The sequence below is a fragment of the Erythranthe guttata genome, chromosome 13 (assembly GCF_056151865.1).
Source record: "Erythranthe guttata isolate IM_541 chromosome 13, IM_541, whole genome shotgun sequence".
Classification (NCBI taxonomy): domain Eukaryota; kingdom Viridiplantae; phylum Streptophyta; class Magnoliopsida; order Lamiales; family Phrymaceae; genus Erythranthe; species Erythranthe guttata.
In genome coordinates this window covers 2517134-2589222 of record NC_142545.1, presented here as the reverse complement: position 1 = coordinate 2589222, position 72089 = coordinate 2517134, and the positions used below count along the sequence as shown (strand labels likewise).

General features: G+C 34.3%; 7 protein-coding genes across 7 annotated transcripts; 5 read left to right on the top strand and 2 right to left on the bottom strand.

Annotated features, from left to right (window-relative positions):
• Window positions 1-982: 982 nt before the first annotated feature.
• On the top strand, window positions 983-2200 carry LOC148765641 (F-box protein At3g07870-like). The gene has a single exon (XM_088811878.1). It carries the CDS (start codon window positions 1061-1063, stop codon window positions 2198-2200), a length of 1140 nt encoding a protein of 379 aa, XP_088668004.1. The 5' UTR covers window positions 983-1060.
• Window positions 2201-4670: 2470 nt separating this feature from the next.
• LOC105972033 (F-box/kelch-repeat protein At3g23880) lies at window positions 4671-6040 on the top strand. The gene has a single exon (XM_012996967.2). The coding sequence runs from the start codon at window positions 4795-4797 to the stop codon at window positions 5878-5880; it is 1086 nt and encodes a 361-aa protein (XP_012852421.2). The 5' UTR covers window positions 4671-4794; the 3' UTR covers window positions 5881-6040.
• An 18362-nt stretch (window positions 6041-24402) lies between these two features.
• On the top strand, window positions 24403-25599 carry LOC105972039 (F-box protein At3g07870). Its single transcript, XM_012996973.2, has one exon. It carries the CDS (start codon window positions 24403-24405, stop codon window positions 25597-25599), a length of 1197 nt encoding a protein of 398 aa, XP_012852427.2.
• Window positions 25600-32786: 7187 nt separating this feature from the next.
• LOC148765640 (pectinesterase inhibitor-like) lies at window positions 32787-33137 on the top strand. The gene has a single exon (XM_088811877.1). It carries the CDS (start codon window positions 32787-32789, stop codon window positions 33135-33137), a length of 351 nt encoding a protein of 116 aa, XP_088668003.1.
• Window positions 33138-35205: 2068 nt separating this feature from the next.
• LOC105972007 (F-box protein CPR1) lies at window positions 35206-36930 on the bottom strand. Its single transcript, XM_088812023.1, has one exon. The coding sequence runs from the start codon at window positions 36898-36900 to the stop codon at window positions 35812-35814; it is 1089 nt and encodes a 362-aa protein (XP_088668149.1). The 5' UTR covers window positions 36901-36930; the 3' UTR covers window positions 35206-35811.
• Window positions 36931-39596: 2666 nt separating this feature from the next.
• LOC148765639 (F-box protein CPR1-like) lies at window positions 39597-40860 on the bottom strand. Its single transcript, XM_088811785.1, has one exon. The coding sequence runs from the start codon at window positions 40801-40803 to the stop codon at window positions 39688-39690; it is 1116 nt and encodes a 371-aa protein (XP_088667911.1). The 5' UTR covers window positions 40804-40860; the 3' UTR covers window positions 39597-39687.
• A 2900-nt stretch (window positions 40861-43760) lies between these two features.
• Window positions 43761-44513, top strand: LOC148765638 (uncharacterized). The gene is made up of 2 exons (XM_088811876.1): window positions 43761-43877; window positions 43959-44513. The coding sequence occupies exons 1-2, from the start codon at window positions 43761-43763 to the stop codon at window positions 44511-44513; spliced, it is 672 nt and encodes a 223-aa protein (XP_088668002.1).
• The last annotated feature ends 27576 nt before the right edge of the window (window positions 44514-72089 follow it).

The following is a 72089-nucleotide window of genomic DNA, read 5'->3' as shown; positions in this document are numbered from 1 at the left end:
CACAAAGTGGATATGATGATCCAATTTGTGTTTATATATAAACACAGTGGGAGGCCGCCGCGTGAAGGTGGTTTCGAATGGGTCGGCGGCGGTTTTTCGGGTGGATTTGGTGGCTCGGCCGAGGTTTGGGTTTTGGTTTTGGTATTCGAAGAGGAAAGGTATGAGGATTGGGGCTGACGTGGAGGTTGATGGGTTTGGGATGAAGGTGAAGAGAGAGGATATTAGGCTGACCAACTTGGGGGCTTCCAAAACTAGGGTTGGCATTTTTGTTATGTTTTTTGGTCTTTTTGTTAAGTTGTTGTGTTGGTTCTAATTTTGAGTTTGTATTTGTTTGTTTGATGTTGAAATGTTGATTGTGTTTTATCCAAATTTTGAATGTCTTTCTTCTTGTTTTTTTTTCACTTTTTTTGGACAATATTAATTACAATTTCATGAGAATTAAAATCCTCTGCAATAGTTTTTCCTAGGAGCCCATATGTTCGGATATAATTGATGGTGATGGTGTACCGACGGCGGCGATAGCCGATGGTGTATCCTTTCTACAGGAGGGGATCGATGGGGTAGTGAAATCATCGTCTCAACTTTTTGATTTTGGTAGTGGCCATGGGTGACTGATAATTTTTGAGAAAGTAAAAGACAAGAAGAAAGGATATAAGAATAATTGCACTGCAAAATTTAATACTGTCAAATTACTATCAACTAACTGTGAAAAAAAGGGGGGTCCTTGTAGTTTTTAATATCGCATGGGGTGAATGGGACCTATTTTATAGTACATGGGTGCAAATTGTAACCCGTTTTAATTTTTGGAACTATTTGAATAAAAAAAGTTTTTGGAATCTTTTTATTTAGTAATTTTGGTAATTTTCCAATAAAATTTTAAATTTTAAAAGGAAAGTGACAAAAAGAATTTCTACTCTTCTGCGGTACCAAAATTCTAAACCTATTAGGATTTCCCAATACTAATTTATAAACAACCCACCAACGTTTTCCTTTTTTTCCAATTTCACATTGATATTATATATATTTAGGGTTTTGTTCAAACTTTCATCATCACTAAACCATGTCGAATTATTTACCCACAGATCTCGTGCTCGAAATCCTCGGCAAACTGCCGGTTAAATCCTTAGTCCGTTTCCTCGCCGTTTCGAAATCTTGGCGGTCGATTATCACCACCCCCGCCTTTATCGCATCGCACCTCTCCAACGCCAAAAATCGAACCCTCGTCCACGAAAAGGAACTCCATTCGTTCCTTACTATCGCTGAAAACGGACCCTTTGGAACATTCAGTTCTTCCTCAAAGCTCGAATTTCCGTTCAAATCCGATCAAACTTTCAGAATAGTCGGCTCTTGCGATGGTCTGATCTGCTTATCGGACGACGAGTTCCGCGATTCTTCGCAATGCAGTATTATCATATGGAACCCATCCGTTAGAAATCATCGAGTTTTACCAAACCCTACGATCAATCCGAAAACGCCCCACTTTGTTGTGCTGGGTTTCGGAGTTGCTAGTCATGCTTACAAAGTTGTAAGGTTGGTTTATTGCATGAAACCCAACGATATTAATTTAAGTTTTATGCAACTGGTTGAGATATTTTCACTCGAGACGTGGAGTTGGCGAAAGTGGGGCGAAGTTGATTTAATTCCTCCGCATGTTTTTCCGTCTACGACTTGTCCATCGGTTTTCTCGAACGGGGTTGTGCATTGGCTTTCTGAAGACGATAGTTTTCGACGTAGTTCAATTCTGGCCTTTGATGTTGGCGATGAGGTACTCGGTGACGTAATGCTTCCAGACGAGTTAGCTGCATGCGTATACGAAAGTGTACTATTGTTGCGTATTTTCGTGATTGGGGAATCACTGGGAGCTGTTAAATACAATAGAGACAATACGTCGTGCGATGTGTGGGTGATGAAGGAGTACTGTGTGAGAGAATCTTGGACTAAGTTGTACACGATTCGTTTGCTGAACGTGGTATCTAGAGTAATCGGGTTCTGGAAGAGTGGTGAAGCTTTACTGTTCTTAGATAGGCAGGGGATCGCGCCGTATACGGATCGTTCGGTTAGGTTTTGTTTAGTGGTGTATAATCCAGATTCTCGGCAGACGAAGGATCTTATTGGGATTTATGGATCTGGTTGCTTCTATGTTAATAGTTATGTCGAAAGCTTGCTCTTGCTTAAAATTGGCGGCGAATTGATCCAATAGTGTTGACTTAGATTTAGTTTATGTCACTAGTACTTGCAACAAAAAAAAAAAGAAAATCTTTTGAGTGACAGCACCTATTTTTCACATAGATAGGCAAAAAATGTAGTCACTAATGGGGTGTCGCTAATGCAACTTTTTCTTATAGTGACTGTTGACTTTTATTTAGATATTGGTTGAACTCGTGAAATAATTTATCTTATCAGTGTCTACGTATTTCGCTTTTGACATTTTTTAATCCCCGATGATCTGAGTTATGAATATGCTTATGCGTTCAAATTTAATGTTCTTACCCGTAGTTTGATAAACATATATGTTTTTTTTTTTTTTTTTTTTTTTTTTGTGTCGGAGATAATAAAAGTAGATTCTCTGCTTGATGGTTCCTTATTTTGTGTTGAAGATAATAAAGTTGTTTGAGGTTTGTCTAACTATAGCTAGCAGGTAAGATAGAAAAAAATGGAATTTCTAGCATCAGTAACCATTTAAAAAAAAACATTAACAACATTAGTCAAACTTAGGTGGTGTTTGCAAACGCTTTTCCAAAGTGATTATAATGTTAAATTTTTTTTTTTTGATTTTGAACCAAAAAAAACTCATAATCACTTTAAAAAAGCCTTTGCAAACACCACCTTAACACCAAATAATCTAATATAAAAAATAACAGTAATTTTTCATTTTTTTTTTAGTGAGGGTACTTATTATGCTCAAGTTCAGTATTATTTTCTTGGGTAATTAATAGCACTTAACTCTACTGTGGTTACAAGCTTTTGCAGATGACCCCTTTGTGCTCGTAACATCAGCACATAACCCTTTTGTGGTTTAGGGGTAGCTTCGGTTAATTTTTTTCCGTCAAACTTAACCGCATGTGTTCAATTTTGTTCAATTCTTGCAATATCTTTGTCAATTTTGAAATGAAAACATTTCATTCTTGAACTAAAGCTGGTTGGATTCGATCACTTTTTTCACTTGTCCTTTGTCGGATGATTGTGCGGTACTCGGGGTTTAGAAGGCTACGATTGCCGCATTGTGGGTCCCGGTTGGGTTGTCGGGTTGTGATTTCTTATATGCCGCATAGAAAGTATCTAATCTCCTTCCAATTTCTCTGTTTATTTTTTTATTATTTTTTAATTCAAGAATTTGGGATTTATTGAATCATATACAATGAGAAATGTCGAATTTCTTTACAAACTTCTCGTGTCGTTTAAGACTCATCCCTCCTTTATATGTTGTAGAGATTCTAAAATTGATATGCATTCGTGCAGTTTACTTCTTGTTTTCGTGGTATTAATATCACTACAACAGTTTCATCAACATTATTATATCCAAGAGTTACGGTTTATTGGTAATTAGTTTGTTGTGGTTTTCTGAAGTTGCACGTGACAGAAGTGGAAGTCATTTGAGAGGTCTGTAATGGCAGTCACTCGTCTAGTTATAGTTCTTTTTCGGTACAGATTATGTGGTGTTCTTTAAAGACTTATATTCGACTATCCGTTAGGTGTAGGGGGTAAACAAGCTGAGCTGACTAAAAAAAAGGTCGAACTCGAATTTGAGTTTTTCGAGCTCGAGCTTTTGTGTGTTTATCGCATGATTTATTCGGTGGTCCTTCACAATCCACTATTAATATATGCAGAGCCGGCCCTGGGCCAAGGCGTACAAGCCTCATTTTCATTAGGGGCTCCACCACCACCACACTCTCTTCTCTCTCACGTCACTCTTTATTAAATGCCACATCATTATGAGGTATTGATATTAATCCCCTCAAAATTTTGAAAAGTGCATGTTACGATAGCAACACTTTGATGGATTATTCATCGTAAGTGATTATTTTTGTTGCACGTTACCCCTTAAAAACACTATTTTTTTGCTCATTGCCCCTTAAAATGTTATTTTTGTTGCTCAATACCCTCCAAAAAATGATTTTTGGGGCAAAGTGCAACCAAAATAATAGGTTAAATTGCACATCACCCGCTGTATATTTGTAATTTTCGCACTTTACCCCGTCAAAATTTTGAAAAGTGAAAACCCCCCTTCAAAATATTATTCTTGTTGCACATTTCCCGGATAGCAAAATTCCGATGGATTATTCATCAGAATTGATGATTTTTGTTGCACGTTGTCCCTTTAAATATTATTTTTATTGCAAGTTGCCCCTTAAAAACATTCCATGTTTGCACATTGCCCCTTTGAAATGTTATTTTTGTTGCACAATGCCCTCCATAAATTGGCTTATGGGGCAAAGTGCAATCAATAAAATCTTTTGAGGGGGGAATGTCCATCTTAAAATTTGTTTTTTTGGGGAGGGGGTGTGGAGAACTGCGAAAAACAGAAATTAATTTATAGGGGCAAAGTGCATTTTGTCCAAAAATAATATGCATCCTTTTTAAAAAAAATTAGGGTGAAAATTGCAAAAATAAAACATCTATAGGGGTTGAAGCGTATTTTATCCTTTACACAAAGCCTAGTTCAGGGTTCTTAATAAAACCCTAGAAAATTCACTTATCAAAAAAAAAAAAAAAAAAAAACCCTAGAAAATTCATCTCCAAAAACACAGCGCGTTGAGCAAATTTCCGGCGGAGCTCCAGTTTCATCGGTGAGTTATGTCGGACTACTTTCCGGCGGAGCTTCAGTCCGCAATCCTCCAAAAACTGCCGGTCAAATCCTTAATCCGATTCACCACCGTCTGCAAATCATGGCGGTCGATTATCACAAGCCCTAACTTCATCCAATCACATCTCTCAGAAGGCAAAAACCACACCCAAATCCTCCTTAAGCGTTTCGATCAAACCGACGAGCGAGAACACTTTTCGTTGCTAAACCTCGTCGCCGAAAACGGAGCCCTTTCCGTCAATTCCTCCTCGCATCTCGAATTCCCCGTAAAATCACGTACCGCATGTTCCCCGATAGTCGGCTGCTGCGACGGAGTCGTGTGCCTGTTGGAAACTTGCTCCGCACGTTCTTCTCCGAAGGACGTGATATTATGGAACCCATCTATTAGAACTCATCTCGTCTTGCCCACCCCCACTATCAACCCGAAAGAATCCCACATGGTCGTGCTGGGGTTCGGATCCGCCGCGAATCACGCCCACCATAAGGTTGTGAGGTTGGTTTATAAGCCCAATGATTTTGGTGCTGAGGTGTTTTCCGTCAAGACACGGAGTTGGCGGAGGCTGAGTGGTGGAGTTGGAGTTGCTCTGCGGGCTCTTAAAACTGGCTACTGTCAGGCTTACTGTCAGGCTTTCTTGAACGGGGTTGTGCATTGGCTAGCACTCAACCCGGTCGATCGTCGCGCTTCGTTCCTGGCATTCGATGTCGGGGACGAGGTGTTCGGCGAAGTAATGTTGCCGGATTGTCTGGCGAGCGAGTGTTTAAAAATGCTGTGCATTTTCGTGATCGGGGAGTCGCTCGGCGTGGTCAAATATAATAAAGGTTACGAATCGTGGGATATGTGGGCGATGAAGGAGTACCGTGTGAAAGAATCTTGGACGAAGATGTATACCGTCGAAGTAAGTGCAAGAGTCGTTGGATTTCGGAACAGTGGCGAAGCTTTGCTCGCGTTACGTAGTCTTGGGTTGGCCGTCTATAATTTAAAGACTAAGCAGATGCAGAGTGAGGATCTCGGAATCTACGGGTGTACGATGTTGTTCTATGTTGATAATTACGTCGAAAGCTTGGTCTTGCTTTAGATGATGACGTGTCAGTGGAGATCCAATCGAGGAGAAACCGAATCGAATGGAGATGCGTTTTGGTGAAGAATAGCTTGATGGCATTGGCAGGCAAGTTGTTCGTGTGTTTATGTTTTGGTTTAGATATCGATTAATCTTTAAATTATTGAAACAATTTTATGTTTCCATTTTTTTTTTTTGCATATTTATGAGTTTTTTGAATGGTTTATTTTCTTAGGATAAAGATGATTCATTGGTAATACTGTTTATCCATGGAAAACTTTCGGCTGTGCTATACTTTGAGAAAGTATGCTTGTTTCTTTATTTATTCTAGTGAGGTACTACTTATTTATTTATTCTAGTGGGGTACTAGGGGAACTCTGCATTAATTTTATGGGTGTTTCTACCATGAGATTTGTGTTACCCTTCAAATTGCGACACGTGTCCCAACAAAAAAACTTATTTTTTCCTAATTTCTTTATTGTCGTAAATACCTTTTGTACAATAATTATTTTAAAAAAAATCGGCAATTATAAATTATTAATGAAATGTCAATTTTACCCTCTCTATTTTAATGCAATTTTAAATATATATTTATTGCTGAATTAAAATTTATAAAGTCAATTATATCATTATGCATAAAAATCATTAAACCACCCATCCAAAATTGCATCAACTTGAATTCGAACTTGTGACAGTCTGAAAACATATGAGAATACTTACCATTAAGACACAACACGTAATTAACAATAAACTAACAATACGGATATATATCACAAAGCTACAATTTATAATGGTTATAAAACTTATATAAATAACGTTAAATAAATTATTAATTCTCATATAATTATTATTATATATTAATAATATCCCATACTAACAGATCTTTATATAATATATTTTAAAAATCTAAGGAAATGTTGATCAACTCGTGTAATTTAAAAATGAATTTCGAAAGAATTTGAAGTTTGAATTGAATCGTAAATTGTAAGATTTAATTAAATCGTAATATTTGAATCAATTAAACTCATGTGTTTTTAATTCAAAAACAATATTCAAAGATTTGATCGATTAAGCTCAACTCATTTCAATTCGTAGACAATATTCAAATATTTGAATCGGTTAAACTCAATAATTTACAATAGCGTATTAATCAAACTATGTATAGTAAAAGTTTAGTTTTTTTTTTATTTTTTTATTTTTTTATTATTGAATTTTATCATAAAAAATAATAAAATTTAATTCGTAAAAATCGTAAGATTTAATCGATTCATGGTTAGATTAAATCTTACGATTTACAATTTGATTCTTACGATTTTACGAATTATATTATTATTTTTTTTGTTAAAATTGAATTAAAAGGATTGTAGACTTTAATTATAAATAGTTAACTCGATTAATACGTTCTTGTCAGTGGTTGAACTTAATCGATTCAAATTTTTGAATAATATTTACAAATTAAAAGGATTTGCGCTTAATTGATTCAAATCATACGCTTTAATTAATCTTATACTTTGATTCTTACGTAATTTAGGAATTATTTTTTTATGATAAAATTGAATTAAAAATGTATTACACTCTAATTAATAATAGTTAATTTGATTAAAACGTTCTTGTCAATAGTTGAGCGCGCTAATTAATCGATTCAAATATTTGAATAATTGCAAATTGAAAGGACTTGAACTTAGTTGGTTCAAATATTACGCTTTGATAAAATATTACGATTTACGATTAGGTTCTTACATGTGTTGGGAATTAAATTTATTATTTTTTATGACAAAATTGAATTAAAAAGATATTAGACATTACTTATAAATAGTTAAATCAATTATGTAACACGTTATGTCAATAGTTAAGCAACCGATTCAAATATTTGAATAATGTTTACTAATTGAAAGGATTTGAACTTAATCGATTCAAATCTTACTATTTGATTAAATTAAATATTATAAGAAAATTCACAATATAATATTTGTAGTATATAATTTTATTTTAAAGTGAGAAAACAACTAATTGGAATGAGTTATAAATTTTTCTTCTTCTAAATAAACATATTATTTTATTTTTTATTTGGATTTGTCACACTATCGATTTAATAACATAAGTGAGTTTGAATTAAGTTATGCATTTTTTTTTATATTTAATTGAGCATTCTTTACATTTTTAAATGGTGGAGTTTATTAATAATTCTAATATTATATAATTAATGATAGATGTTTGGCGTATTGAACTGCAATTCTTTATATATTTTCAAACTTTATTATATTAAATTTGTTAATAATTTATTTAATATCATTTAATAATAATGAATGTTGCAATTAATATTTTAATTACCAACCCTCATTAGGAGAGTTGGTACCTAGCCTTTACCAATAGGGTAACGGTCTAGGGTTCGAGTCCCCCCCTCCCCTACTTCCCCTTGTAATGGACTTGAATTTACTCAAAAAAAAAAAATTTAATATTTTAATTAACAGTATTTATACAATTATGGTTAAATATATAATAATAAATTAATGTGCTCGGATGGTTAGGAGTGATGAATTTATTAAGATGTCTCAAGTTCTATCCCTAATGAATGCATTTTTTTTCGATTATTTATCAAATAAAACTCGGTCACAATGAATTTAAATTAATTATTTAATTTAAATATAGTAGGGGGAAAATTAGACAATTCAATAGTAATTTAATTTAATAAAAAAAATAATCGAAGGATAATTTGGTAAAGTACTTCATTTTTTAGAACATATGCCATGTTATTTTCCTAGGGTCCAGATTTAATCTTAGAAAATTAATGGTGATTAATACATATCTCATATAAGTTTAGAACACAGGTGGTCTCACCCTAGAAAGACCCTAATTTTATGGTAAATTACGGCCACCCTTGAAGTAAGATTAAATTACGAAAAAATCCTCATGTTTGGATAATTAGAACCACCCCTTAAATGTGAATCTTCTTACAAGGCCACCCTTGCAGTGTCAAATTTAGTGGAATCTTCTAGATTATGTGGAATATTCTCAATTTTGTATTCATTTTACCCCATTCGAGCTCCACATTTTGAAACAAGATGATCATGAGATGCGTCTTTTGACTTGTAAGTATCAGGGTTGAGTACAAACTGCATTTTTGCACAAAATGAGCACACACTAGCGAACATTCCACGGAATCTAGAAGATTATGTTGAATTTGACACCATAAATGGGTGAACATGTAAGAATATTCATAGTTGATGGGGCGGTTATCGTTACCCAAACAAGAGGATTTTTTTTCTTCTCGTAATTTGACCTTACCGCAGGGGTGGCCGTAATTTACCCTTAATTTTATGTTGTGAATCTTGTCGGTAAGTATTTGCATTTCTTTAGCTTTACACACTACCTCATTGTCGGACTCGTGGAATTGAATTATGTTGCTCAATTTATTAAGGACGAACTAGAAAATAAACTCCACCGAAGCAACTCCACGAGGAAATCAGATGACAATTTTGATTGGGTTTTTTGAACTGCGTATCAAATCTTTCATGTATGGCTAGATAAAATAGATACACGAACTGAATCCCGATAAAGTCAAAAAGACTTAATGTTGGAATAAACTTGAATAAATCCCATGGAACCGTCATGCCGAATCATCAAGAATATTGTACATAAACATAAATTGGAAGCGTACCTTACTCCGGTGGAATTGATATAAAACGATCATAGATCTTCCAGATCATCATGTACATCCGAACCCGAGAACCCTTTAGACTTCTCTTCGTTATCTTTATGTCGATGGAATACATAGAGAATGGAATTAGTACATGTGACCCGGGGACCATGACCAATATATATAGATAACCTAATGGGCTATCTTGTGTAATTTTATTTTAGCCCATCACTATAATAAAATTACCCTAATGTCTCTACACATTAAAGGCCCACACCCTATTAGACACATCAAAACCCAATCCAGATAAACCTTAGTCGATCACTTTAACGGGCTTAACTTTACGTGACAGTCTTGCAACACATAATATTTCACATATAAGTCCAACGTTGGATTAATGATCCAAAATCTCCCACTTGGACTATATGTGTAACTTTATAATTATAGGTTGCATAAATAAATTTTGAGCTCAACTTTGCTGTCATTACTGAAGTGTGTCTATAACCAATCTCGTCCATCAATCATGCTAACACTGAATCAAAGGGGCCTTCGTTCACATTAGTCGTAACGGGACCCAACAATGGTCACAATATCAACAGAATTGAATGACATAGATTATGATGTGGATGTGTAGCATGGAAATGTCATGCAATGTGACCTTAACATACCTATTTCCAATTGGTCCTCCTTAACGAGATCAAACCTTAACAAATCAGAGTGTGAATAAACCAAAACCTTATTTCTGCAGAAATTATCCTAAGAGTATCCTTAATCCGAATTAACCCAAAAATTGTGTCTACGCCAAAATAACACATTTATTATAAACTCCCACTAAAACCGAATATCCTTAAATAATATGACACCCATACGAGCAATATGCACATGAGACCTTTTGGGTGACATCCTTAGTGTGTACACATAATGGAGTTTATATCGATGTATTTTATAGACACCTATTCACTCTGTATATTACAAAATAAGATGCTTATATAAACTAGTTACTGTAGTTAAAAGAGTTTTGGGTGTTGGCTAAACACTCGTACTTAAATTCTCTTTTAATTAGGTATACATTAAATGGATCTATAATGTACAAGCATCATACAAACTCGAAATCAAAAAAAACCAAATGATCTCCCAAATGAACTGATTTCGATAAATGAGCATAAATGACCTTATGTTCTCTATAATTACTGTATAATCCTTTTGTTTCTATTCAAAGATCCACTTCAAAGGATTATTTATATATCTGCCTAACTTTATGTACGATTTAGCCGAATGCGTACATACCGAAGTGTGCGTATAATTTCCCAAAGCTGACAGCAAGGGAACCTTTTGCATTCTTCTTTTACCGTAAGATCTTTATTGGGCATTGAGTGCGTATCACATGGTATATACAAACATTAACTTTATTTACCTCACAAATATGAGATAATCATTATGAGTTGTAACACCGTTTAGGGAATCCTAAAACTCTAAAACAGAGTCCGTATTGAGTGAAACTCTAGGTGATTAGACTTTAGTTATAACTTTTTCAACATAGCCTATTGAAATTCAAACGGTCTCAAATATACATTTGTGACCAAATGATTACACACTTTTGACAATTGATAAGATCCCAAATGTCATTATCATCTTAAGTTTAACTCAATTTAATATTGTATTCTCTTAAGGTTGTTGAGTTTATCTTTAAGGAGCAATTTCCTTCATGTGGGAGAAGACAGTATTTTTATTATTGTTTATAGCAACAAAATGAGAAAAATAAATTCTCTCTTTCATACAACAATGAGTATAACCCTTCCCCCCTTAAACTCAATATCCTTAAGAGATCTTATACATCCCGTCTTTAAAATCATATGTTGCAGTCTTTAGTGCTTCTCTTAAGATTAGAAGCAAAACCTTACTTGTCATTTGACATACTTTGGAGACTCATATCTTTAAATAACAGATAAAGCGGACATGGTTCTGTTACTTTTAGAAAATCTATTATGACGTCTCTACTGCAACAATGTGTCATTCTATGGGATAGTAGTTAACTGCGTACTTTTAGTCTTTTCTCGTTTATGTCATTTTATTCCTACACATAGTCAAACATGAGCTGACAAAGAATTCATTTATCATTTAGGTTTTGGAACAAACTTTATGTTGACTATAGATGTAGAAAGAAAAATCAAACCATATGCACTTTAAGGTTAATAAATAACCGTAACTTTAGTGCTTAAGCCGAAAATGAGATTAGACTAATACTTAATGTACTCCTTTATGTTTCTTCTCTCTTATTAATTATAAATCAAGATTAGTCACAACTATACTTGATTCAAGCTTGTCATTTTAATAATAAAACGTATCAAAAGTGCCTTGAGAAACATTCTAGTACTTGCCCTATCAATCTTGATGCCCCTAAAGATTTCTTAAATGATGCACCAAATGATCTTAATACTTATAATTAGAACGATCATATTCTTTAAGTCCCTTTTATTTTAACCTTAAGGAAACTTTTAATTCCGAAAAAAAAACTAGTTGGTCGTTCTATTTAAAAGATAAAATCAAGATCTATGCACCGTAAATAATAAGTAAATTGTGCTATAAAGCACAAGAACCAAAATTAACATTGACAGATAATGCAGAAGCGGAAGCATGAACTAAATAGAGAACATAAACAAGAAGACATGCTCACAACTACTATTATGTCATAAAAATATCAAATAGAATCTATGTATGTATGACATAATTAAACGGAATTGGGTTCATTTATCATAAAATACCTAGCCCAATGTTAACTTGACGTTATGGACGACTCGTTAACTTTTAAGCGGGAACTTTTTATAAATAAATATTGACGGTAAACTATCGTGTCAAACAATAAATCTACCTTAGGGCCAATTTACAATTCACATGAAATTCTAATAACCATCACATATTTATTATATATCAACCACAAATTCAAATAAAGGTATATTCCATCTCAAGATATCGGGCACTCCATTAATAACTTATCTTTGGACAATGATATTAACTTGTAAGTGATATCTTGGTGTAGTAATCAAACACTGACAAGAAGAGCACATCAAATAATAATTCTACCTTAGGGTCAAACTATTATTCACATGCAAAACACCAAATAATCGCCACGCGTTTACCACCACAATATGCACATGCAATTCAGCAAAGTATTGGCCTTCCTTAGGGCCGACACAATACCCACATTATTACATGCACAAAATCTTTTGTATTTTAAAATAAATTAAGTTTCACAGGAGAGCTCACTTAGGCGAGATGCTGCTTCTCTTAATTCATATCAAAATACATAAATCAAACCAATATTTGAATTTTAACTGAATTTAAGCCAATAGACTTTCTCAAAAAATCTTTAGTCATAGGCCTAATTAAATTACCTTATGAACCCAAATCCCACGTTATTTAGATTTAAAGTCAAAATAAAGTCGACTAGAAATCTTCACTTTATAACCCAAAGATGAGCCTAAACCATAAATCATAAAATTCATATTTATTTGAATTTGAGCTTAAAGTACAAAAAATGAGCTCACAAATTCAACCTTATTAGATTTAAAGCCAACAATAAATTTCGGACAAATAAATCCAAATTCTTATGAATTTTCACAAAACAATGAAGACTCAAATTTATAATAAATTCACGAGTCTACGTGCCAAATATCGATTGGGTCAAAGCTTATTGAGTTATACATGATAACTCATACATATATTGACAAACAACCATTACTTTAATGAGTCAAAACCTATTGAATTATAATAATTCATATCCATAATTTGACTAATTAATCCAAATTTCAATCCAAGAAGACCCAAACTTTAGAAATCTGAAATTCCCCAAAATAAAATGCCTCAGGAAATTAAAATTGAAATTCAAACTGAATCTCACTTTATTGACCAAACAAGTTCTTAAAGAGAATTAAAAATAATTCACTTATTCGTTTGATTCTTCATAAAACATGAATTTCAAGTGGCCCAAAAAAAAAAAAAAACTTTAAATTAACTTTTTATTCCTTAAAAAATTGCCCTTGCCCCAAAACAAGAAAATCTTTCAACTTAAAGGACTGGATTGTAATTTTGAAAGAAAAGCCTTTGAGTGAAAAGGGATCTAAGATTCAGAAATACTTAATTTGGCGGTTAAAAAAATATATTTTCTGAATATTTATCACAGTTTTGAGAGAAACTTTAAAGCTGGGGACTGAAGTGCACTTTTCGAAAGCTTTGAGGGTTGTAATACAGATTTTACATTATTTAAAATCGACCCAGGCTCAAAATCAGGAATAACCGAAATATGGGCTGAATTGAAATATTGCTAAATATCTCAAACTTAAATTAGGGGACCAAATTGGGAATTACAGAAACCTTAAATCTGGGGTTAAATTGTAATTTTCCGAAACTTCATAAACCTAATTTTCTTTCAGACCCGCCGCCACCACCATGACTGCAACCTAAGCAACACCACCGCCGAAAACACACAACTCACAGTCTCTCTCCGTTGGCCACTAAAAATCCCTTATTAGCGAATCCCCACCGCCAAGAATTGCGAAGGACAATCACTTGCGTTCGCTATATTGGCCGCCGGAAACGGAAAGAAGATGGTGGTGTGAGAATCATTGCAGCGGTGGTGTCGAAGGATGGCTCGGCCGGAAAACCAAATCAGCCGCCATTCATTCACCGCTGAAAATTGGAATTTCAGAATTTTTTTGACCGTAAACTTTATCCTTCAACCCAATGGATTAATAACCCAAATTTGAAATTAATCAACCCAAAAGGTAAGCTTAATCATACAACTGTTAAAAGATTCCTATAGAATCGTAATGAAATCGAGATTCAGATTTACATAAACAAACCAATCTCCCGATTTGGAATTCAGCAATTAAATAACACAATTCTTAAATTAATTAAACAATTAACAAACAACAGGCCGGATGAATTTTAATAAATTAAGAAATTGTCACATAACATAACAGTACAATTCCAAGTTCATAATCGGACCATAATTTTCAGAATTGAATCCACAAAATCATATTTCGCATAACTTCGAAATAGGGAAATTTAACGAACATAATATCCCCGATAATTCAAGACATGGTGGCTCTGATACCACTTGTTGGAATAAACTTGAATAAATCCCATGGAACCGTCATGCCGAATCATCAAGAATATTGTACATAAACATAAATTGGAAGCGTACCTTACTCCGGTGGAATTGATATAAAACGATCATAGATCTTCCAGATCATCATGTACATCCGAACCCGAGAACCCTTTAGACTTCTCTTCGTTATCTTTATGTCGATGGAATACATAGAGAATGGAATTAGTACATGTGACCCGGGGACCATGACCAATATATATAGATAACCTAATGGGCTATCTTGTGTAATTTTATTTTAGCCCATCACTATAATAAAATTACCCTAATGTCTCTACACATTAAAGGCCCACACCCTAGTAGACACATCAAAACCCAATCCAGATAAACCTTAGTCGATCACTTTAACGGGCTTAACTTTACGTGACAGTCTTGCAACACATAATATTTCACATATAAGTCCAACGTTGGATTAATGATCCAACACTTAAATCTTTGTTTCTATTTCTTGTTAAAAAGTGAAAAGATGCATAGTGATCGTTTGTTTGATCGGGAACTCGTGTTAGGCTTTAAAATGAGCATGGGCAGTGTTTAAGTTTATATCGAAACTTGAAGTTTATATACTTTTGCGTAGAAGAAAGAGCATTCTTTAATGACAGAAGAAATGGGTGGATGATTTTTATGCACGCACCTTGATGCAGTCGATACGCATTTTATACGACTTGTCTTTCGATTTAAAGATATGTCAAATATGTTGCAAATATTGTCTCTCGTGCTTGCGGTTGTTTTTTATATAGTGTCTAACGTGTGAAAATACATTGTTACTTAAGGGAGACAAAAGATTAGTTTATCCCGTGTAATGAAGGATGACGTTATCTTGTGATATGTTGCATGTTCGATTTTGATGACCTTCTCGTAATGCAAAACGATAAACCCGACTGTGAAATCATTTGAAGTTTAATTCTATTCCTCCCAAGAATTTGATTCTTCGTTATAATATTGCAAATATTTAACCTCATTTTGAAGCAAGGTTGTAAAAGGCGGTAATCGGGTCCGAGTCGGTCAGGCACCGACTCACGATTAATCGGTGCGGCGGTGATTAATCGGTTTTTAAAATTTAATATAATATATTTCTAAATATTATTTATAAATACTCCAAACATATATAAAAAGATATTTAAACATAGTTATATCTCCATCATATATATATCCTAATAACATAATAAAAGTTTAATAATTATAAGATCATAATACATAAATATCCTTATAAAATATAAATAAAAAAGCAAAATTTTTGAATTAACATTTATTCAGTTCTTTAACAATAATAATTAACATAAACAAAATAAGGCATAAACTCATATTTTCTTTTATTAAAATCCAACTTTTATTTCGAATTATAAAAAAAAAAAAAAAAAACTTTCGGTCTTAAAGGTTTGACCGCCTCAGACCGCCTCAGACCGCCTAAAACCGCCTCACAGGCAAAAAACCGATTTTTCAAACCTTTACACTAAAATCGTGAAGGTTTTGGACCGCCTCGCCGATTTTTAGAACACTGTTTTGAAGTACATTTCTTTAGATGTCTATTTTTTTCTGGGAAAATTACAGTTTTCATCCTTCAAGTTCGCATTGATTTCACAGTTGGTCCCCCATGTTCATAAAAAATACATTTAGTCCCTCATGTTTCAATAATTTAACACTTTCGGTCATTTCCGTCAATTTACCGTTAGTCTGTCAGTTAAGACAGTGGTGGACACACGCATGATTCCGTTAGTACTAATGGAAAATTGATGGGAATGACTAAAAATGTTGAACTTCTGAAACATAAGGGACCAAATGTGTTTTTTGTGAACATGAGTGACCAAATATGAAATCGATGCAAACTTGAGGGACGGAAACTATATTTTTTCCCCTGTTTTTCAACATGTCCGGTTTTGGAATTGATATGTAGCATTTTCCTAGGTTGTACACAAAATCCTTGGAAACAAATCAATATACTGCAATAAAAATCACAAAATACATATTTGGGCATGTTACATGAAAGCCATAATATGTTAAAGGCGGCGGATATATACAAGCCCATTTTTTTATTAGTTCAAGACATCTAACATAAAAATATTAATTTACCCTTAATGAAATTCAAAACCAAATAAAAAACATAAATCATAAAAAAAAAAAAATCGGCATTACAACGCCGATTTTGACTTGTAAAGTCGGCGTTGTGTCACCGATTTGGTTAACAAAAATCGGCATTTTGACGCCGATTTTCGTGTACAAAATCGGTCTGGATAAACCGATTTGGGAAACCAACGAAAACACATAAAAAAATCAATTTCAATCTCATTTTTTTTCCAAAATCGGCTAAAGCATTGCAAACAAACAAGAAGTAAGCATATATTAATGTTCATCCAGGCATATTTATCAAGAATCGATGCTCGATTAGTGTTTTTGAATTGACAAACAAAAGTTTAGTAAAAAGGACTTGTTGGTGGTGGTGGGGTGGTGGTGAAAGTGCAGTGGAGGTGGTGCGGTGGGTGGGTCGCTGGTCGTCGTTGGCGCGGTGGAAGTCTAGCTGGTCGGTGTCTCGGCGGTTTTGTGGCGGCAGTTGTGAGTTTTTTCTTTTTTTTTTCTCTTTTCTTTTTTTTTTCTTTTTTTTTATTTGTTTTTATTTTTTGGTCTTGAACAAATTAAAATTTTAGTTTGTTTGTATATGGGTATTATTTATTGATACAGGTATATTCGTCATGTTTGGTCTTGATGTAATAAAATTAAATTAATTTACGGACTTGAACTAATAAACTCATTTATGTGGGTTTGAACTAATAAAAAAATGGACTTGCATATATCCGCCGCCTATGTTAAAAGCTACCGAACAAGAATTTTTTTGTTTGCGTCGTCAAATTTTTACAAATGCTGCAAAAATTTAAGCATCCATGTAGGCAGCTCGATGCTAAAGGTTATCAAACATTATTTCGATTTTGTAGCTCTCAATTATACAGGGACACAAAATGAATAAGTGGTATAGTATAAGGACGAAAAATATAATTATTCCAATTGATATGTATATATTGTACTGTGTTCAAAGTGATGAAGATGGCCAAAGCATTACTAGGGATGGCCATGGGGCGGGTACGGGGCGGGTATCGCAATCCCCGCACCCGCCCCATACCCGTTGCGGGTTGGAATTTTAGAATCCGCCCCCGACCCATTTTGCACCCGCGGATCCCCGCCCCGTTTGACGACCCGTTTTTCCTTTTCGCTTCCATTTAAGCTTTTCCTTCTTATTTTGAATATAAAAATCAATTCTAGTTATGTTCCTTAAAAAATATATCTTTTTTTTTCCAATGCAAATATATATATATATATATATATATATATATATATATATATATATATATATATATATATACTAAAAATACAATTAAAATATAAATGCAAATCAACAATCATTTTATCAAATAACATATTACATCAGAAATTAAAAGCACGCATCGTTGTCTTTTAACAAGCCACCCAGTCACCTATGCTCGACAATACTTAGTACAAAATAAATAGAAAGCAAATAAATAGAAAAATAATACATACAAGGGTATTATAGGTAAATAAAAAATACGGGTGGTAAACGGGGCGGGTACGGGGGAAATTTTACTATACCCGTACCCGCCCCTTACCCATTGCGGGTATAAATTGTGAAACCCTTACCCGCCCCAATCCTAAACGGGGCGGGTATTACCCGTCTAAAATGGGGCGGGGCGGGGCGGGTACCCGCCGGGTTGGGTAATATTGCCATCCCTAAGCATTACTGCATTAGTAAGTTTGATTTTTTTTTTCTTTTTTGTTTTGTTTTCTTGGATCAATAAGCATTGGTATGTTCACTTATAACTCAAACCAGAGTTACAAGAGTAAAATTACTAGTCAATTACTTATACATTGCTTTGTTGGCACTACACTAACCTAAAATGCAGTTGTATCATTACAAATGGGAGCTAGAACTGTAAAAAGATCAGAAATGATCTCCAAGGAATTGTTTAAGTTTACAAATTGTTTGGTTCCTAAATTTTCTGGCTATGCCTCGTATATTTAGCCACAATTTTATTCTCAATTTATTCTCTTTTATATATATATATATATATATATATATATATATATATATATATATATATATATATAGGCTGCGGCTATATGTAATACTAATTTCACTTGTGCAAGACCAAATTAAAGAAAGATCTAAAAGATTCTGTTTTATTAAGATGAAACGACAAATATACCCATAAATTAAATTGGCTTTTTTTTTTCTCATGCAAGACCAAATACAAATAATGAGGAAAAAAAAAATAGATGCGTTTAAAAAAACAAACAACACCCCCTCCTCAAACCATACATGCGCCCACCTTCTCCGCCGTCAAAGCTCCGCCGCCCAAGCTTCGCCGCCCAAGCTCCACCACCTACGCCCACCTTCCTAATTTTGTTCAACCTTACTGAAAAAGAGGAAAAACAAATTAAATTTGAAATTGGTAAAAATCGACATCAAGGTGTCGAAAAACTGTGCTACAAATCGACACTTAAGCGTCGAATTTTATGGGTAAAAATCGACCTGTACATGTCGAATTCGTTTGCGCGGATTGTTTTTGGAAAAACGATATTCTAGCTAAAAAAAAACCCATAAATGCATACCTTCTTGGGTTCTTCCACCGTAAAATCTTCTATTTTGATGTCTTCTGACTCCATACTTACCATCTTTTAAATATTTGTTGAGTTTTGATTATTTTGAATGTTTAGGTTTTGTGGGTTTATGAAGGAGGAAGGAGAAAGGTCTTGTGGGTTTTGGAAGATGGAGAAGATGAGAATTGGTCTTGTGGTCTTGTGATAGGGTTTTTTGTGTTTTTGAATTTTTGGTCTTGCACATTTGGAATTTTCTATTTTTTTAACAAGTAAGGGTATTATAGTATTTATACATTGAAAATTTAATTTGGTCTTGCACAAGTGGTTTTAGTCTTGCATATAGCCGCAGCTATATATATATATATATATATATATATATATATATATATATATATATATATATATATATATATATATATATATATATATATATATATATATCATCCCTGGACATTGATACCCTTTTAAATTAAGAGATGCCATTTCAAATCAAGACATCCTTAAAATCAAGATGGTCATATTTTCACATTTTATTACTCGGACAACTTAATTAGAGGGCTTATACTGAAAATAAATATTTTAGCCTGAAAATACATTATTTTCATCCACCCATTGATCCTCAAAACAACATTCGCTCCCCGACATTTTTTCCACTCCTCGGTCTCTCCCTACCAGTCTCGTATCGCCGACCGTCTAATTTCCGCCAACCACGCACTATAAAAGGTTTTTCTCATCGGTCTAAATCCCCATTTTCAATCTAAGATGCATATTTTCAGTCTAAATTTTCCAACTAAATTGTCTATTTTCAGTGTAGGTTTTTTATTTTCATTATAAGCTCTTCATCTAAGCAGTCTATTTTCAGTTTAATCGATCAACAAATAAATATTTATTTTTTATTTTTAAGTTTTCTTTTATTATTTGTCTAAAAAAATAAAAAAAAATATATGTTTTTCAAATTTGTTTCACTTTTATTTTTAAATTTTATTAATTTAGTATTTCTTAAGTTAATGAAATTTGGCATTGTAAAAGAGAGGAGAAATTAGAAGAACAATTTTGTTATTGATGTATTGTATCAAGGCACAATTGTTTAATGAATTGTTTTATCAAGGCACAATTTTCTTAAGTTAATGAATTGTTTATTTGTTTATCAAGTCCAAATAAAAATAACTTTTCTGGGTCAACCTGAAAATTAAAAAAATATTGAGTTAATCAAACATCAAATTAAATTTTATTGTGTATTTAATTTGAGTTAATCTTCCAACCAAACTAGGTTGTAAGGGATTTTTCTTTAGGATTAAATACAAACTGCACCCCTGTATAATACCATCAGTGTCGCATATACCTCATTATACTATAAAATGCGACAAAATATGGCAACTCCACTTAACGGCCAACCCTCAAATATTTAACACCGTTAGTTTATGTAGCTTAATTACCCTTTTACCCTTACATTTGTATGATATAAATAAATATATTTTGACTTTATTATTTGGCCAATTTTTACTTTATTACATAACATTCCGGTGGCATTGACAAGTGGTTCTAGAAAAATATGCATTGTAATGGTTGGACGTAAAAAATGAAATGCATGAATTTTGAGAATTAGAACCACGGGAAACATTTTAAATTGAGAATTTTTAGGATGAAAGTTCAATTTTTTTTTCTTCATAATTCTAAAAATAATTTAAATTTTTTATCCAAAAAAAAATCATAAATTTTGGGTGATATTTTTATTCTGGGAACATAACTGCAAAATTTCATAAATTTAAAAGGAAAGTATAAATAATTTTCAGAAAATATATATATATTTTTTTTTCAGAAAAGCTGGGTGAAATTTTTAGGTTGTGGAAAATAAAAGTAGGGAAAAAACATGAAAAAAAATGAGTACACAGAGAGAAAGAAATAGGCACATTTTTTATACACAATATATGGGTATTTTCGTCTGAACTTGTCTAACATCTAATGCAATGGTCGATCAACTATGAAAATGTACAGATTCTTTAACATAGTTTAACAGCAGGGGCCACTTTATCGCTGTTTATAATACATGGGGTATATGCGACAGTAATGATAGTACAGGGGTGCAATTTATATTTAGGGATAATTAGCAAGAACCCCCTCATCTAGGAAAATGAGTTAAGGAAACACCCCCTCCTAAAAATAATTAGAGAAAACCCCATTATCTAATATCCCACTCAAATATTATTTTAATAATTCCCAAACCACCCTTATTAATATTAAATCACATTTTCATGTTTTAAAACCCTAACTCATTTCATTTGCCGTTATCTCTTCTTCTTTTATCGTTCTTCTATCTTCTCCTTTTCTCGTCTTCTCTCTTCTCTTCTCGACTGGAATTTGAAGGAAAAACAAGAGGTCGCCGACGGTGGTGGTGGTGGTCGAGAGTGTTTGTCACCGCCTCTCGCCGCCGCGTGAAGGGTGGTGACGGATCTGTAGTTGGCGGCGGTGTTTTCCACCGACAACGTTAGAGCTGATGACGTTGACGGCTATGAGGATGAGGCACAAGGAAATAACTGTTGCGGTTGCAATTGATGTTGGTGAAGGTATTTGCTTGTTTTTTTTTCTTTTTTTTTTTAATTATTTTTACTGTTGGTTTTGTTATGTGTTCAGAATTTTTTTACGGGGTGACCAACAATGGTTGACAAATGCCTTGAATCGTTTATGTTTTTTTTTTTTTTTTGTGGACATTGAAATGCTAATTTGTGTTTATTTGTATGAATTATTTATTTTATTCTTGTTAGGGATTGGTGGAATAGTGTGTTGTGGCGGCAGTGTGGTGACGATGGGGAGGCTGATTTAGGATTTTTTGGTGGATCGGGCGGATGACGGCGCGTGTAGAGAATTTCGCTCATGCTGAAACGTTAATCGACTATGTACATGTTCATAGTAGATTAAGCTAATCGACTATGCTCTGGTAGTCGATTAAGGTTGATCGACTCCAATTTTTTTTATTTTTTTTGGATTTTTTGGTTATTGATTCCAATTGTATAAATCATTTATAATGTTTGTATATTTTTTGTTTTTGTAATTTATAGTTGATTTTGTATTTTTTTCGCAGTTGTGATTTGTTACTTTTAGTAGCAGATTCTTAATCGACTATGCTTCATATCATAGTCGATTAATATGCTTCATTGACTCCAATTTTAAAAAAAAAAATTGAATTTTTTGTTTGTTGATTCCAATTGTATAAATCAATTATAATGTTTGTATATTGTTTGTTTTTGTAAAATATAGTTGAGTTTGCATTTTTGTAGTTGTGATTTGTAAGTTTTAGTAGTCGGTTCCTTAATCATCTATAGTTCATCATAGTCGATTTAATATGCTTCATAGTCGATTAACATACTTGATGGAGAAAAAAAGTTACAAAACGAAAAAAAAAATTGAAAAAAAAAAATAAATAAATAAATAATAATAATAATAATAATAATAATAATAATAATAATAATAATAATAATAATAATAATAATAATAATAATAATAATAATAATAATAATAATAATAATAATAATAATAATAATAATAATAATAATAATAATAATAATAATAATAATAATAACAATAATAATAACAATAATAATAATAATAATAATAATAATAATAATAATAATAATAATAATAATAATAATAATAATAATAATAATAATAATAATAATAATAATAATAATAATAACAATAATAATAACAATAATAATAATAATAATAATAATAATAATAATAATAATAATAATAATAATAATAATAATAATAATAATAATAATAATAATAATAATAATAATAATAATAACAATAATAACAATAATAATAACAATAATAACAATAATAACAACAATAATAACAATAATAACAATAATAACAACAATAATAACAATAATAATAATAATAATAATAATAATAATAATAATAATAATAATAATAATAATAATAATAATAATAATAATAATAATAATAATAATAATAATAATAATAATAATAATAATAATAATAATAATAATAATAATAATAATAATAATAATAATAATAATAATAATAATAATAATAATAATAATAATAACAATAATAATAATAATAATAAGAATAATAATAAGAATAATAATAATAATAATAATAATTACAATAATAATAACAATAATAATTACAATAATAATTACAATAATAATTATAATAATAATAATAATAATAATAATAATAATAATAATAATAATAATAATAATAATAATAATAATAATAATAATAATAATAATAATAATAATAATAATAATAATAATAATAATAATAATAATAATAATAATAATAATAATAATAATAATAATAATAATAATAATAATAATAATAATAATAATAATAATAATAATAATAATAATAATAATAATAATAATAATAATAATAATAATAATAATAATAATAATAATAATAATAATAATAATAATAATAATAATAATAATAATAATAATAATAATAATAATAATAATAATAATAATAATAATAATAATAATAATAATAATAATAATAATAATAATAATAATAATAATAATAATAATAATAATAATAATAATAATAATAATAATAATAATAATAATAATAATAATAATAATAATAATAATAATAATAATAATAATAATAATAATAATAATAATAATAATAATAATAATAATAATAATAATAATAATAATAATAATAATAATAATAATAATAATAATAATAATAATAATAATAATAATAATAATAATAATAATAATAATAATAATAATAATAATAATAATAATAATAATAATAATAATAATAATAATAATAATAATAATAATAATAATAATAATAATAATAATAATAATAATAATAATAATAATAAAAAGGGGCGCCAAACGATTTATTTAGTTTGCACAAATTCAAATGAGACGCGATAGAAGATGTATCGCCAAAGGACGTACGTTTTTTGGTGAAACAATAAATACAAAACCTTCTGATTACTGATACATATGCATCTTTTATAGGTTCTTCTATATAAGCAGAAATATAGTGTTGTGTCAACTTCACTAAATAAGTAAATATCTACTACACTTTGGGGTTTCGTTTTCGTTCGATTCGGTTTTGTTCGCTGCAGTTTCATAATTAGTAAACCATGTCGGACTATATACCGAGAGAGCTCCAGATTCAAATCCTCCAAAAACTTCCCGTTAAATCCTTAATCCGCTTCACCGCCGTTTGTAAATCGTGGCGGTCAATTATCACCAGCACCGATTTCATCTCTTCGCATCTCTCAAACGGTAAAAACGACTCCCTCCTCCTCCTCACCCGCGGCGATCGACACAACATTCTAGATCAACTGTCGTTGCTCAAAGTCGCTGAAAACGTACCCTTTGACGTCAGTTCTTCTTCACAACTCAAAGTTCCCTTCGACGACGACGGGATTGAATATTACAAGATAGTGGGCTCTTGCGACGGGCTTCTGTGCTTATCCGACGAGACCAGCAGGAAACTTGAACACCGCCATATTACTATATGGAACCCATGCGTTAGAAACCATCTAGATTTACTGCTCCCCAATATCAATCCAGAGGAAGATCACAGTGTTGCACTAGGGTTTGGAGTTGCTAGTCATGCATACATTAAGGTTGTGAGGTTGGTTTATATTTACAAAAACCTCAGCGATGATCTCGGTTTAATTGTTCCGCCACAAGTTGAGGTATTTTCCGTTGATAAATGGAGGTGGCGGAGGTTGAGGGGAGTTAGTGTTACTCTTACGATTATGGATTGTCAAGCTTTCTTTAACGGGGTTGTGCATTGGCTCGGGTTCGAACCCATCGATGCTTATACTTCTCGTAATTCGATTTTGGCATTTGATATTGGTGATGAGGTATTCAGTGAAGTAATATTGCCAGATGAGTTGGCAAGCGAAGACATAGCGCAGTTGCGCATTCTTGTGATTGGAGAATCGTTTGGCGTGGTCAAACACGATAGAGACGATGATGCATACGATGTGTGGGTGATGAAGGAGTACTGTGTGAAAGAATCTTGGACTAAGTTATACACCATTGATCACTTATTTGGAAAGATAGAAAACCTATTCGAGTTTTGGAAGAGCGGTGAAGCTTTACTGGAAGTAAAGGGGTATGGGTTAGTTGTCTATAATCCGGAAACTAAGATGCCGAAGGTTCTTGGAATCAACGGGTATGTTTATCATTATGTCGAAAGTTTGCTCTTGTTTAGTGGGCTATCGAGGTGGAATTCATTGGAGTTGCATTTGAGGCATTGCGAAAGTCTAAAACACCGGAGAAGCTTTTTCGGTGAGGAGTACGTAGCTGGAATACATCGTTGATGGAGATGAAATCGAACGCCATGCATGCCATCCAAGATCTTAAATTATTTATGTTTTTTTTAAGAACAAAATGCGCCTCGCCTCTTAGAAATTTCTAGTTTTCGCACTTTCCCCTTACAAATTTAAAAATGGGATTATCCCCTTTCCAAATTTCATTATAGTTGCAATTTTGCATATTTAGCCTTTACTTTTTGATGCATGCTATGTTTCTCGTAGAATGTAAATGATTTCAATAAAAAAGAGGCTTGATAGAATGAGTTCAAGTTGAATGTGACGGAGAAGAATGAAGATAATAAACTTGTAAAAAAGGAGACAAGAGATTAGATTAGTATATACCAGCCGGAAGTAAAACTTTCGGCTGTACTATCTAATTCGTTCTTGTCAATGATCGTTAGGTCGAGCTTATCACATATGGTTAACCTAGTGCGGTTTACATCTTTAGTATCAAGCTATTATACGGGAGTATAAATTTACCCAAACACCTATATGGTTGGTTGCGGGTTCCTTTATTACCAAAAAAATAAAAATAAATTAGGTACTACTAGGGAAAATCTGCGTCGAGTTTATGTTGTGAATAATATTAGAGAGGGCAAATTCCACTTTCCGTCCTTGTACTTTGGCTTGATATCATTTTACCCCCTTCTATTTTTGATTGCATCGATTTGCCTGTTGCACTAGAAAAATATATTGTCTTAATGTGGACCTTGCCGTTAGTTTTCAGACTCTTGACGTTATCACCATTTGATCTAAGGTCTGAAAATTGCAAAAAATGCCACCCCTTTCAGTTTAAATAATAATTATTAAAAATAATATTAAAAAAAAAAGAAAAAGAATAAAAAAAGAACATAAAAATTCAAGACATGCACTACAAGAAATGTGACTTTTAACAACTTGCATTTAACAAAATGCGCCTAAAGTCCGTTGTAGTATTATCTATTTTACAACGTGCTTTTAATGTATGTAGTCTATATTGTCAACAAAAGATTTTTAGCAACATACTTAATTTGCAGGTTGTGAAAAATACATACAACAAGATGCACGTGCATCTTATAGAAATGCTCGCATATAACTAGATACAGTGCATCTTGTAAATGTAAAATTACATACTACAAGCAGATTATGCATGTTGTAAAATAATTAAATATAACTAGTCACTAAATACGTTGTAAAATAATTCAAATTTCTTTCAAAATAAAAAACTAATTATAATTTTATTATAAAAAACTGAAAAATCAAAATTACTTGAATCCCATAGATCATTATGCGAATAGTTATATCCATGTATAATTTATTTTATCCATAGTTAATTAATTTTATTATAAAAAAATAATTATAATTCAAATACATGTATATTAAATAATTTTATAGAAATAATTATTAAAGACATAATTTTATTATAAAAAAGTTAATTATAATTCAAATCCATGTATATCAATTAATTTTATAGAAATAATTATTAAACACATTTTTACTAGTAAGATTAAAATTATTATCAAATATGAAGTTTCATTTTAGCCTATATATAATTTAATAACAAAGCCGACTTAATAATATTACTAACTTAGCAGTAAAGAACAATTTTTGTTTTCTTCTTCCATTCCCTTTTTTTATATAATTATAATTATAAAAGAACAATATAATGATTATAAAAAATAAAACCAACCCCTCCACCACTTTCCATGCCCCATTACCCAGGTATTAGATTGGACGGAAGAAAAGAGCAAAAAGTAGAACGGTTGAGAAAGAAATCAAGAATACTGAATACGGCGACTAGGGCATCTCCAGTTTCAACAACTACATACCGAGGTAACAATTCCATCACTGATTTATCTGATTTCTTCAATACCACAGCGGCAGTTCCAAATTGTAATTGAGCCATAGGGCGGAGTGGCAATATTTATTGGGGCAAAATTATAACCTTTTTATTCTTTGCAGATGATATTTTCTCTTGACGGGACTTTTATTAGCGTATTTATACAATAATTTTGTTTCTAGTTAATGAATTGTTAGATTATAAGATTCATTTGTTTTACTGTGTTCGTACTAAATTTAGTACTAATGCCTCACCCGTAGTGGGGTTTTTTCTTTTAGATTTTTGCTTTAGAAAACTAGCATTTATTTCTCTTGATTTTTGTAGATGATTGGTCAAGAAATATTTGGTTAAGGTTTAAATCTTTTCATGATTCATATTAGTTTGACTCGGCTAAATGGAAAGAACGATACTGAGCTTGTAGGAGGTATTTCAAACAGATCATCATAATTGGTCCTTGTATATGTACATAGTGGAATTTTGTGTAATGGTAATTACTTTTAGAGAAATGCAAATTAAATGAAATATGTGTTTCTTGTTCATTTGATATATATATATATATATATATATATATATAAATTGTTCTCTTTGTATCCTTTGTTTTCTTATCAAGGGAATCCATATTTGACTAGGATAGAATTTAGAACGGGCAATCAAACTTTTAAGGTTTGAAATATTTGTTAATTTGTTGACTAATTACCCTTGTTTATTTTGACCGCGGATGATTTTTGTTGACCGTGAATGTTGCTATGCAAAACATTTGACGAAAAGAAATTGTCAACAGGCCCGGTTCTGAGGGAAGACGACCAAGGCGGTCGCCTAGGGCCCCCGATTTTTTACGAATTTTAGGGGCCCTTGATTCTAAAAAAATAGTGCTTATATATTAGTATTTGTTGATAATATATATTTAAGGGCCCTTATTAAAAGAAATTATAACCATGTAAATAATTTACACTTATTTTTTAAATATTCTATAATATAAATTAAGAATTCAGATCAATTTTTTCATAGTAAAAGATTAATCTTTCTTTTTGTTTATGTTACTTTTTTTTTTTCCAGTAGTACGTGTAGTCATAACTATATTATTTAAAATGCTAACTAACATATATTAATTTTGGCTAATTTATTTGTTTCTTAGATGTTTTAAATCTTTATAGTTTTGTTTCATCTTAATATATTGTCCCATAAAATATAGTATGCACTTATTTTAATGTAAATGTTAGTTAATAGTTTTAAGCAAATTCTAAATTTGACTGTGAATCAAATATACTACGGATAAGGGGCATACCAAGATTGAAAAAAGTATTTTTCGATAATATTTTATAAATATAAATTTTTTGCCCCCATTATTGTTTTGTTTAATTAGTTCACACTCTTTTATAAATTTATTAGGTTTATTTTATGTTTAATAAAAAATATTATGTTTAAAACCCTATAGATATTTTTACTAAAATTTGGCATTTTTTTCACGATTACCTCTAGAAAAAATTGGGGGCGATGCCCCCGAACCCCCAACATTTTAACCTACCTCGTCATATTATTTCCGGAAAAAAAAAATCTTTGCCCAAACTAGGGGGCCCCATTTCAACAATGTCTACGAAGTTCGCCTTGGGCCCCCAAAATCCTAGGAACGGGCCTGATTGTCAACATGATGAAGTCAAAACTTGTTTTAGCCTGAGGCTAATAATCACGGCTCAGGTTGAGAAGGGTTGTGTGCTTTATTAGTATTTTAACTTCTATCCATACAGTTTGCTTTCTTTTTTTTTTAATTAGTTTTTTTTGAATCGAAAATTTGCAGATATGAAATGAATATGGACAAGTAGAGTGGGAAACTGGTGCTTCTGGTTAAGTGAATACTGCAAGGGCAGCAAAGTGGTTGTTGGACTTCATACAGATGTTCCATAAATCATGTGCAAACAAGAAACTGCCACTAATCCCATTGTAAGAAAATTCATATTATGTTATAAAATATATATATTTGTTACTTCAATTAATAATTTATATCTCAGTCTTAAGTTACAAAAAAAGAAAAAAAAAACAATTCTTCCATGTTTATTACGTTATGTATGTTTATCTTGTCGTTTGTTGTTTTTATCTTTTAATTAGATAATTTTTGAATTTATTGTTTGTATTATAGCTGTAAGTATGACATATACCCAAAATACTGTCAACTGGGGTGTAGTTGTGTTTTCTTGAATCTGAATTTCATGTTTTGGATATTTTTTCAGAGAGATTAGAGAATACTTATTTGCTCCATTTCTTTTTTTCTTCTACGGACTTGCTAACTCATTGTTTTAACTTTTCCAGATAGATACTTGCAATGGTTTCTAGTGTGAAGGCTTCACTCCTAACAAATCCTACAAACTCAAAATGTTTATTGAAGTCGAACGGCTGGTAATTAATCAAATTATTAATTCTTTTTTTATACGTATATACTGAAATTCTTTGAAGTGTTTTATATATCATTCAACTTAGTGATAATTGATAAGACTCCTAATTCTGAGTTGACTCTGTATGCAACACTGTAATGAAGTAGGAAAATAGTTTACGGTGTTATTGCTACATAATTCTCCCTATTAAGGTATGCTTTACTTATCAGTTTCATAGCACCATATTGTTAGACATTATGATACAGAAGCCTAGTGTAGTAGCTTTTGTTTATTATTCATTTTATAGTTAATAAATGCGTGAAGAGTTTGTCTCGTGAGTAATAACACTTGTTGATTTTTTCAGTAGATTCTGGAGCACTTGACTTCTGTTGAACTTAATTAACTCATGTGACGAGGCAAATGAAAGATGAGCATTGGCGGCTGCTTAGAATTAGTCGCACGATTATAGTACTCTTGGATAATTTTGTATTTCAAGGATTTGATGTATTGGATGGACAATATTGAGTTGGATTTGAAAATCTGATTTCTTTATGTTTTGATTATAAAAAAAATTAATATTTTTTTGTGAGCTCAAGTAATTCGACAACATGCATCTTACATTGTAGTTAGATTATCTTCAATAGTCGGAAGCACATTGTGGAACATTTATAACCACAGTCGGGTGCATGTTGTATCTTGTGTATGACAGCATGCTCAAAAGCCTTGTTGTATAGATTACGACAATGCACTGTTAAATGTTGTTAATTCCCAATAACAAGATACACATTGTGTTGTAAATCTTATACAACATACACTTATGTGTTCTACAACTGGCGATGCACCTTGTCAAATATACCGAAATTTAACATGTTGGTCAACAACGTTTCATGATGCGTTGTTGTTTCCCTTTAACAAGACACATCGAGTGTTGTTAAAGGACCTTTTTCTTGTAGTGATGGGAAAGGATCACATGGGGCTCAACCACAAGAAACTCATTTTTTCATTATTTAATATTTATTTTTTATTATTATTATTATTTTTTAAACTGGGAAGGGTGGCGTTGTTGCAATTTTCAGACCTTGAACCGAACGGTGTTAAGAACAAATGTCTAAAAACTAACTGTGAGGGCCACATTAAGACAATTTTTCAAGTGCAGGGAGAAAAATCGATGCAATCGAAAATAGAATGGAGTAAATCGAAAATTCCATTCGGATTTGGACCCCTACTTTAGAGTCTTTGCAACAAAACGAATTGAATTGGTTTATTTTTTCAATACAACGATGCTAATAAAGTGTTTGGATTTTGTTCGAGTTCGAATTGTTTAATATTTTTACATATTTTCCTTATTATTTATATTTTAATCAACTCGATATCAGACTATATTAATTCGTTTTGCTAGCAAATTGAATTCAACAAAATTGTAAATTGCAAGAATTTGGATCGATGAGTGAATACGAGAAAGATATCAATAACTTCGAACAAATAATTTGCAAATTAAGACCTAACAATTTAAAATTGTTATGAAAATAAAATTTGAACAAATTTAATAAATTTAGTTTCATGAATATGAACAAATTTAATAAATTTGGGAAAGAAGAAGAGGGGAATTAGGGTGAGAAAGATCGAACACACAAAACGACGTCGCCTTTTGAACGCTGATATGGGTTCATTGGAAAGTGCTTTAGGAGTTGTTGGGCCTGACTTCATTGGAAAGTGTTTTAGGAGTTATAGGCTAATCTTATTGAGTTATTAGCACAGACATAACGTTTTGTGTAATCTCTAATTGTCGAACAAAATCATATATTAAAAAAATTAGCAGTAATCCTCATAAGTTATGTTTTGCAAAGCACACGACTCTTTACATTAAAATTGATTTTTTATTTAAATGAAATGACAAAATTACCCCTAGTATTTTTTTAAAAAATATTTCAATTTAAATAAACAAAATGATTTTTTTTATATTGAATATAAAAGAAAAATATGAAACTTTTATTTTGGGTCATTCAAAAATTATCGGGTGAATTTATAATTTTCTAAATTTATGTTTTAACGGGTATTTTGGTCTTTTCAGGTCAAAAAACATACCCCGGGTTGTGAAATCCTCATGTGCAACACACATTCATCTCGTAGGGACCTGATTGGCTTTGACTCATTTTTATAGAGGGATTTTTTTCTAATATTTTTAACACGGGGACTTTTTCAACAATTATAAATTACAAATGGGTGATTCTTGAAAAAAAAACTCTAATCTTATGTATGTTAAATACCAAACATTAAATAATCCCTTTCTAGTGAATTGAAAGAAATAAACAAATAAAATAAAATAAAGTGATGAAGTAATATATTTAAAATACGATCATCCATATTCGTGCATGCATGATGATGCATCTTATTTAATAATTAATATATTTAATGTTAAATATATAGGAAACTATCTATACATAGGGAATCATAATTTCCACAAGTTTTGAGTTTTGACCATTATTAATTTATCATCGATATTTTCTCTCCTTAATTTAAATATAGGAAATATAGAATTGAAGAAAGAGAGAATTATAAAACTCGAAAGTACGAGATATACATACCAAGATTACAAGATATATATTTATAATAATAATATAATAAATAATAATAACAATATACGCTAATACTAAATATGTTTGGAACGTGTGATTGACACAATAAAATTTTCCATGATATTGAATAAAGATTTAAGGGAATTGCGGGTAGTAGTACGCTATGTGCCAATCTCTATATATATACATACACACACACACACACAAACGCAAACACACTAGTCATCAAAATTCAAAAAGTCACGGAGAAGAATATTCATAACAATGTCAATTTCATATACTAGTACTCTCTTACTGAGTTTGGTGTTGATTTGTTGTTGTTGTTGTTGTTTTGTAAGTGCCGCAGTCGTTGAAGATTTATGTACCAAGACTCGCGATCCAAATTTTTGCAAGACCGTTCTCGGGAGAGATACTCGTACTAAAGCCGCTGGCATGTTTGATCTTACTTTGATCGCGATAGACTTAGCTTCCACGGCTGCATCGGATACGAAAGAAAAGATTCACACGCTCCGTTTGTCCGAGACCAATAATAAACTGAAATATTATTACGAGGCATGCGAATCGTACTACGAAAATTCTTTGGATGGTCTTAGTATTGCAAGAGACCATCTGAAGAAACAAGATTACGTGGGCGTTAACGAAGCTGCATCCGAAGTCGAGGACGATGCGTCCTATTGTGAAGATGCTTTGAACAGTCCGCCATTCAAGTCCGCGTTCACTAAAGAGAATTCCGACCTACAGCTGCTTGCCGATATCGTTATAAACGCAGCAAATTTGCTTTGAATCTCCACAACAACTGTGACTATAGTTTAATATTTTTTTTTTTCATATAATCTATCACTTTAGAGAGTTCCATGTTTGTTTGTTTGTTTGTTTTTTTTTTTTTTTGTTCTTTTCATATTTTACCCTTTTTAATTCAACTTTAAGTATTAATTCTCTCTTAAAGCCACATTAACGCTAAAGATTATTTTGATTTTTTTTTAAGTGTTTATATTATATATATATATATATATATATATATATATATATATATATATAAACACAGAAGGGTAGGCAATCTAAATGAAAGTTTAGACAATTGCAAATCCATTAAATCAATAACATGTAACAAAATAAAGAATTCTAGTTAAGTAGCTTAACATATTATAACTTTCGTTCAACATACCCAAAATATATTATTAATATTAATGGTATAGAACGATTTATGTTGAGTTATGAGAAAACTATAACGAAAATTCTAACCATGTTAAGAAAAGTGAGGGACGAGATTGATGGTAATGTGAACTTCTACAAGAAACAAGTGAGAATTAAATTATATTATATTAAGCCTTCATAAATCTATAAAATATGCAGTGTACCATGTAATTTTTTTTATGCATTATTAATTTATATATTATATGGGGCTTCTTAAAATTTCCGAATATGTATTATCTTATAAATTTAGCACGTTGTCCCCGAGTCGGGACCGGGAAAATTTATTATTTAAGCGAGGTTATTAATTTATCGGCTATTAATTTATTGAGGTTCTACTGTAATTGTTAATTGTTTATAGCCTCTTTTGAATGACCTAATCTTCCCCACTCAAACAACTTTTGTTCACAAGCGACCTATTACTATAAGATTCTTGTTGCTTACGAGGTTAACCACTTCATCAAATTAAAATTAAAATTTAGGCTTAATCCCACTTTCCACCCTTAAAATATACTATTTCGGTATTTTGCACCTTCGAAACAAATTAATAGCACTTTGCACCATCGAAACACAATATCTCATGCATAATGCACTTCACATGAGTTTTTAAAGCTAATAAAGGTAATTTAATATTTTTTGTTGCATTTTTAAAAATTATATTTTCTATCATAAATAAATATTTTTCGGGAAAAAAAAATTCTTCAGCTATTTCGTTATGAAGTTATCTGAAAATCATATTTTCTTCCAAATATTTCTACCTAATATTTCCACCAATTACAATAAAAGATCTATCAATCGAATAATTTAGTGATAAAAGTTTATTTGATTTTATTTTGTATGAATATATTTTTTTTCAGTTATACGGTGTGGTTTTTATTTTTTTGCACTTTGTGCGCCCTAAATTAGATGGGAGGTTGAAGAAAATAATAATTTCATTTGACGTTATTTTGCACCCCGGAAAAAAAATCAATAAAAAATGAATAATCATTTATTATTCAATTAAGGGTGAATTGTGAATGATTTATTGTGTTTTGAGAGTGCAAATTACTATTATTATTTTTCAAGAGTGGAAAGTTTCAAAAGACTCCATTTTAAGGGTGCAAAGTGGGATTAAGCAAAACTTACGGTCAGATTGAGTGGCTTTTTGTTAGAAACAAAAACTTGCTCGCTTTGGCCTCCCTCCTAATTTTGTTTAGATTATTATATGATTTTGTGTGTCTACCGTCTCTTATTTCTTGTTTATAATGATTCTCAATTTGGCTCGGGGGTTCTGAAGCGAGGTCTTCGGCAGAGTGACCCCTCTCACCACATCTTTGTATCTACTGCACGGCTGCACCTAGGCTTCGATAAGGGGAATTTTCATGGGATTCAGATAGCTCCGGCTGCCCCTTATTGTTGCGAATTTTTGTTTTGCAGACGACACACTCTTTTTTGGTGAGGCCTCGGTAGAAGACACCATAACTTTGAAAAATATTTTGAGCAAATACGCGAGGACATCGGAGCAGGAGATTAAGATGGAAAACCGACAACTTATCCACCAAATTATTATATTTCGTTACTTATCTGACCATTATTTTATTTTCTTATTTTTTGCAGATATGGCTAATTACATCCCATGTGTTGAGATATAAAATTTGATTTCCGATTATTTATCTTTTTTTTTTTTAAATAGTGTATTTGTTCTCAATCGTTTCCTATCATCGTACCGTCGTGAAAAACTAATATCCTGTCTCCCTTTGCAGGCAAACTGTGTTTCATATATTCTATTGATCTTTCATCATAATATAAAATTTAACTAGTATACATCAAAATATAAGATGCAGACCTTTCTTCCATCATTAAAGAATGCTCTTTCTTCGTCTCAAATATAAGTTCGATAAATTTTCATATGCATGCACCTATTTAGATACATAGACAGTATAATATATTTTCTCCTCTGCCGAATTATTCTCAACAAATTTGAACTCATTTTATCGAGCCTATAAAACGAGAAATAAATCATTGACAAAATGTAGAGGAGCTCAATACGCAGAAAAATCGAAATGCAAAATATTGTAATAATATCAAGATCAAGTGATATCTAACTCAAAACAATAAGAGTTGCATAGAATAATTTAAAGTCTTCTTGCCTGAAATGCCCTTCGTTTACATCCCCATCAACTGTGTTTAATTTGTTTCGGCTACTATTCACCAAAAGGCTTCTCCCGTATTTCTAAGTTATTACATCACCGTATCTAACTCATCGCCACTACATATGTCCTCCAAGCTACATATGTCCTCCAAGCAAGAGCAAACTTTCCACATAATTATGTATAAAAAACTTTCCATAGGTTCCAAGATCTTTAGTATGCTTAGTCTCTGAATTATAGACGACTAACCTAGAATTCTCTAAGGCCAATAAAGCTTCGCCACTATTCAAAAAGCCAACCACATTTTTTATCTTTTCAAACAAACGAATCGTATATAACTTAGTCCAAGATTCTTTCACACAGTACTCCTTCATCACCCACACATCACACGACTCGCCAGTTGACTTGACAACACCGAGTGATTCCTTAATCACGAAAAGACTCAACTTTGCGAAACCCAAACCACCCGCCTCCCATTCCGGCAACATCACTTCACTGAATACCTCATCTCCAACATCAAAGGCCAAAATATAACTACGACGAAAACTATTGTCACCGATCGGTTTTTGCTCGATGAGCCAATGCACAACCCCATTCAAGAAAACTTGACGAAAATACAGACTTGGATAAGCGTGCAGAGTAATATCAACTCCACCAATCAACCTCCGCCAACTCCATGTCTTGAGGGAAAATATCTCAACCTGTGTCGTAAAAATACCGGCCGCGTTTCTGCAGTAAAGAAACCTCACTACCTTGTGGTGGGCACGGCCGGCATCAACTCCGAAACCGAGTACAGAAATGTAGGCGTCTTTCGGAGTGATACTAGGGTCGGGTAAAACTACATGATTTCTAACAGACGGGTTCCATATAACGCCGGGTGATTGCGCAAAATTAATCATGAAGAAGTTATTCGATAAGCACACAAGCCCATCGCAAGAGTCTACTATTCTTAAATAAATGCTGCGTGATTCGTAGTAGGGGAATTCGAGTTTTGAGGGAGAATTGACAGCAAAGGGTACACCTTCAGTGAATTTAACCAATGAATTTGTTGATAGCGTGTGGATTAGGGTATGGTTCTTACCTTTTGAGAGGTGGGAAGCGATGAAGGCGGTGCTGGTGATAATCGACCGCCAAGATTTGGAGACGGCGGCGAAGCGGATCAAGTATTTAACCGGCAGTTTCTGGAGGATTTCGATCAGGAGGTCTGTTGGTACGTAATCCGACATGGTTTCTGTTGAAACAATAACAAAACCCTAACGAACAGCCGGAGAGATTTATTTGTTCCTTTAAATTAATTTAAATTTTATTTTTTCGAAATTCCGAAATTTTCGGGCCTTTTGGAATTGGAATGAATTTTTAGATTCCGAAATTTTGGAAACTGGAATTGGAATTGATTTTGTACTTCCGATTTTTTTTGGAATTTTTTCGAAAAAGGCTAATTCCGATCCGATCCATCCGACTTTCACTGATAGGTATGGTGAATGTTTTTTTAATCAATTTTTATATGATACAATTTATTAATGTATTTAAAAATTTTGAGTTTTCAAAATATATAAATATTTTATTAGAAATATTATATATTTTATAATTTATTCTGGATTAATTAAGTGTGAAAAGAATACGGATAATTTGAGAATTCGTCCCAACTTCTATCTCGAAATTTTTTTTAGTTTTCATATTTTAAATTAATAGATGTATGCGACTTAATTTGAGAAAATAATTTGAACTTTAAATGAATAAATTAGCTTTGCATAGGCCTCCCATGTGTTGCCAAACCATGCACCAAATTCTCTAATGTTATAAAAAACTTGCATCAAATTCCCACTATAACGGTGTAAACTATTAACGGAAATGGGATTTCATGCAAGAAAAAATGAAACACATGAGGTTTTTACGCAAGAAAAAAAACACAAGGGTATTTGGCGCAGATTTTCTTTAATTCATTGGGGTTTTATGCATAAGTCTCTGACCAACCATATTTATTATTCTAGGTTCATGGGCTATATCTCTTTCTCCAATAAGCCAATCCATTTAATATGTATTATAAATAAAGGAAAAATTAATGTATATGACAAAATTACCTCCAACCCCTAACACCCAATTCTTAATTGAAACCCCAATTTAATCAATTTTGACCACAAAAATCCAATTTTGTCTTTTTTTTATAACTTTTTTTTTCAGCAATTAATTTTTTGCCGCCGGTTTTTGGCGTTAACTTTTCGATAAATTTTGTTTGGTTCTGTATCTTCCGCCACTGGTTTCCGGCGTTGACCGCCGGTCTCCGGCGTTAACTTTCTTTAGTGATTTTTTTTTATCCTTTTTTTTACACTCGCCGCTAAATGTTGACCGTAATTGTACTGTCATTAATAGTAACTATAGACAGTACACTAACGTAATTATACTGTCGTAGGCAGTACATTAATGTAATGTACTGTCATTGACAGTACATTTATGTAATTGTCCTGTCGTTGACAGTACAATTAGAGTCAACGACAATATTATTATTTTTTTGGTTTTTTTTGTTTTTTTTTTTTTAAATTTTGTTTGATTTGTTGACAAGTCAACTTAATTATATTACTCTGCTAAAATAAAACTTAATTATATTACTGTCGTTGACGGTAAAATAACTGTAAACACAATAATATTACTGTCAACCACATCAATATTATTATTCTTTTTGGTGTTTTGTTTTCTTTGAGTTGTTGATAGACTAACGTAATAATATTATTGTCTACTATTGTCATATTACTGTAGACACAATAATATTACTGTGGTTGATGGTAATATTACTGTCAACCACAATTATGTTAATTCTTTTGGCTTTTTTTATTATGTTTACCTTTGTTGAACGGTCAAGACTTTTGTTGTGTTAATATTACTGTGATAGAGATTAATATAGCAACATTAATGTTACTGTGTTAAACTGTAGTAAGTATAATTAATTATATTGTATTTAACAGTAATATAGTTAATATTACTGTCAACCACAGCATAATTGTTGTTTAAACTGGGGGGGGGGGGGGGGATGTCAGAGAAAAAAAGAATTTAAAAAAAAAACAAAAAACAAAAAAAAAATCGAAAAATTCAACGTCGGAGACTGGCGGCAAAAAAAAACAGGAAGAGAGAGTGAGAGAAAAAAAGAAAGGTCAACGGCGGAGACGGACGAAATTGTACTCAAAATTGTGTTTTGGGTCAAAACTGAATAATTTGTGAAATTTGAGGTCAAATTAAATTAGAGGATAAAAATGGAGCTTATTAAAATATGAGGGGCTATTTTAGTATTTTACAAACCTCTGGAGAATGTGTAGACTTTTTTGTTAAAGATTCTTTTGTCTGGACCTCTTTATGAATAAGTCCATTGATGGGCTTATTCGTAAAGTGCCCATATTTGATTTCAAACAAGTGCCCATAGTTCGTCAGTTAAAGTAGTGATGGCCACAGACTTGATTCCGTTAGTACTAATGGAAAATTAACGGAAATGACTAAAAGTGTTGAATTTTAAAAAGATGAGGGACCAATTGTGTTATTCATGAACATGAGAGACCAAATATGTAATTGATGCAAATTTGAGGAACGAACACTGTAATTTTTCCAAATCTGAACGCTTAAGCATACTCATAACTGAGATCATCTTCATCATAAAAAGGAATAAAAATGTAAAAGGCTAATTAAATAGGAGGATGAAAAATAAATTATGTAAAAGAAAATTAGGATCAACCACATAAGATGCATGTTGGATTCTTGTGAATCTTATCATCACAATCAACATCAGATTCCAACGAAAGCAACTAAACAAACACAACATAATGCGGGATTAATCATCGGTAGCGCCTAATCCTCTAGAACTAAACAAGACCACTGTGTAATCTGTAAATAACAAAAACCCCATTTGACTAATTTCGGTGGGTAGATTATACTTTCCCGTAATCATGCCTTTCGATTTCATCCCCATAAAAAAATAATTAAACTTTCTTAAATTGATAATTCTCCATTTTAAGTTATACATTAGCCATTTAATTAACATGTCGTCCAAGCAAAAGCAAGCTTTCGACATAATTATCAACATAGAACGACGGCGTAATAGTCCCATAGATTCCAAGATCCTTAACCCGCCTAGTATCTTGATTATAAGATACTAAATCGATCCTATCAGTGCCTAAATCAAGCCTATATAAACCCAATAAAGCCTCACCACACTTCCGAAACCCCATTACTCGAAACGCACCTCTCATGAAATCAACGGTATACAACCTCGTCCAAGATTCTTCCACGCGGTACTCCTTCATCACCCACACATCACACGCGCACCCGACGTAATTGACCACACCGAGCGATTCCCCAATCACGAAGATGCGCAGAGTCGGTAGTTTACTTGCATTTGCCAACTCGCGTGGCAACATTACTTCACCAAATACCTCATTGTCAATGTCAAAGGCCAAAATTGAACTAAGTCGAGCGATACTGTAACCGATCGGTTCTTTTTCGGAGAGCCAATGGACAACCCCATTAAAGAAAACTTGAGAATGCATATTCGAATAAGCCCGGAGAGTAACATTCACTCCGCGAACCCTCCGCCAACTCATTGTCTTGAGCGAGAATATCTCGACTTTTGGAGTGAAGTAGCTACGGTATACGAAATAAACCAGCCTCACAACCTTGTAAGCATGACTAGCAACTCCTCCTCCAAACCCTAGCACAAACATGAAGCAGTCGGTTGGATCCCGATTGATAGTCGGGTCGGGTAAAACTAGATGATATCTAACGGATGGGTTCCATATAATAATATTTGGCTGCCAATGATTATCGAACACGCCATCCGATAAGCACACCAGCCCGCCGCATGAGCCGACTACTCGGAAACGATCGATCTCGAATTCGTAGGGGAATTCGAGCTGTGAGGATGAATTGGCGCCATCTTCAGTGAATTTAAGCAATGAATATTGTTCTCGATTTTTTGCTGTGAGGAGGAGGGTTTGGTTCTTGTTGGTTGAGAGGTGGGATGCGATAAAGGCGGGGCTGGTGATAATTGACCGCCAAGATTTGGAGACGGCGGTGAATCGGAGTAAGGATTTGACAGGCAGTTTTTGGAGGATTTTGATCTGGAGCTCGGTGGGTAGGTAGTCCGCCATGGTAGAAACAGAACAAACCCTATCGAACAGGGGAGATTTTTTTGGAGGATAATTATATGGGTGTAGATTTGTGTGATTAAAAAAATTAATTATAGTCTTTATGTTAATGTTAATGTTAATTACAATGATATATATTGGTAGTAATATTTATTTACAAAATAATTACTTTTTATATATAAATAAGTTTTAAAAAAATAAAAAAAATTCAAAAACTCGGTTGGACCCCGGTTGAACTAGGGATGGCAACGGGTCGTTTCTGGGCCGGGTTCGCCTAAACCCAAGACCCGACTTACGAAAAATATATAAATCCAAGACCTGTCCCAACCCGCTTTAGCTTAGACCCAGACCCGCCCCAACCCAGACCCTAACTAAACGGTTCTAACCCGCCAGACCTGCTAGACCCATTAACATACAAAAAATTTAATATTTTTTTAACTTTCATAACATTTTGCTTGTATATTTTTACGATATAATCTCAATACTAAAATACAATATTTTAAAAAATCTCTACAAGTGACATAACATGAACAATAAAATTATAATTAGTTATATTTAACTTCGATAATAAGTAAAATTCAAAATGCAAGATAATTAGCGGTGGTCGAGTGATAAATATTACTCACGAGAAATGAGATTCGAAAAATAAAACAGTGAAAATAGGTAAATGAGAATAGACAAGATGGAAATTGATAGTTTGATAGATGAAATCCGAAATTATATATATATATATATATATATATATATATATATATATATATATATATATATATATATATATATATATATATACATACATACGAGTCGGTTCTGGGTCGGTTCCAATAAGACCCGTAACCCGACCCAGAACCATCCGGTTCTAGAAACTTAAACCCATTTACCCGACCCAGAATCATTTAGCTGACCCAGACCCGTCCCAAACGGGTCGGTTCCGGGTCCAAGACCCGCCAAACCCGTACCCATTGCCATCCCTAGGTTGAACCGATTCAACCGTAACCCAGTTGACTGTCTGGTTCTATGTCCGATCCGGTTTTAAAAACATTGGTAATTTCTATAATTTGTGCTCTTTTGTGTGTTTTTATATTGTATTGGGGTGAATAATAAATAGAATTATGGTCTTTAGATAAATATTTAGTATTGATCATAATCATAAATATATATAAATAATTTAAAAATATAATAATTACTTTTATATATATATATATATATATATATATATATATATATATAATTAAACAAATAAAAATTAAAAAAAACTCGGTTGAACCGGTCCAACCGTGACCCAGTTAGCTGTCCGGTTCGATGTCCGGTCCGGTTTTAAAAACATTGCCTCTAACCCTTATTATAATGGGGCTATCTAGGGTCCAAGAGGATTGTACTTCTTTGACTATGATCAACCAATGAAAATGCACCACGTAGGATTAGTACGTACCCAATTAAAAAAAGTACGAACCCTAGGTTACTAGTAAAATTACGTAAAAACCCTTTTAATTAAAGTTATACTTAATTATAAAATTAATGATTTAAGGGGTGTTTGCAAATGCTTTTGCAAACAGCTTATGAGCTCTTCTTGCCTCATAATCTATTTTTTGGTGTTTGTGACACAAACTTCTACTTTTGCTTCTCTAAAAATAAGCTATTTTAAGTTATAATCTCAAAAGCAGGCTTGACCCAACTTTTTCGGTTGATGGCATTTGTGTAAATAAAAATAAGTTGTTTTAAATATTTTAAGGTGATGTTTGCAAATGATTATTTAAAAGCAGAAGTTAGTGATTGTGAGTTAAGTTAGTTTTAAGTGCTTATTTGTAAAAGTTGGGGGTGTTTGCAAATATTCCGGAAAATAACTTAAATAGAAAAAGCAGGGTTAGAGGTCTTTTTAAAAAAATAGTTTAAAGCAGATTATTTTAAGAGAAGCAAAAGCAAAATTAAGTTGATTTTGCAAACACGTGAAAACAGATTATGAGAAAAAAAAAAGCTCATAATCACTTTCAAAAAGCTTTTGCAAACACCACCTAATTCATTTTTACCCTTTTAATTAATTTAATTAATCCCCACGTTTACCCAACATTACCCGGTATTCACGTCAAAACCCTGTCACATAAAACACCTCCACTTCCACCTTCACGTCCACTCTGTTTCAGCAAGAAATTCACCGTCACAATCACAATAGGTATGAACCTTCATCTTTTTTTTTTTTTCCGTGTTGTAGTTTAAGGATTAATAACATTAAATCTATATATTTTTGAATTACGCACCTGTGCTTTTCCTCAAATATATGTAGCAATTTGGCTTATATGATTTTGGGCTTTCCGATTTCTGTAAGAATATGGCTAAAATCTTGTTTCACTAACTTTGTGTTTTGAATATATATTTGAGATTGTTTTAATTTGAAACATTTGTCCTCGTGTATTCTAACATGGGTTTTGCATATATTTTTTTTCATGTACTTACGCAATATGTTGCAATCTTTGTGTTTAGCTATGGGAGTCTGTATGAAAGGGCTTTTAGGGAAAAAAATGTAATTTGCTTATCTGTAATCTACACATCAATATTAGTTTATCCAAATTATGGTCTATTTGATTATAATCATTCTTTAATGTTAATCTTTGATTTTTTTGTATCAGCACAACACAGTGTGTGTCTATGGGTTCTTCATTTAATTATTTTAACATCTCACCTACTGTTTCTGAGAACTTTCATCGTATAACGACGAAGACTCGCATCCGATCAATGTCACTAGCCACAGAGTTCGTGTTGGTAAAAACTCTGACTCGGTCAAGGCTAATTGGGATAACAAAACCACAGAGGTATTCATTAGGCTGTGTGTCCAAGAAACCACAGCGGTATATCGTCCTGGTAGCCACTTTAATAAAATCAGATGGGATAACCTCGTTCAAAAATTCTCTTCTGCTACAAACCGCAACTACACAAGAATCCAACTTAAGAACAAATGGGATATAATGAAAAAGGAATGGGGTCAGTGCAAAGCTATTTTACATGGTGAGTCGGGATTAGGCTGGAATCAAATAAAAGGCACATTTGATGCAACTCCAGAGTGGTGGCATAAGAAGATACATGTAGCTTGAATTTTAAAGAAATGTGTTTAGTTTCTTTATTTTATTAAAGTAGTATTTTAAAATGTTTGGTTTGAATTTCAGGCAAATCCACTCGCAACCAAATTTCGAGAGAGGGGTCCTTTGTGTCTATATGAGCAAGAGATGTTATTCTCGGATGTGATTGCAACTGGAACAAGTTCATGGACTCCAAGCTCTGGTATATTGCCACCCCACATCCAAGAGGAAAGAGAACAAGAATCTCAAGGTGAACCATTCGAGGATCTCGAAAGTGGATATCCGCAGTCCGAGCCTCCAATATATACACCTACACCTACTGATGAAACAACCGAAATATCGACTAAAGTGCCAAGAGAAGCACCACCAACTAGTCCGATGAGAAAAAGCACTGAATTTCTTAATCGTATCCGTAAAAAGAAAACTAAGAAGGTCTCTAATGCTGACAAGATCTCAAAGTGTCTGGAAAGAATGGTTGATGCAATGGAATATGACTCATCTCGCCTTAATGGTGATACAAGGCGTCAATACAGCATACAAGAATGTCTCGAGATATTGGAGAATATGCCCGGAATTGATGAAGGTGGTCTTCTGTGGATGTATGCGACTCGCATTTTCTTAAAGCAAGCCAGCTATTCGTGAGTTGTTTTTTACCATAAAAAAAGATGAGATCCGCTTGAAGTGGTTTGAGGAACAAATGGAACGGGACATTATATGCCGTACTACTTCAACTACATTAGTTCATGGTTCTCATGAAAATGACCATGCATTATCTAGATGAATGAGAACATTTGATTTAATACTCTAGAATTGGATGTTATTTTTTTCTAATCTACTTTCTTGTTTGTTTGGTTTGTTGCTGTTTGTTAAGAATTGAACTACTTTGGATGTTTATCCTATTTGGTTTGTTAAGATTTTTTACGATTTATTTATTAAATCTCATGGCAGTTGAATTTGTTTTTCTAAGTACTTTCTCTTGTTATTGACAGAATGGATGATACTGATGACGACTCAAACTCAAACATGGATTCTCTTTCTAAATCATCAGGTAGCCATGATTTAGATTCTTTAAGCAGTGATGAAGAAACAAAAAGTGTTATATCAACATCTAACAAAAGCGGAGCTCATGTTCTAAATTCAATATGTATCGCGGTCGTATCTTACTATCAAAACTATTTACATAAAACTCCGTGTCACAATAGAGAGTATAGCGGATGGGCTGCTTTGTTGTCTATTTTTAATGGAAATCCTCGACGTTGTAAGGAAAACTTAAGAATGAGAATAGAGACTTTCTTTCTACTTTGTAAGTTATTAGTTGATGAATATGGTCTTGTACCAATGAGAGGAATTGCAGTTGAGGAACAGGTTGCTACATTCCTTATGCTAGTGGGTCCAAGATGTGGAAATAGACAGTGTCAAGAAATGTTGCAAAGATCTGGATTTACAATAAGTAAATCATTTCATAGGTACCTAAAAGCATGTACATTGATGTCCATCGACAGGGTTATTCCATTCACAGATAACTCTGTCACTCATAAGTACATTCGAACTAACAAGAGATTTTATCCTCACTTTAAGGTAATGTTTTTTGAAATAACGTTTTAAGTAAATCTTGTTCGTGTTCTTTTTTTCTAAGCAACTGATATTCATTTTATTAAGGATTGTATTGGAGCAATTGACGGAACCCACATTAAGGCGGCGCTTCAGAAGGAGCAACAAACTCCTTTTATTGGAAGAAAAAGAACTCCCACTCAAAATATTATGGTCGTATGTGACTTTGATATGTGTTTCACGTACGTATTGCCAGGTTGGGAGGGAAGTGCGCATGACACGCGAATATTTTATGACACTATCAGAAATCCGGAAAAAAAAATTCCAATGCCACCTCCTGGTTTGATTATTTTCAAGCTCATATTTTTTTATACATTTTAGCTTATCTGTGTAGTGCATTCATTATATATGAGTCTTCTAATATTTGTGATAGGTAAGTACTATTTGGTTGATGCCGGTTATCCAAATATATCATGATTTCTTGCACCATTCAAAGGTGAGAAGTATCATCTTCCAGATTTTCAACGAGCTATTGCATATACTAATCAGTATGAAGTGTTCAATCATTTGCACTCGTCATTAAGAAGTACAATCGAACGAACATTTGGGTGCTGGAAAGGAAGATTTTATACGATAAAAGATGTGCCCGTCAATATTCATTGGAAAGACCAAGTTGCGCTTGTCCCGGCTACAATGACAATCCATAATTTTATTCGTAAAGTCGACGCACTATATGAGGATTTCTTACAATATGACAATGACCCAAACTATTTGCCAAAGAACAGAAGCATTCCTCGATCTAATGCCAATTTTCATGGACCAAATTTGGACGTTCATGATGGTGGAATGGACAAAGTTAGAGACGATATTTGTACTTCTATTGCATGTTCTAGAATTGGATTACATATTCATTAGTGGTTAGGTGTAGTTATGTTTTTATTTTCTTATTGTTCAGATTTCAGGCTATTGTATTTGAATATATAAACTAAAATATTCCCCAACAATTATAAACTATTTGGTAGTAATCCATAGTCATATAGAAAATCTAAAATAAGAACTTAGGAGAATTCATGATATATATATATATATATATATATATATATATATATATATATATATATATATATATATATATATATATATATATATATATATATATATATATATATATATATATATATTCTTCCGTTGAAAAAAATAACAGAAAATTGATTATAAATGCATTAATTTATATATTTATTTGTGTATTTATCAGGGTATTTAGGACATTTTATAAATAATAAGTTGAAATTTTAAGTTTGTTTGCAAACACTACAACTTTTAAATTAACTGCTTAAAGTTGATTTTATAGTTGTTTTGCAAACACCCACAACTTTTGCAAATAAGTGATTTTTTAGAGCTTAACTCATAATCACCAACTTCTGATTTTACAGAAGCATTTGCAAACACCCCCTTAAAAGTTAATTACAAATTAAAAAAAAAACTTGAAATCAGATTAAATGAAAGACAAAATCAAACGTCTAAATTACTTTTCTTCTATCTTCTTCCATAATTGGAAACCCTAATCATCGATCTATCATTTTTTTTTCTTTTTCGTTCTTTATTTTTTCATCTTTTTACTCTCTTTCTTCTTCTTCTTCATCGTTAAGACCATGTTCTTCGCATCCATCATTAAAATTTTTTTGACCCTCCTTTATCATCAGGCGTTACCTTCGAGGAGCAACATCGTTTCTTTCGTCATCTTCTCCCTCACTGAAGACCGTCCAAAAAAAAAAAATCACAAGAGAATAGAAGAATTGATATATGATTATTGAGATAGACTTATTCTCTTCGTTTCTCCCTCCCTGGAGATTGTCCCGACAAAAGAAAAGAAGAAAAAAGAAGAAATCGAAATTCTTATGAGCAAGAAATCAAGAATTTCACAAAGCCTTATTTTTCACCATACATGCGCATCTAAGAGTAAGTTTACGTTTGTAAAATTTATGTCCATCATCGTGCCGAGAAGTCAAGGACCATAATGAAAACTAGTAGTACACAATATTGTTGCTCTCAAAATTCAGTAGGATCATATATCCATGTGTAGTGTAGGAAAATATAGGAAAAATAACACCTCAACTAAGACATTTGTTTTCGAGACAGTGCAGTTTAACTTGTACTGATGCTAATACATATAGGTTCTTGATTTGTTTTTTTTTTTTTATAGAATTTTTGTTGTTGTTTTATCATGAAATAAGCATTTTCAACAACTGTTAACTGTTGTAATGATCATGACTCAAGCTTAGGCACCCGCTCGATCCGGTTTAAGAATCAAACCTCGCAAATGGTTCCGTTGGACGGGATTGAACCTCCTTAAATGGAACAAGATTCCCACTTTCGAGTTTGGATACGGAGCTTTGCCTCTTCTTTCCCCACTCGAGAATCTGACCTACCTTCCCTTTCCCCTTATGTCTTATCTAGCTCTAAAAATCTCACTTCTCTAGCGCCTCAAAGAAAAGGGCTCCGTTCCTTGAAAGTTCTTTTCTATTTCTCGATTGATTATAAAAGCTGGATAACACACTAATATATACAACTTTATAGAAGGCTCTAGCATCCTAATTAATTACCTTAATTAATGACCTTGGAATTTTAACAATAAAATAAAGTTTAATTCTAATCTAGAAAATTCTTGAAAACCCTACTGTAAAGAAAACAAAAAATAACTTTAATATTTCACAAGATTGTGGTTGAGTACAAACTGCTATTGTGCATAAAATGCGCACACACTAGCGAACATTCTACGGAATCTAGAAGATTGTGTTGAATTTGACACTGCGGTTGTAATCACCAAAACGACAAGAGGGTTTTGATACCCATTTAAAAGTTTTTTACTCCAACCATAGACATCAATTAGATTATCAAAATTTAAATATATGAATAATTATATTTTTAAATAACACGTGTCAACTCATGATAGGTTGATTGGGTGGTTACGATTTTGATATTTCATTTTCTGAGATCCATTTTGCACCTCCAGGAGGTTGAGTATCAAACTAACCATCAAATTTATGCCTCCACTGGAGTGGAATATTTTAAGTTTTGAGAATTAAAATGGAAGTTTTATCATTTGATACTCCATTTAATTCTCCCATTGGAGTTGCTCTTACCGCAGAAGGGTGGCTGTAATTTACCCTTAATTTTATCTTGTGAATCTTGTCGGATTCTACTTCAGTGGAATTGAATTATGTTGCTCAATTTATTAAAGACGAACTAGAAAATAAACTTCACTGATGCAACTCTGCCTATTTTGGACGCTGAAATGCACATATATTTTTCTTTTGTGTTGGCGATAGTTAATTAGTTTTTTTCTGCTTGATTTTTCTCAGTTTGGAAAAGTATAAATGAAAGTAGAATAGATGATTTGATTCGTTTGAGATTGATTATGAAATTTATGCTTGGTTTGAAGCTCCTCGCGAATAAAAGGATTCAAAATGAAATTTAAAAGAACAATTTTCTAATTTTTTTTTTATAAATAATAGTTTTTCTAAATTAAATTAAATGACAAAAAATCATCGGAACTTTTTTTTCATAAATGAGTACTGTTAATGAGTAGTGTATTGAAAAAAAAAAACTAGGGTTAAATACAGTTTAGTATGTCATCAGTAACACTTACGCCTAAAGTATTATTTGTAACACTTTCCCCCAAGTTCAATGTAATTTGTATTTTAAATCCTAATACCTTAAAATTTAATTTTATTATTTCAAATAATAACCAAATGAATAATTAAATTGTACAACTAAAAATATATGTTGAAAAATGCAATATTTTAAAATTTAAAAATATTATCTTGTACTGTTGGGTACATATTTAATAAATAACATCTAATTGTTATTGGAACAATTAATCGAATATATTCATATCGATAAATTTTAAGAATTCAATACATAAATAATAGTAAATTAGTAATCTTAAGTATTTAAATTTATTTTAGTTCATTAATTTCTTAAAATATATTTTCATTCATTATTATACAATATATATTTTCGATAATTTAATTTTAGTTGCTTTTCAATTTTTATGATCCAATAATTATTAGATTGTTATGTTTATTATGTTTTAATTTTAAAATATAAAATATTTCATGTTGAGGGGGTAAGTGTTACAAATGATACTTTAAGGGGTAAGTGTTACGTAGGGTATACTTCTTCACGGGTGGAAAGTGTATTTAGCTAACCCAAAAAACTATTGTTATGAGGAAATCAGATAGCCATGGACAATTTTGATTGGGTTTTGAACTGCGTAAAATCTTTCATGTATGGTTAGATAAAATAGATACACGAAACTGAATCCCGATTAAGTCAAAAAGACTTAAATCTTTGTTTTATTTTGGGTAGTGTAGAAAACGAGTTGGGAGAGCAAAGCGGATCAGCAGCTTGACAACTTGATGATCCTGAGGTCCCTGCGAAATGAGCACACGTGAACTAAGCCGGGGGTTGATCCGGCAGAAACCCCTCCGACGCTCAAGTCAGATGTACGGATCGTAGAGATAGTAGAGAGAATAAAACTCTAGATTGTTGGTGAATAATAGGACTTACCTTAACAAATGAGTAAAACATCTATTTATATGTCGTTGATTGGGTTGAGCTTACTTTGTTGGGCCCAAGCCTTACTTTGAAGGTGCTTGGGCTTTCGTGTAGTGGGCCCAATTGTAGGTGATTGGGCTTTCGTGTATTAGGCCTAATTATTAGATAAATTGGGGCCTATCGGGTCGGCCCAATTAGGTATATCATTAAGCCCCCCAACTCTCGATTCGAGATGGGAGACATGTTTAGGGGAATCCGGCTCGTGTCGAGAGTTAATTGTGTCGTGGCTTGAATAGTTTCCGTTGGCGTTGAATTGATCTCTTTGATTAAATAAGGGATAATCGTATTTATTTGGCAGCGAGGTATATATTTAAGGGTTTTAAATAATATACTAGGGCCAGATAAATAGACTCCTTTTGCGGTAGAAAGAATTAAACTTCAACTCCTGCGTAATAAATATGGGTAAGTATTTTTAACTTTGGGTCTTCTTCTGTGCTCTTGCTTCTCTAAAAAAATTTTGTGGTAGGGTAGGAATTTTTTGTTTCTTGATTGTTTTTTCGGAGAAAAATATTTATCATGTCGAACCCGGGTAAGTCGAAATCTTTGCGAATTAAACTTCGAGATCCGGTTGAAGGGGGCGAGAAAACTTTTGGTACGGTGAGTATGGAACGCGGGAAACTTGTGGTATCCGGTGTTAAAATCCGATCTGCGTCAGGAGGTGCACGAATCGAAGGGAGAGAGGTGGAGTTTAGTGGGGGCGACGGCTGGCTAGAACAGTTGGCTTGGACCGAGCAGCCTCCAACTCTAGGGTTTGTGAGGGTGCGTAGCCCGAGGAAGCTGGTGGCGCGCGCGCGTCGGGCACGGTGGCCGAGGGACGCGCGTGCGTCTGCTAGGGCTGGAGGGTTTGCGACGTGCGCGTCGGCTGGTAGTCGAAGAGGTGGCACGCGCGCGGCTGATTGGGTGAGGGATGGACGTGCGCGCGCGCGTCTGAGGAAGGATCAGGGGAGCACGCGAGCGCGTTGTTGGGCGGGGCACACGTGGCCGCGCGTGCGCGCGCGTCTGGAATGCCTTTTTCGGCGCGTGCGCGCGCGTCTGGGAGTCGGGGTGCTTCCGCGCCTGATGGCGCGTCCGGGAGCGTGGATCAGGCGCGTGGCAGCGCGTCTGGGGCTCGTTTTCGTTGCTCGTCGAGGGATAATGATGAGCGCTTCGGTGGGGTTGATCTTTACATGGGAGGGGTCTTGGGTGGCGAGAAATTATTGATTCTTGGAGTGATGAGGTAAGACCGAGTGTTAATGTTTGCTCCACTATTGATGAAGTTGGTTCTAGTAGACGTCGTTATAGGCGTCAAGTCGTGGATTTTGGGAGTGATAGCGATGAGTCTAATCAATCGCGTTTGTCGAGTGAAAATGTTGAGCTAAATAGCGAAATTGATCCGATTGTGGAAGTGGAGGAGGAAGATGATATTCTGTTGGGTGATGTTGAGATTGATACGAGGAGGCAAAAGAAGATTAAGCCTATCCATTTGAACTTTCTCGATTTTGATAGTGTGCTGACGGAAGAGCATTTGCAGTCAATTCGTCGACTAGTTGGGGCGCCAAGAAATATCGAGTTGGTGTTGCCTCAGAAGGGCGACCATTTGTATTCCCCTCCCGATGGGTTTCATACTATTTTCTTGGCGTACGTGATGTGTACATCTCAAATTACTCCGCATCCGACCTTGATGAAGATTTGCGAGGAATTTAAGATTAGGTATAGTCAGCTAACCACGACTGCGGTTCTGATGTTCGAGGCGTTTTACCATAGAGTGTCTCGAGTAGGTCTGCCTGCCACTGTGAGTTTGTTTAAGGCACTATTTACATTGCATCGGCCCACTAAGCTGCCGTTCTTTTGCGTTCATCCTCGTGTTCCATATCAATTTTTGAAGAGTGTGAAGTTATCTTTGGGGAAATGGAAATCCCAGTTCTTTTATGTGAGGCCTCCCACTTTCGACGTTTGGAAGCCTACGTGCGAGAGTTTCAAGATTACTGCGAATATGGCGACGAGGATTGAAGAGTCTTGGCTGTGTGATGTGGAGTTTGATCCGAGGTGTTGATACCGGATGGTCAGCACCATATATCATTTTGTCGTGTTGACTTGGTTTTTTTATTTATTTATTTATTTTTTTTTATTGTATTTATCTCAGGTCTCTTATGTGGTTGTTTTCCTTTGTAGATGGGAGTATCACCTTTGCGGCACTTCGAGCTAAGGCGAATGGGACGTCGAAGAAGGCAGCGAAGAAGGTTCCCTCTACGTTGGGAGATTCTTCGGGTGGTTTTTCTCGTGAGACGATCCATGTAGAGACTCCTCGAGTGATCGAAGACGACCGTAGCTATGCTGGTGAAGTGGAGGAGCGTACACTTACGAGAGACCGTGGCAAGGGAAAGAGGGTAGATATTGAGTATGTGGCTGTGCCAAAGCGTCCACGGGTAGACCCTGAGGGGACGTATGCTTTCCATGGAGGGGCAGGGAAACAGTTGTTTACCTTTGGCGTGAATCTTGAAGGGAAGGAGTCGTATTGGGATGTGTCGGACCATGATTTGCCGATGTTGAGTACCGAGGGATTCGTTCAGGAGTACGACCATGCTCGGATGTCTGGTAAGGGCCCTTCTCACATGTTGGAGTTGGCTGGTGGGGACATATGCCGGGTGAGTACTTGTCTATTTTAAATCAAGATTTTATGTTTATTTCCTCTCTTTCTGGTGTAAAATATTATTATTATTTTTTTTAGTTGGTAGCGACTTGGAGATATCTCATGGAGCAAGATGGGAACGTGGAAGCTGTTAGGATAGTAGACTAAAAGTCTCGCTTTTAGCTTCATAATTTTATTATTGAATTAATAAAATAATTTATTATCATTATATGAGAATCTGCACTAAGGTATTCAATGCATTTAATTGATTGTTTGTCAATTAATTAAAAGCATAAGTCTAATATTCTAATAGTATTCGAGATGGTGTGCTACGGCGCACAGAAAGATCATTTCGAAAGTTCGTTTAGAATATAAAGATAAATGTTCACAATCTAGATGGAAATGGACTTACCATTTGTAAAAGATTGTAGCACAATATTTAAGTGATTGGTCTTGATCACGGTAAACAGAGAATAACTTTTGTAGTTATTGTTTTGACTTATTGTGCTAGCACACCCGACATGTGTTGAACCGGACAAAGTGAAATAATTGTTTCATCACTGTTCAAAATGAAACTGTATTATTTCTAGTTGACAGTAAATTACTTACTCTCCTAATCCCTAGATAATTAACGTACATATTTAATTGATGATCTCTACTTTGATGTCACAATGGGAGAGATTCCTATATTGAGTCAAATGGCCCCCGGTGCGTTGGGTAGAGACATTAAGAATTAATAGGTGGAAATTAATTATCGAAAGGAATCCACATCTCTGAAATATGGGATTGATAATAACCCTTGAGTAGTTTAAAAGATTTGTTTATGCCAAGCCCTGGCCAGGTGAATTTCGTATCCGGCACTCTCAAATAAGTTAAGCGGGTAAGACTCATGAAAAAAAACCATTTAATTTATTTAGCAGTGAATAAATTATTTGGTGGTTATAAGATTTCTTAATGTGGGGAGAATCTAAGTAATGATCGACCGGAGCTCGAATGAAATATTTGAGAATATAAACGGGAGTTCAATAATTATTTGGTAGTGGAAAATAAATAATTATTTAATGATTAATTAAATCAATTCTTTTAAGAGTTTGGATTTAATTAATTATTAATTGCCCGATTTATATTTTCTCCTTTAGTCCCTATTGTAGCCCAATGGATTTTCTAATTAATCGAGAAAATAAAGTTCAACTAATATTATATATTGGAATTAATATAGCCGAAAATTAAGTCCCCAATGGACTGCAATTTTCGACTATATAGAGTTATAGAAGGAGTGGGATTTGTTCCCATGTAATCCTCTCTATGTGTGACTCTAATTCCTTGTGCTATATATAATGGAGATTAGGTTGATGAGAGAAAATAACTCCTAGACGCCTATTTCACGTTGGAGAGAAATATTTTTTCTCTTCTTCTTTTCTCTCTAAATTCTCGATTATAGGTTTAGATTTCTTCAAGTACAAGTCCACCCTTGTAGAAGAATTATTAATCCGGGATATACAATAGAAGATTATAGGTTTTTAGAGCAAACTATAAATCCCGAATTTTCTGAGCAGTCCTGCGAAGAAATTCACCATAAATCAACCGTTTGTCCGATTGGCTCGAAATTCATATAGTAGCTTACTAACCCTTAGATCTACAATCCGTCTGAAGGGTTTCTCGACCGGTTCAACGGTCGCGGAGATATCGGTGAAGGAAGAGGACTGGAAATTTCTGGACAGCTACCTTTACGAAGGTAGAAGGCTTGACGGATCTGCTCGTGAAAACTGTAAGTTGCTAGATTAGATTTATTCCGCTTTAAACGAATCTAATCAAAGCATGTTAATAAAATTAAAACCGGCTAATCTAGAACCTCTTGCGAATTTTCATTGAATCCTGGGCTTCACATCCCAACAATTGGTATCAGAGCTTCTTTGATTAATTCGTTTGAGGTTCACATGTTGTCCAAAGTTGCATGAAACGGAGAATTCATATGTTGCATATAGCGTTTTGTTTCTGACTTTGTTTTGCAGAATAGAAAATCCGGTATTATGGTTATGAATATTTTATTTATCTTTTTTGTGAATGGATCCCACTGCCTCGTGAGTGGTTACTTGTCGGTTTTAATTTCCATCGCGAGATATTGATGGAATATCGTGTGCCTACGATATTTTTATTTTTTGTAATTTTTCTAGAGGAGTTTTAGATAGAAATTACATAGATAGAATAGAGCAGATTTTGTTCTCGGAATTGTCTGCACGACTGTGCCGTTTCTGTCATTACGGCTTATTCGACCGTCGGATCGAGCTTAATTTTGTTCTGGAGGTTCCTAACTTCGTGCCGTAGAATTGGACAGTTCGGATCGTGAATAGGAGGTCACCAGATAGAGATATAAATTTCAGAACAAGGCTGGAAATTCCAGGACAACACCAGAATTATCAATCGCGCGGGGTCTCGACATCGGGCAACGGGCAGCGGCTCCGGACAGCCTGGAATTCGAGAATTCTGGAGTTTACGGGGACTTTTGGACTTCCTAACTTTAAGGAGTCTAAATCCGGGAGTCCCAACTTAACCATAATAGCGGAAAATTAAATTGTTTTATTTAATATTTTATGGTTGATGTGTGCTTATATTTGTTATGAGCATGATTGCATGCATTATTCATGTTTATTATATTTGGGCTTAATTTGTTTATGTGATACCCATGACATATAATTGGACAACATGAAATTTGGACTTGCATAAATTTGCATTTAATTTATTATGTTCATGTTCATCTATGTGTATTATATTTGGTTATAAATGTTTTTATGTGATACCATGGCCTATAATTAGATAACATAGATGATTGTGTTGAACATGATAAATTTATCATGATTCTTAGTTTTCTATGTTTGTTATATAGGATGATTAATTTGTGTATTAATAGGATCCCTTGATATATATAACTAGAGAACATAGAAATAGAACACACTCAATAGGTGCTCATAGTATTTCTATGATTAATTATATTGGACATCGTCATAGATTTTAGATAATATAATTGATTATGAGAAAGACGATTTATCGAATTTCGCTCCCACTCCGGGCATAATTAATTATAGACATTATCTAGAAAAATCTCCTAAATGGATAATTTGGAATTGATTATAGTGATACATTATTTTCTCCATGTGGTGGAAAATAGATATCATAGAATAATCAAATTTAAAATTAATTGATAGTCCAAAGACATATAATTAGAGAATCTAGAAATTGAGCATTGTAATTATTTTCATAGATTCCCTCATGAAAAATGTTTTTAAAATATTAAGTGTATCGGGGAGTTTATTACGTATAAATCCTAAGGTCTCCATCATAGGCTTTAAGATGGATTAATTAATTGTGAGGAAGGAGATTTATCGAATTTCGCACCCACTCTGGGCACTTTTAATTATAAACTTATCTAGAAAAGTCTCCTAACGGATAATTATTAAAGAAATTGTAGTGATATGTTTGTCTCACTCCGAGTCGACGGATATCATAGAACAATTGATTTAAAGATGACTTGATGGTTAAACACTTAACAATAAAATATAATTATAACTATACTTCACTCCGAAGTCCCTGTTATATTTTATTGGACCAAAGTAACCGACTATTTAATTTTATTTTCCAAGACCGCCGAATTGGAATGATAATAAAATTAAAGATGTTTTACATGTCTGTCTATTGAAAACTTGTAGTCTGTCTACACTCCGTAGCCTGCCGGTTCCTCATAGTGATGGATTGTCGGTTGATTTCAAAATTTGGTTTGAGGGAGCCATATTATGTGACAATCTAGAGTTCTTAAGGATGCCCTTAGTTTAAGTTTATTTGCTTGATTCTCTAGCAATTAATGATATATTTCTTAGATCCACTTTGTAGACTCACCTTGCTAGGATTGATCGACCTATAATAATATATTAAGTATTGCCTTTCGATTGAGGAATTTAAATATGTATTTTAATTGAGGAAATTCGTGAGTTAATAAATGAAGTGAATTTTTGGAAGAAAATTTAGTTCTTCATTTATTTTCTTAGGACGATTAATTGGTTCGGTGTTATATACTGAATTTTGGTTCAGTATATAGAAACACTACGATGAGCCCATGGCAAGTACAAAATAATATAATAGTGAATTTCTTAGTAACGTGAGAAATTTAGAACTATGTTTTAATTTGTAGCCATGTTAAAAACCTCTTGAATACATGCATATTTATTTGGATTATTGGTTAGTCTTCATGTTCGAAAGACTATACGTCTTTTGAAAGTTCATGAACTCTTAGAAACCAAGATCAGTGGGAAACCGAGATCAACTTAATCCAAAAGAAATCTATTGAATTTTAATATTTTCAATTGAATAAGAAAAGGATCTTTTCTATTGAAATTATTATGGGGAATTCAAATAGAGTTTACTCTCCTCTAAGATCGAATAAGGCACTTTTAGAAGTCATATTCAGTCAATCCTTCAATTGCTAGCTAATAATTAGGCTTCTTGTCACTCACGTGACATCTATAATAGTAGTAACATTTAAGTATGTTCAAATCGAAAGTAGGATTTTATATTTAGAGATTATCATTTTGTGTCTTCCAAATAGAAGAAATTTATTTTTCTTTTATAGGATGGTTTAAAATAAATAGTTTGTTTATTTAATAATGGCTTGGTCATTGTGGAAAATAAATAATTTTATTTAGACACATTGATTGATAATAAATATATTGATAATCTTTTGCACTACTATTATATTCAATGAATAACACTATTAATTAACCTCAATAGAGTATATATATATATATTCGTTTCGTATCCATGGCATGATTATTTGATATTTACAAGAGGTTGGATTTTACTGTAAGTAAAATTTGGAGACTGATTTACAATGGGCCTTTACGGTTCATGAAAAGTGAAGGCACTGCCAGTCTAAGAATTTTATTTGGAAAGTAAAATAACCATGTGCCCGGTTGATGGGCCTAGTGTAAGTAAGATCAAATAATTTTTGGATTTATTTTATTCTATAGTATGTGGACCTACAAATACCCTAGTTAAAATAGTTTTGAGTAGTTCATCTAATTTATTGATGATATCTCGAGATAAAGATATATTCATATTATGCGACATAAATCTGAGGTCTTAAAGAAATTGAAGACCGTGACAGATAAGCATTTGAATAAATATATCAAGTCATTTGATATGGCGAAACTTTATGGGTATAAGTTATTGTACATTTTGATAAACTAAGGATTTGTCCTAGATATGTTTGTACCAAATTGAACCACAATAGAATATAATATAGCGACGAAAATAATTAATACTTATTGAAGAAGGTTTAATCTATAGTGATTTATTGAGTATTATTTATTTTTCTAATATATACATTTGAGACGGTTATTTATTTAAGAACTTAAGATCTTCTAAGTTAGTATCCAATGACTCTTGCCGAATTAAAGATTGTTTAAACGTACAATCGCTGTACTATTCTGAACTGGAGTCAGTTAGCATTTATGCTTCCGGAGAACACAATTGATAGAAGATAAGTTAGAAATAAATGTCTCTTGTATGGAATATTAAGAGAAAAATAATAGTGGTCCATTTTGATTCCTAGAGTTAAGAAAGCATTGATTTGTATCAATGTTGTATTCTTAAAGGAAGGTCATGTTTTGGACTACATAGCCTAATGACGAAGTTTTAAGGAAGTTTGACCGTCTTAATCTTCTAGTATACCCTAAATACGTTAAGAGTTTTGCTTGTGTTCTAGTATAGAAATTCCAATGCCACTTTCCAGTGGGAGGAATTTAAGTTACTAGTGTTACACTTTGGGTGATTTATCCTAGTGGGAGGATTCATAACGAAATCGTAAGATTGTATGTTTATAGAATGTTAGTGATAACAAGATTCTTGATAAACATATAGTTTCTTCCTAGAACTATGAATGAACGCCCATTTCTATAGATGCAAGAAATTGGCTTAGTGCTATAAGAATCCAAAATGGAAATGATTAGACAGAGAAAAGTGAATTTTTTTTAAAAGGTTAGGCTTAAAGTAAGAAGGTTCTGTCAGAAAGAAATGGATCGACTACGAGGAAACTTTCTAGCTAGTAGCCTCACTTTAGTCTATTTCAAATTTCTAAAATCTGTCAGTGCCATGTTTTAATTTGGTAGATGGATGTCAAGATTTCGTATCTCTTGACGAGTGCATTTCACGATGCAAATGAAATGGATTTTAGCTTTGTGTCATATGCATTGCAATGCAAACTTAATAAATTCATTTATGAATTTAAGCAAAGTGCGCATATTATGTGATATTTAGATTGATCATAGCATCAATGCTTTGATTTTGATTAGGAATCTAGATATATCACATTTTGTAACGGAAGCGTGGTGAAAGTCTTAAAAGACGTATTAGTTAATAATTTCCTTTTAGAAAATAATTTGGAAATTATTTAGGTAAGGGTATTGTTTTTTGAGTCAAATCAATATGGATAACTTGAGTGAAACTAGTTATGTCGTATGGATCATTTTATAGGATCTATGAAATAGGACATTAAGTTGTCACGGACAAGTTATATTGATTTAAATACTTGCCAAATTTAGCATGTACAAATTCCAAAAAAGAATTGTTTCTTTCAGGTATGGTGTCACTCTGTCGAGAAATTAGTGTCTTTGAACACATAATGCGATAGAGATGTTGAAGGCAGTTCTTATTGTGAAAGAAGCCTTACATATGCTATAGTAAACAATTAAATTCAAATCTTGCTTTGCATCTTGCATAGTTAGCAAATGTGAATTTATTTTGAGGCTAGTATGTTAGACTGCGGTAAAGTATATTCTTAAGTATTCAAAGATACAAGATTATATACTAGTTTACTAGGCGGATAGTCTTGGTACGACTCAATAATTAATGGTCGAGCATAGTAATTTTTCTATAGCATGCTATCACTGTGGGAGATTTATTTTCCTAAGGAAGTGAAAACGTATAGTGGGAGGATTATGCAATTTTGCGATTGCATATTCTGCTAGATATACAATGTGTGCTTTTACATCGGATGATAGCCCTATAGATATGTTCTATGGATGGGTTAGAGATGTTGAGCTGCGAGTCTTTGAGTCTAAGTGGGAGATTGTTAGGATAGTAGACTAAAAGTCTCGCTTTTAGCTTCATAATTTTATTATTGAATTAATAAAATAATTTATTATCATTTTATGAGAATCTGCACTAAGGTATTCAATGCATTTAATTGATTGTTTGTCAATTAATTAAAAGCATAAGTCTAATATTCTAATAGTATTCGAGATGGTGTGCTACGGTGCACATAAAGATCATTTCGAAAGTTCGTTTAGAATATAAAGATAAATGTTCACAATCTAGATGGAAATGGACTAAAAGATTGTAGCACAATATTTAAGTGATTGGTCTGGATCACAGTAAATAGAGAATAACTTTTGGAGTTATTGTTTTGACTTATTGTGCTAGCACACCGGGCATGTGTTGAACCGGACAAAGTGAAATAATTGTTTCATCACTGTTCAAAATGAAACTGTATTATTTCTAGTTGACAAAAAATTACTTACTCTCCTAATCCCTAGATAATTAACGTACATATTTAATTGATGATCTCTACTTTGATGTCACAATGGGAGAGATTCCTATATTGAGTCAAATGGCCCCCGGTGCGTTGGGTAGAGACATTAAGAATTAATAGGTGGAAATTAATTATCGAAAGGAATCCACATCTCTGAAATATGGGATTGATAATAACCCTTGAGTAGTTTATAAGATTTGTTTATGCCAAGCCCTGGTCAGGTGGATTTCGTATCCGGCACTCTCAAATAAGTTAAGCGGGTAAGACTCATGAAAAAAAAACCATTTAATTTATGTAGCAGTGAATAAATTATTTGGTGGTTATAAAATTTCTTAATGTGGGGAGAATCTAAGTAATGATCGACCGGAGCTCGAATGTAATATTTGAGAATATAAACGGGAGTTCAATAATTATTTGGTAGTGGAAAATAAATAATTATTTAATGATTAATTAAATGAATTCTTTTATGAGTTTGGATTTAATTAATTATTAATTGCCCGATTTATATTTTCTCCTTTAGTCCCTATTGTAGCCCAATGAATTTTCTAATTAATCCAGAAAATAAAGTTCAACTAATATTATATATTGGAATTAATATAGCCGAAAATTAAGTCTCCATTGGACTGCAATTTTCGACTATATAGAGTTATAGAAGGAGTGGGACTTGTTCCCATGTAATCCTCTCTATGTGTGACTCTAATTCCTTGTGCTATATATAATGGAGATTAGGTTGATGAGATAAAATAACTCCTAGACGCCTATTTCACGTTGGAGAGAAATATTTTTTCTCTTCTTCTTTTCTCTCTAAATTCTCGATTATAGGTTTAGATTTATTCAAGTACAAGTCCACCCTTGTAGAAGAATTATTAATCCGGGATATACAATAGAAGATTATAGGTTTTTAGAGCAAACTATAAATCCCGAATTTTCTGAGCAGTCCTGCGAAGAAATTCACCATAAATCAATCTTTTGTCCGATTCGCTCGAAATTCATACAGTAGCTTCCTAACCCTTAGATCTACAACCCGTCCGAAGGGTTTCTCGATCGGTTCAACGGTCGCGGAGATATCGGTGAAGGAAGAGGACTGGAAATTTCTGGACAGCTACCTTTACGAAGGTAGAAGGCTTGACGGATCTGCTCGCGAAAACTGTAAGTTGCTAGATAAGATTTATTCCGATTTAAACGAATCTAATCAAAGTATGTTAATAAAATTAAAACCGGCTAATCTAGAACCTCTTGCGAATTTTCATTGAATCCTGGGCTTCACATCCCAACAGAAGCTAGGGAGGAAGAGGAGCGGGCTCGAAGTCAGGCGCGTGAGGATGAACTTCGAAGCCAGTTGGAGATAGCGCGGTCCGATCTTGCTCAACGGACGGAAGAGCTTGCTCAAAGGATAGAGGAGCTTGCTCAGAGGACAGAGGAGCTCGAGGTTTTCCGAGGTGAGGCGAAGGCGTATAAGGATGATGTTCAGAAGTTGAACGAGTGTTATGACCAGCTCAAAGAGAAATACGAAGTTGAGAAGGCGACGGGGAGGAGGTTCCTCGCGACGTCAGGTGGTGCTGCTTATAAGGAGTCCATCGTGGAAGAAACCAAGCTTGGCTTCCGAGATAGTGTTGAGTGTGCTTCTATGATTGAGGAACATGCTTTGGCTGTGGTCTATAAGCCATTAGTTCGTGCCTGTCGCAAATACCTTCGCGAGGCGGGTGGTGTCAGTGAGAGGGTCATTCGTGGGATGGAAGCCGGCGTATCCGATGAAGAGGAGGATGAGGCAGATGTCAATGAGACGGGCACAGAGGTCGTGGATGCCATGGTTGCTGATGGCCGCACTGTAGGGGCGTCTTCCGCCCGTGGTGGGGGAGTTTAGACTTATTTGCTAGGACAGTTAGACCTTTTTTTTTGTTTTTTTAATTATTATTTGCTATGGATTTCTTAGTTTATTTTTATCGCTGATGTAGATGGATATGTCCTCTACTATTTCGTTTGAATTTCTTCAATATTTGACATTTGAAGTTTGATATCTTGAATTATTTATTTTGACATTGTCAAGAGTTTAATGCGTTGCTTATGTGTATTTACATTTAGCATTGCACGCGATGTACTTGAGGAGGGGATCAGTCTCCCAAGGTTTTTGTTAAGGGTCGTGCCCTTTGTTCGGACCGCTTGGGTCTTAAATATATTTGTCCATGGCCACGTTTTAAAAGTAACACCTCGTGAAACAAATAAAGAGACTTAGACAATCCAGCTGGCCAGGCTATATGGATTATCTAAATCTCGCTAAGTGTTTGTAGGGTTGTATTAAATTGAACTCATTATAATGGGTAATTTGTATGGATGTAATGGCACAAAGAGTAAAGCAAAAATTTTGATTTATTCAATGATAGCAAATGAGAATTGTTACAAGCCTATGTGAGGCGAAGGGAAATAAATTGCGAATGTCACAGGCCTACGTGAGGCGAAGGGAAATAACTATTGCAAAAGCAAATAAATTGACTGAATAAAAATTCTTGTAAGTGATTGTACTAAACTTGTTCCTCTTCCACGTCTTCCTTGTACTCGTTCGTTTTGCTGTGCTGGTGGTCGATTGAATTCCTTTGGCGTCTCTATGCAATTTCACGTACCCTACTACGGGGATTGTTTTTCTTCCTCGCACTCCGGGATATGAAATCAACTCGTGAGTTGCTGCGATTTGCTGCGTGATCATGCCTGTTAGATGGAATGATTTTATCACGTTAGTATGAATATTCAAGAGCATGTGTGTGATATATTTTAGTGGAAGTATTGTTACCCTTGGCGATGTGGTATGGAGTGTCTTCGCTCTTCGGGCCATTGATCGAGTAATATGCATCCCCTCGTAATTGGTTCTCAATCTGTAAGAAGATGATGAGATGTGATTATGAATTGCTGATGTAAGTAAAATTACTAGCCCCCTAGTTTAGGTGGGATGTTTACGCACCTCGTTATGGAGTAGAGACTACCCTCGTATGTAGGGATAGATTTGCAAGACGAGTGACGTGGAAGGTCGCGGAGCCTTCAGGGGTAGCGATTTGTAAGCAATTTTCGTATAAGAAAGGTATGGGTGGTAACTTCAACGGATCTTAAGTAAGGTAGATGTATACCTTAAGCGTAGAACCGTCTGAGGTTCCCTATATTCCAGGTTCTGGGTATAGGGTTCCGTCAGGGTTCTCGAGACGATATGCTCCAGTGTTGACCACTTTTGTGATTTTATATGGTCCTTCCCACTTTGGATCGAGCTTACCAATGGGGTGCGAGGCTTCTACTTTTCGGAGGACTAAATCTCCAACTTGAAAGGATCGAGGGCGGACTTTTGAGTTATAGGCTTTGGCCATTCGTGTTTTGTACATCTGTTGTCGGATGCATGCAATTTCTCGTAGCTCATCCACAAGGTCGAGGCTCCCTCGCATAGCTTCTTCATTGGCTGCGGGATCATAGTTGGTGATTCGCCATGATGGTTCGCCGATTTCGACGGGTGCAATAGCCTCTGTGCCGAAAGCTAGATTAAAAGGCGACTCTCTGGTTGCTACTCGTGGGGTTGTGTGATAAGCCCATAGGGCGCTAGGCAATTCTTCCACCCACTTCCCTTTGGCACTTCCAAGCCTTGTTTTAAGGTGTTGGAGAATGGTGCGATTCGTGACCTCCGTCTGGCCATTAGCTTGTGGATTGGCTATGGATGTGAAGAACTGTTAGATGTCCAAGCCGAGGCACCAATTCTTCACTTTGTCGCCGCAAAATTGGGTTCCATTATCTAAAATAGTGGAACGTGGGATCCCAAAGCGACACACAATGTTATTCCATAGGAATTGGATGACTTCTTCTTCTCGGATGCGTGCTAAGGGTTCAGCCTCCACCCATTTGGTGAAGTAATCCACGACTACAATGAGGAATTTGCGTCCTCCTGTGGCGGGCGGGAATGGTCCGACTAAATCCATTCCCCATTAGGCGAAGGGGATGAGGCTGTCAATCGGTTGCATCAATGCCGCTGGCAGGTGAGGAATATTGGCATGCTCTTGGCAGGGTTTACACTTCCATACTAACTTCTTTGCATCTTCGTGCATCGTTGGCCAGTAGTAGCCTTGTCTCAATAGTTTGAGAGCTAAGGTTCTCCCGCTCAAGTGATTTCCGCAGATACCTTCATGCACTTCTCGAAGTACGTAATTTGCTGTGGTTGGGCCGAGGCACTTGAGATAAGGGAATGAGAATCCTCGTTTGTACAGTTCTTCTCCCACTATTACTAGCGGCTCTCGTTTTTAACTTCCGTGCTTCGATGAGGTCAGTTGGGAGTTCTCCCATCTTGAGATACTTTATGATTGGAGTGAACCAACATGGTTTGTCCTCCTCGTTGTACTGTACTTCATTGATTGAGGTTATCTCCGGCTGAGGTGAGGTGAGGAGCGTCACCTTCCGACTTTCGATGCCTGCCATGGAGCTTCCAAGCCTAGCTAATTTGTCCGCATGAACGTTACAGGAGCGAGGTACTTGTTTAATTTCGTAGCTCTCGAACTTGGATAATAGAGTGTGTGTGAGAGCTAAGTATTTGGCCATGGTGTCCTCTTTGGCCTCGTAAGCTCTGAGTACTTGGTTGACGACGAGCTAAGAGTCGATTTGGATTAGGTGCTTACGCGCTCCGGCTGCTAGGGCGAGGCGGATTCCTGCTATCAGTGTTTCATACTCAGCGACGTTTTTTGAGGCCGTGAATTCGAATCGTTGAGCATATTCAAATTCGTCTCCGTCGGGGTTCGTTAGTACGATACCCGCTCCACCTCCGGTGGCTATGGAAGATCCATCAACGCTGACAGACCAAGTAGATAGGGAGGTGCTCTCTTCTACTGAGATCATTTCTACTAAAAAGTCAGCCAATACTTGCGCTTTGATAGCGGGGCGGGGTTTGAATTCTACCCCGTATTCACTTAGCTCTATTGCCCATTTTGCTAATCGCCCGGATGTCTCGGGACTCCTTAGTATCTGCTTCAGAGGATAATTGGTGAGAACCACCACTTGATGTGACTGGAAGTAAGGTCGAAGCTTCCGAGCTGCGTTGATGAGGGCGAGAGCGAGCTTCTCCATATTGGTATAGCGTTGCTCGGCTCCTTGGAGGGCGCGACTTATGTAGTATATGGGTTGGTGACCTTTTCCTCCATCTCGGATGAGGACTGCGCTGATGGCATCAACTGAGGTAGCCAAGTACAGTAGAAGGAGAGCCTTGACATGCTCCGGGCTGAGGTTTTGTAAGCAAGGGTGGTGATGCGAGATATGACTTCAACTCAATGAACGCTTTTTGACATGCTTCATCCCATTCGAACTTTTTTCCTCCCCTTAAAATCTTGAAGAATGGGAGAGCCTTGTCTACTGATCTAGAAATGAACCTATTCAGAGATGCCAAACAACCATTAAGTTGTTGGACTTTCTTGATAGATGTTGGTGGAGCCATTGAGGTGATTGCTTCGATTTTCGCGGGATTAGCTTCGATTCCCCGCTGTGAAATCATATATCCCAAAAATTTACCTCCCCGAACTCCGAACGAACATTTGAGGGGGTTGAGTTTCATCTTATATGTTCGTAAGGTGGTGAAACACTGATCCAAATCGGTTAAATGGTCTGAGTCCTTATGTCGTCGATGTACACCTCCATATTCTTGCCGATATGATCTGCGAACATTGCAATCACTAGACGTTGGTAAGTGGCTCCCGCGCTTTTTAACCCGAAAGGCATAACTTGATAACAGTAGATGCCTTGGTCTGTGATGAAACTGGCCCTCTCTTGGTCTTCCGGGGCGAGTAAGATTTGGTTATATCCTTGATATGCGTCAAGGAATCTGAGGAGCTCGCAACCTGAGGTCGAATCGATGAGTTGGTCGATTCTTGGTAGAGGAAAAAGGGTCTTTCGGGCAAGCTTTGTTGAGGTCAGTGAAGTCCACGCATAACCTCCACTTGCCACCGAGCTTGGGAACGAGTACTACGTTCGACAACCATTCAGGGTACTGAACTGGTCGTATATGACCTGCCTCTAGAAGCTTCGCCACTTCCGCCTTGATGTGTTTGTTGCGTTCGGGACCGAATGTCCGATTCCTTTGTTTGATCGGCTTCAACCTTTTGTCGACGTTGAGCCGATGTAGAGCTACCTGAGGGGGAATGCCTGACAAATCTTGAGATTTCCAAGCGAACACGTCTCCATTGTGTCGCAGGAATTTGATTAGTTGCTTCTCCATCTCTGGATCTAAGTCGGATCTGATGCATAAGAGTTTGGAATCATCTCCAGGTGTGAGCTCTATGAGCTTAAGCTCTTCGACGGCCGCTAGCTTGATGCTATCGTCAGGTACACTGATGAGGATTTCTCTATCGTCCTCAATGACCACGTTGACCCATTTCCGCTTGTCGGGTTTTTGGGTGTCGTCTCCCCTTCCGGACGGTTTAGGCTTCTTGGAAGGTTCTCGTAGGGCTCTTGCATAGCACTCTCGGGCGAGACGTCTATCTCCAAGTACTTCCCCCATTCCATAGGGAGTAGGGAATTTCCACTTCTGATGGTAGGAGGAGGGTACTGACTTGAATGTATGGATTGCTGGCCTCCTTAGGATGATGTTGTAGGGGGACGGCTTGTCGACGATGAGGAATTTGATTATCTTGGTGATTCGACAAGGGTTTTCCCCTAAAGAGATGGGCAGCTCCACTTCTCCCGTGGACAAAATGCCCTCTCCCGTGAATCCTTTTAGGGGCGTGGAGATGGGGCTAAACCGGGCATTATCTATGCCCAGCTGCTTGAAAGCGTGGAGGTACATGATGTCGGCTGAGCTCCCCCCGTCCATTAATATCTTCTTAACCAAGAAGTCGGCCACCGACGCTGTGATTACTAATGCATCGACATGATCTTCATCTGGACCTTCAAGGTCCGAAGAGTTGAAGACTATGTTATTATCAGTCTCCGTATCTGGTAGATAGACGCGGATGAAGAGGCATGCTCTTGATTCATACGTGCTGACCGAGCAAGGTTGCGTCTCGCATTTTGTGAATCGTCACCCGCCGGTCCTCCGGAGATAAATGCAATGACTCCCCGGGTGGGTTGATTATCATTGTTATCTTGTTCTCGCCGATGACCTCCCTCCTCTCTACTTTGTGGTTGATCTCGATTGTTATCTCGGCGTGGGAGGTCATCACGGCGCTTGTTTCGAGTCTTATCGATGTACTCGCCTAAGTGGCCCTGCTTGATCAGTCTTTCAATGGCTACCTTGAGTTGTGCACAGTCCTCGGTAGTATGTCCTCTATCCTTATGGAATCGACAGTAGCGATCCGACTTTTCTCGTTTCGCATTTGGCTGCATAGGACTTGGAGGTTCTGCTAAACCTCTTTGTTCTATCACATGAAGGATTTTAGTGAGACGAGTGTTTAGCGGAGTGAACCGATTGTATGAGGAAGATGATTGGCCTTGAGATGGGGGTGGTGGACGTCTATCATCTCGTCTTCTAACGTCCTGTCAATCATCTTCCCTCTTCCTCTTGGGAGGAGCATGGGTAGAAGCTTCCTCTATTCGCACGTATTTCTCAGCTCGGTTCAGCAACTCCTCTAGGTTGCCTGGAGGCCTTCCGGCGATAGATTCTTTGAATCTACCCGGCTTCAAGTTTTGTTGCATAATCCCAGAGAGCATGTCTTGCCCTACACTGGGGACTTCATGGACGGCTTCTACAAAATGCTTGATGTAGTTGCGGAGCGTTTCGTTATCTCTCTGTACTACAGAGAAAAAGTGGGCTGGGGTCTTGGCATACTGCTTGTTGATGGCGAATTGGTTAGTGAACCGTGTTGACGGCCGAGCGAAGGTGTCAATCGATCCCGTGGGTAGAGAGTTGAACCAATTCATAGCTCTCTTGGAGAGAGTGGTGCGGAACATTTTGCACATCGCAGCGTCCGTCGGGCCATACAAATCTGCCATGTCGTTGAATTTCTCTATGTGTTCTTGTGGATCGGTGGTCCCTTCAAATTGAGGTAACCCCGAGATCTTCACTCCTTGAGGTAATACCTCGTTGAGGATGTCGATGGTGAAAGGACTGCGTCTTACTGGGACGGTCATTCTTTCTCCAATTTGATTGTTCGGTTGAGGGAAGGGAATTTGGCGAGACATTCTGCTGTTTACTTCGCCTTCTCCCTCATTAAAGAGAGGGACTCTCTGTGGAGATGCATTCCCCCATGGGGGTGAGCGCTGATGTTGCTGTCTGGGTTGTGCCCCCTTGTGATTGGTGGATAGCTGCACTCGGGACCGCGGGTCCGAGGTGGAGGATGAGACACTTATTTGGTTATGGACTGGCGGTGATGCCACAGGTTGCATCACAGGTGGAGCTGGTGCTGCTATCGCATTGGGAGCGTTTGCTCCCATCGTAGCGATATATTGGGTCACGGCCTCGGTGGCGGCGCGAGTTGAGGCTTCTGCTATCATGCGTTGAAGCGCATCCTCGGTTATTTGAACCGTTCGAGGAGCAGGGAGTTGCGGATTGGCGAGTGGTGGGTCCCGAGGGGGGATCACCTGAACCTCGCGAGGCGGATCCACGGCACGTGGAGGAGGTGGCAAGCCAGAGCCTACACGGACTGGGAGGTTGTTAGTTGTGTGATTTTCTCTCCGAGCAGACGCCTCAGGAGGATCTTGTTGGCTACGTGATCCGGTTTGCATCGTTCCCACAGACGGCGCCAAAATGATGATGTTAATTACTTAGATCACCTGGGGTAGTGTAGAAAACGAGCTGGGAGAGCAAAGCGGATCAGCAGCTTGACAACTTGATGATCCTAAGGTCCCTGCGAAATGAGCATACGTGAACTAAGACGGGGGTTGATCCGGCGGAAACCCCTCCGATGCTCAAGTCAGATGTACGGATCGTAGAGATAGTAGAGAGAATAAAACTCTAGATTGTTGGTGAATAATAGGACTTACCTTAATAGATGAGTAAAACATCTATTTATATGTCGTTGATTGGGTTGGGCTTACTTTGTTGGGCCCAAGCCTTACTTTGAAGGTGCCTGGACTTTCGTGTAGTGGGCCCAATTATAGGTGATTGGGCTTTCGTGTGTTGGGCTTAATTATTAGATAAATTGGGGACCATTGGGTCGGCCCAATTAGGTATATCATTAAGCCCCCAACTCTCGATTCTGCTGTTTATATCACACGCACCTTGATGTGTTCGATACACATTTTATACGACTTGTCTTTCGATTTAAAGATATGTCAAATAGGTTGCAAATATTGTCGCTCGTGCTTGCGTTTATTTTTTATATATTGTCTAACGTGTGAAAATACATTGGTACTTAAGGGAGACAAAAATATTAGTCTATCTTGTGATATGTTGCATGTTCGATTTTGATGACCTTCTCGTAAAGCAAAACGATAAACCTCGATTGTGAAATCATTTGAAGTTTCTACTCTTCCCAAGAATTTGATTCTTCGTTATAATATTGCAAATATTTGAACCTTATTTTGAAGTACATTTCTTTAGATGTCAATTTTTTTTCTGGGAAAATTACAGTTTTCATCCTTCAAGTTCGCATTGATTTCACAGCTGGTCCCTATGTTCACAAAAAACACATTTGGTCCCTCATGTTTCAATAATTTAATACTTTCGGTCATTTCCGTCAATTTACCGTTAGTCTGTCCGTTAAGACAGTGGTGGGCACACGCATGATTCCATAAGTAACAATGGAAAATTGATGGGAATGACTAAAAATGTTGAATTTCTAAAATATAAGGGACCAAATTTGCTTTTTGTGAACATGAGTGACCAAATATGAAATCGATGCAAAATTGAAGGACGGAAACTGTATTTTTCCTTTTTTTCAACGTGTCCGGTTTTTGGAATTGATATGTAGCATTTTCCTAGGTTGTACGTATAATTCTTGGAAACAAATCGATACCCTGCAATGAAAATCGCAAAATACATATTTGGGCATGTTAAATGAAAGGCTACCAAACAAGTTTTTTTTGTTTGTGTCGTTAAATGTTTACAAATGCTGCAAAAATTTAAGCATCCATGTAGGCAGCTCGATGTTAAGGTTATCAAACATTGACACAAAATGAATAAGTGGTATAGTATAAGGACGAAAAATATAATTATTCCAATTGATATGTATATATTGTGTTCAAATTGATGAAGATGGCCAAATCATTACTGCATTAGTATGTTTGATTTTATTTTTCTTTTTTTCTTTTCTTGGATCAATAGGCATTAATATGGTCACTTATAACTCAAACCAGAGTTACAAGAGTAAAATTACTAGTCAATTAATTATACATTGCTTTGTTGGCACTACACTAACCTAATGCATTCAAATGCAGTTGTATCATTAGAAATGGGGACTAGAACTGTAAGAAGATCTCCAAGGAATTGTATAAGTTTACAAATTGTTTGGTTCCTAAATTTTCTGGCTATGCCTTTGTATACTTAGCCACAATTTTATTCTCAATTTATTCTCTTAAACATCAATATATATATATATATATATATATATATATATATATATATATATATATATATATATATATATATATATATATATATATATTGAGAGAGAGAGAGTGAGTAGACACACACATTTTTTAAGGAGCGGTTAGTTAAACATCCCTGAACACTAAGAGTTTGTTAAACATCCTTGAGGAGTGATGCCATTTCAAATCAAGACGGTCGTATTTTCACATTTATTACTCGGACAACTTAATTAGAGGGCTTATACTGAAAATAAACATTTTAGCCTGACAATACATTATTTTCATCCACCCCATCGATCCTCAAAACAACATTCGCTCCCCGACATTTTTTCCACTCCTCGGTCTCTCCCTACCAGTCTCGTATCGCCGACCGTCTAATTTCCGCCAACCACGCACTATAAAAGGTTTTTCTCATCGGTCTAAATCCCCATTTTCAATCTAAGATGCATATTTTCAGTCTAAATTTTCCAATTAATTTGTCTATTTTCAGTGTAGGTTTTTTATTTTCATTATAAGCTCTTCATCTAAGCAGTCTATTTTGATCAGTTTAATCGATCAACAAATAAATATTTATTTTTTATTTTTAAGTTCTCTTTTATTATTTGTCTTAAAAAATAAAAAATATATATGTTTTTCAAATTTGTTTCACTTTTATTTTTAAATTTTATTAATTTAGTATTTCTTAAGTTAATGAAATTTGGCATTGTAAAAGAGAGGAGAAATTAGAAGAACAATTTTGTTATTAATGTATTGTATCAAGGCACAATTGTTTAATGAATTGTTTTATCAAGGCACAATTTTCAAAATAACTTTTCCGGGTCAACCTGAAAATTAAAAAAATATTGAGTTAATCAAACATCAAATTAAACTTTATTGTGTATTTAATTTGAGTTAATCTTCCAACCAAACTAGGTTGTAAGGGATTTTTCTTTAGGATTAAATACAAACTGCACCTCTGTAATATATCAGTGTCGCATATACCTCACTATACTACAAAATGCGACAAAATATGGCAACTCCACTTAACGGTCAACCCTCAAATATCTAACACCGTTAGTTTATGTAGCTTAATTACCCTTTTACCCTTACATTTGTATGATATAAATAAATATATTTTGACTTTATTATTTGGCCAATTTTTACTTTATTACTTAACATTTCGGTGGCATTGACAAGTGGTTCTAGAAAAATATGCCTTGTAATGGTTGGACGTAAAAAATGAAATGCATGAATTTTGAGAATTAGAACTACGGGAAACATTTTAAATCGAGAATTTTTAGGATGAAAGTTCAATTTTTTTTTCTTTTCAGAATTTTAAAAAGAATTTAAATTTTTTATCAAAAAAAAAATCATGAATTTTGGGTGATATTTTTATTCTGGGAACATAATT

Bases quoted from the DNA above. Each gene is read 5' to 3' on its own strand.
- LOC148765641 (XM_088811878.1), top strand. From the start codon at position 1,061: ATGTCGAATTATTTACCCACAGATCTCGTGCTCGAAATCCTCGGCAAA.
- LOC105972033 (XM_012996967.2), top strand. From the start codon at position 4,795: ATGTCGGACTACTTTCCGGCGGAGCTTCAGTCCGCAATCCTCCAAAAA.
- LOC105972039 (XM_012996973.2), top strand. From the start codon at position 24,403: ATGTCGGACTATATACCGAGAGAGCTCCAGATTCAAATCCTCCAAAAA.
- LOC148765640 (XM_088811877.1), top strand. From the start codon at position 32,787: ATGTTTGATCTTACTTTGATCGCGATAGACTTAGCTTCCACGGCTGCA.
- LOC105972007 (XM_088812023.1), bottom strand. From the start codon at position 36,900: ATGTCGGATTACGTACCAACAGACCTCCTGATCGAAATCCTCCAGAAA.
- LOC148765639 (XM_088811785.1), bottom strand. From the start codon at position 40,803: ATGGCGGACTACCTACCCACCGAGCTCCAGATCAAAATCCTCCAAAAA.
- LOC148765638 (XM_088811876.1), top strand. From the start codon at position 43,761: ATGAAAAAGGAATGGGGTCAGTGCAAAGCTATTTTACATGGTGAGTCG. The intron at 43,878-43,958 runs GTAGCTTGAATT...TTTGAATTTCAG, and splicing joins GGTGGCATAAGAAGATACAT to GCAAATCCACTCGCAACCAA.